The 69,853-nt window shown below is 46.5% G+C and overlaps 3 protein-coding genes across 3 annotated transcripts; 2 read left to right on the top strand and 1 right to left on the bottom strand.

The window, feature by feature from the left end:
- Positions 1-17,296: 17,296 nt before the first annotated feature.
- Positions 17,297-44,704, top strand: Gnl2 (G protein nucleolar 2). The gene is made up of 16 exons (XM_038333523.2): positions 17,297-17,501; positions 20,838-20,922; positions 21,836-21,930; positions 23,746-23,885; positions 27,301-27,485; positions 30,992-31,058; positions 31,811-31,969; positions 32,469-32,582; positions 34,743-34,871; positions 35,796-35,900; positions 36,652-36,810; positions 36,982-37,095; positions 40,762-41,234; positions 41,952-42,031; positions 43,113-43,198; positions 44,516-44,704. The coding sequence occupies exons 1-16, from the start codon at positions 17,438-17,440 to the stop codon at positions 44,666-44,668; spliced, it is 2,208 nt and encodes a 735-aa protein (XP_038189451.1). The 5' UTR covers positions 17,297-17,437; the 3' UTR covers positions 44,669-44,704.
- A 182-nt stretch (positions 44,705-44,886) lies between these two features.
- On the bottom strand, positions 44,887-53,090 carry Dnali1 (dynein axonemal light intermediate chain 1). Its single transcript, XM_038334869.1, has 6 exons — positions 52,986-53,090; positions 52,405-52,550; positions 50,760-50,929; positions 48,945-49,123; positions 48,511-48,675; positions 44,887-46,133 (listed from the first exon to the last, which is right to left on the bottom strand). The coding sequence occupies exons 1-6, from the start codon at positions 53,064-53,066 to the stop codon at positions 46,098-46,100; spliced, it is 777 nt and encodes a 258-aa protein (XP_038190797.1). The 5' UTR covers positions 53,067-53,090; the 3' UTR covers positions 44,887-46,097.
- A 1,124-nt stretch (positions 53,091-54,214) lies between these two features.
- Snip1 (Smad nuclear interacting protein 1) lies at positions 54,215-61,720 on the top strand. Its single transcript, XM_038335213.1, has 4 exons — positions 54,215-54,467; positions 55,412-55,514; positions 58,430-59,013; positions 60,185-61,720. The coding sequence occupies exons 1-4, from the start codon at positions 54,256-54,258 to the stop codon at positions 60,447-60,449; spliced, it is 1,164 nt and encodes a 387-aa protein (XP_038191141.1). The 5' UTR covers positions 54,215-54,255; the 3' UTR covers positions 60,450-61,720.
- Positions 61,721-69,853: the final 8,133 nt, after the last annotated feature.

The following is a 69,853-nucleotide window of genomic DNA, read 5'->3' as shown; positions in this document are numbered from 1 at the left end:
TAGAGAAACCGTGTCACAAAACAAACAAGCCAGAAAACAAGATTGAGCGAAGCAAGAGATTGGCATACTCAAACTGTTTTAAGAATAATTCTCACCGGGTGGTGGTGGCGCACGCCTTTAATCCCAGCATTCGGGAGGCAGAGGCAGGCGTATCTCTGAGTTCGAGGCCAGCCTGGTCTACAGAGCTAGTTCCAGGACAGGATACAAAGCTATAGAGAAACTCTGTCTTGAAAAACAAAAAAAAAAAAAGGAAAAAAGAAAAAGAGAAAAAAAGAATAGTTCTCTAGTAATTAAATTGAAAGTTTTTAAGTTTTACCAATTAGCAATATGAATTCAATTTTTTTCAGTTGCCCAGTGGCCATATATTTGAAGTGCTCAGTAGTCACTTGTGGCCGGCCAGCGATCATTGCCATAGCCGTCACAGTCCACTACGTAGATCAGGCTGGCCTCAAACTCACAAAGATCTGTCTGCCTCTGCTTCCATGTACTGCGATTAAAGACATGTCCCCCCCATACCCGGCATCAACAACAGAGCTCTATACAGAGGGAATTGTGTGCTCAAATGTCCTGTGGCAGAAAGGGGGCTGGTGTTCAAGGGCCTGGAAGAAAGCCAGATGGCTAAAAAGCATGGGGCACAAGCAAAGTAATACTGGGGAGAGTCTCTGAGCTGGGCTTACTTTCATTCTGCAAACCCGAGTCCCAAGCAGCAGACTCTGGGACTGTATTTGCAGTTTGCAGAGCTCCTGATGTCTACTGTGTGACTGGATAGGATGCTCAGGAGGCTGTCTCAGTCATCCAGGAGAGAGAGAGAGAGAGAGAGAGAGAGAGAGAGAGAGAGAGAGAGAGAGAGAGAGAGAGAGAGAGAGAGCGCTCAGAGGGGCTTGGACCAGGAAAATGGTGTTGCAAATGGAGAGAAATGAGAAAATGAGCAAAATCAAAGGCATTTTGAGAATAAAGGGTTTGGTGATGCTGTAGAGAGTGCTGTCAATGTTTGGTTCAGACACCAGAGAGACGTGGGACAGCATGCTGAGACGGAAGTCTGGGAGGGAGACCAGTGTGAGAGGAGGAGGAGGAATATACCTCTGACTTAGCTGTGCTGAGTTTGAAGTGGGAGCAGACACTGCCTGACCAAAACACGGGTTCTGGCTAGAGAAGATCACCAAGGCTGTGGGTTTGGAAGAAGCTAAGTAAAAAGTGGCATACAGGGTGAAGAGGGGGCTCGAGACGCAGCTGTGATGATCTGAGGTCAGATGCGGAGGACCAGCTGACAAAGAAGCTGGAACGGGGCAGGTGGGAAAAAGCCAGATGGATAGCTGCTGCCGGGAGGCAAAAAATAACAATAGGACCCGGAATGGTTAGGGGCTTGATGCCCACCACTGACCGCCTAGCCAGGGCTGTTTGAAGTGTGGCAAAAGGAGCCAATTCCTTCAGGATCTTCAGCTAGGAAAGGGAAGGAGGGTAATACCACAGGGGTGTGACATGGGTCCAAAAGGTCTTTTTTGCTTGTTTGTTTTTTGAGATAGGGTCTTACTATATAGCCCTGACTATCCTGGAACTTACAGAGATCTACCTGCCTCTGCCTTCTGAGGACTGGGATTAAAGGTGTGCGCCACCACCCCAGTCTTAACAAAAACAAACAAACAAAAACCGGAATAGACGAGAACATAATTAAGGCCTTCTGGAAGAGTCCAGGGAAGGGAAAGGTTGGATGCACAGGAAAAAAGGAGGGTGGGTAATAGTTTTGGGAGAGAGGCGTATTCTCTGGGACTGGTGTGGGAAGGCTAGGGCACAGGTTCATGCTCTGGCTCCTCGCTGTCTGCCATTCCTTTACTGCTGGCAGAGACTGGGAGCCTGTGTCAGCACACGGCTGGTCCCCGGCTGCCCATAGCAAGCTATAGCTTCTCCCATCTTATATCTTGCCTCCTTTCCCAGTCTTTCCGGACTGGTCAGTTTTCCATGTTGTCTCCCAGCTTCTCTTAACTGTCTCCTTAGGTCTTTTTGTTTCATGTTTGTTTTGTTTTGCTTTTATTACCCTGTCTTTCTGTATTTCCATCCTGGTCTCTGACTCCACTTATGCATCATCAGTTAGTTTCCCTTGGTTTAGCTCTCTTCTAGATCGATGTCTTGGCTGCTTCTACTTGGCATCAGTCAGTCTCCCATATCCTCAGGTAATTCCATGTGTGGCCATTAGCCTGCAATTGTGGCCTCACCTGGGAACTTAATAAAACACAAAGTTTCAGACCAAATATAGATATAAGGAACTCAAATTTGCTTTATAGCAAGGAGCCCCTGGGGAACAGGGTTTCTCTGTAGCTTTGGAGCCTGTCCTGTAGACCAGGCTGGCCTCAAACTCACAGAGATCTGCCTACTTCTGCCTCCTGAGTGCTGGGATTAAAAGCATGCACCACTACCGCCTGGCCATTAGCTTTCTTCTAAAACTACATCCAAACAAGTCCCAGAATAAGAGGGGGAGTCTCCTGTTACCTGTGTCACCCTGACGATGCTCTGGGGAGGGGCTCGGCTTCTTTTTATCACCTCATCCATCCCCTCACACTCCCAGAAGCTGCTCCTTGAGTCTGAACAGCTCAGGGAAGGAGTCTATGGCTCCCGGAAGTCCTGAGTACACAGATGCATAACTCAAGCCTCAGCTCATACAACTACAGGATGACTGGTCAGGGGACATTCTCATTCTGATACCTCGTGAACTTCTAGATTCAACCCTAGCACAATGTAACCCTGAGCCTGCTCTTGTCTGTTTCCGAACTGGATGGTGAAGTCTGTTTAAAAGTGATGACCGGTTATTTGTTCACAGCCCTAAAACACCCTCCTGAGGCCGAAACCCTAGGGCTGCCAACAACCATGGGTGGTCCCAAAATGGTCCTTGGTACTTTGGAGGCTGATAGGTGCTGAAGGGACCATCTGTCTGTGTCAAGATGCCTTTCCCTGCTTCAGGTTTATATAATGAAAACACATAGTTCTATGTGGTTATTCGCCCACGTGGGCTGGAAAACGTTAGGTCTCTCCTCTATGGGGTCACGCACTTACCCAGACCGACACATTTCTGGCCATCTTTCCCACCTCCAGCTCTGGTGTGTTTCCCATCCAATTGTTTAGGGTGATGAAGTTGTATGTTTTCTAGATTTTTCAAAGTGGGGATTTCCCCCTCTTCTCTGGTTTGTTTGATTTGGTGTAAGAGGACTGGGAGAGAGCTGGGGGGGGGGGGTCAGGGCCAGCTCTAAGGCCCTGCTCCATGTCCCTGACTCAGGGCCAGGCCCCCCCAGAGGGGGGGCGGCTTTCTGCCTCAGATCCCTCCAGCTAGGGGTCTGCTCTGCATTCAGTGGGTAGCTGGTGGAAACCCTCGTGGTGGTGGGGAAGGGGAAGCAGGCTGAGAGAACAGGTTCTGTCTGGCAGGACTGAGTGGGCTCACTGGAAAGGGAGCCTGGTCTGCACCGCAGGTGGAAGTGCTCAAGAACAAAAGCCTTCTTATAGGAGGAGGCAATCTGGAGATTGATCACCTGGGGGGGGGGGAGATGCTAAGATGCAAGCATACCAGGGTTGGGTGCACCTGCTTTGGGTGTGGCCTACCTCCCTGCTCTTCCAGAGAAAGAACCAACAGAGTGAAGAATAAACACCTGGCAAGGTGTGGGGTGGAACCCCCCCACCGTGGAGTCAGTCAGTGACCTGCTCTGACTGGAATGGATTCTCATTGGTGGGGTGTGGGAGAACTAGCATGGTGAGCCCCTTCCTACCTCCAGCGGGCATCGCCTACCAGGTTGGTGCCTGGCCAGTGGCTGGAGAAGGTAGCTTGGGTCAATGCCCTAGAGCCTTCCAGAACTTGAGTAGGAAATTGCGAAACAGGACTGCATTTTGAAAGAGAAAGTATTTGAAAAATGGTTCCTCCCTCGCCTGCCCTCCCCGGGGCTCGGTGCAGGGAGGTGGGTGAGATGGATTCCTGGCTGCGCCTACTCATGTGGGAAAGAGGGCAGGGGCAAACTCCCAGCAGCTGCCAGCCTCTGATTATTGATTATTGATGGCATGGTTCACTTTCCCCAGCTGTTGAGCCTGGTCTGTGGACAAGACCAGCTGCTTCCCCCAGCTGAGTTCTGTGTCTTCAAAGGGATGGCTTCTAAGGGTTCCCTTTCCGACCTCATATGGACCATGGCTGTTGACTGAGTATTTGGAATGTCTTCAGGTTGAGCCAGGCCTGTCCATAAAATGGGAGGCATTTGGCGGTTCCATTGCCTCTGGCTCCCAGTCTTGGCCCTGGCCTGGCTGTCTTCTTCAAGGAGCTGTGTGGGCCTCCTGCCAGCATGCTTCCCTGGGAAACATTGAAGTGAGTTAAAGTCAACAATGAGTTCATCTCCAAAAAGAATAAGCCAACAGCCCCAGGGCATGGAGACAGGAGAAGGCCGACTGGAGACTGGGGACAGAGAGGGGCTAGGTGATGCTAGGGCAGCCAGACCCAATCCAAGTCTGGCAAGGGAGGCCGTGGTGCAAGGGACAGCAGAAGCACTTTCTGACACCAGCCCTGGAAGGCAAACGGCACAAGTGATGGTGACAAGGATGTCACATCCCCAGAGCCCATGCAAAGTGTTTTTAATGGATTATGGAAGGGGGACTGAGGCAAGGCAGAGAGAAAGAAAGAACCTGGGGTGATGGGTAATGAGTTGTGACCCAGCTGTCCTCTGGGCTGCCTGGAGGGATAGGGTGTGCACCAGAATAGACATTTGGACAGGGACAATGTCCTGCCGCCATCTCAACTCAAGTCTCAAGTGTTGGAACTGGGGATAGTATGACGTCAGGGTCAAGGGCAGAGTGGCCTCGTGCTTGTTACAAAATCTGACATTTGTGTGTATGCCAGGTGCATGTGTGTGCAGATGTGCATGCATGTGTGTAGGGTGTGTGTGTATGTGTGTTTGTATGTGTGTAGGGTTTGTGTAGGGTTTGTGTGGTGTATATGGTATGTGTGTGTACGTGGTGTGTGTGTATGGTATGTGTATGTACGGTATGTGTGTGTGGTGTGTGTGATGTGTGTGTTTATGTGTGTGGCATGTGTATGTGGTGTGGTGTGGTGTGTGTGTGTGTGTGTGTGTGTGTGTGTGTATAGGCTAGAGGACAATCTTGGTGTCATTCCTCAGGAGTATTTACCTTGTCTTTTCAGACTGTCTCTTCACTGGCCTGGAGTTCACTAAGTAGATTAGGCTGACTAATCCCAGAAAGCCCCCGAGATCTGCCTATCTCAGCCTCCCCAGGGCTGGAATCACAAGTGCATGCCACTATGCCCAGAATTTAAAAGTGGTTCCAGGGAGCAAACTCAGGTCCTCGTCCTTGCTAGGAAAACAGCATTTTACTGACCCTGCTATCTCCCCAGTGCAGGACCCAACATCTGGATCTGCACCTCTCTATACTGGCCCAGCTGTCTCCCCAGTACAGGATCCGACATCTGAACCTGCTCCTCTCTATACTGGCCCAGCTGTCTCCCCAGTGCAGAACCCGACATCTGAATCTGCACCTCTCTATACTGGCCCAGCTGTCTCCCCAGTCCAGAACTCGACATCTGAACCTGCTCCTCTCTATACTGACCCAGCTATCTCCCCAGTCTAGAACCTGACATCTAGATCTGCACCTCTCTCCTTCTAGATATGTCCCTGAGGGCCCTGCATAGGATCAGGGTGTCTGACTGTGCCAGGGCCTGTTTCTGATTGCAGAGCACTGGACTGGTCTTGACTCACATGGCCAGACTCTCTGTAGCATTCAGAAGGCCCAGTGGAGACACTGGAGCCAGCTGAAGCTGGAGCCATTCTCTGTGGGCACCAGAGTGGAATCCTCCCTCACTCCACCAGCTCAGGGGCTGCTAGAGGAGGGTCCCATGCCTCCCTGATGAAAGCTGGTCGTGCCAGGTTGAAATATACATAAGGAACCTGGCTCAGACCTCCACTACGCGCCGGAGGCTTGGAGACTCTGGCAAGGATTGCCTTGAATGTACACTTGGCCTCTCTCCCAAGGGCAGGATCGTTGCCGATAGACTGTGTTTGATTTCTCTCCTGCCCTCACATTCATTCTCCCAGATATTTTATTGTACGAGGTATTTGCCTGCCGTGCATATTTACAATTCTTTCCCTGCCACCAAACCAACAAAGTGTCCACAGACATTGAGTCTCCATTTCTTCCAAACACATTCTCCCCGATTCCCATGGCTTACCCTTCTCCTGTTTCCACCATTTCTTTTTCTTTCTTTTTTTTCCAAACATTTTTCATTCTCTGATTCTTCTGAGCCCTCTCCATGCTGGCTGAGCTGGCTTCCCTGCTCTTCTGGAGAGCCGTTGCTGTCCCACGCACCAGAAGCTTTAGTCTGCTGTTTTATTTTTTTTTTTTTAATGTGCACTTGAAAGTACTTCAGGTTATGGTCATGACTTACCTTCTCCATATGTCTCCTGGATAGCTAACTCATGACGTTTGCCTTCTGCTATCATGGACTAAATAGTGGATGAACGGGAAAAAGAGAACTGACCAAAAGGTCCCATTTGAATTGTCTTCCCGTGTACATGGTGTGTACAGGCGTGCACACCGGTGTGTACACATGCATGTGGAAGGCAGAGGTTAGCCTTGCGTGTCATCCTTCGGGGCCAACCTCTTGTTTTTAGAGATAAGATCTCTCGTTGGCTTTGGCACTCGCTCTTTAAGCTAGGCTAGCAGACCACACCTTCCCAGTGCCGGGACGCCACGCGCGAGCCACCACACCCAGACTTTTTAGTTAGGTCCTGGGGATTGCTTGAGATGATCATCGTTGATGGTTCTGACTCCTTTTCCTTTCTAGGAGTAAAGGGGTGGGGGTGGGGTCAGTCTGAAGATAGTTGGAACCCTGGCCCCAAAGCAGTCTGACTTCCATCTCCCTGTCATTTGCCAGTACTAGTCCTGACAAACCAACTTTTCAGGGGTACTGCCTGCTGCTCCCATCCCCTGCCCTATCTTCTCTTCTTATTACTCACTGGTGCCCCGTACAAAGGGACTGTACTGGTTGGGTTTTTGGTTAGTTGGTTGTCTTTTTGTCCACTTGACTGACACAAACTAGAATTACCTGGGAATAGGAACTTCCGTTGAGAGGTCCCATCAGATTAGCCTGCAGGCAGGTCTGTGGGGGCATTCTCTTGATTACTGATTGACGTGGGCAGGTCCAGTTCACTACGGGCGATGCTAGCCATAGTGTATGATAGGATGGTCCTGGGTATATAAGAGAGCAGGAGGAGCAAGCTGTGGAAGCTAAGGAGAAATGCAACATTCCTCCAGGGCTTTTGCTTCAGTTCCTACCTCTAGGTTCCTGCCCTGTTTGAGTTCCTGCCTTGACTTCCCTCAGGGGACTGTGATCAGGATGTGTAAGTCAAATAAACCCTTTCCTCCCTAGGCCGTTTTGGGTCGTGATGTAAATTAAGACAGGTCACATCACATATCAATACACTGTACAACATGTTTCCACCCCAGTCACACCAGTAGCTAGCCCACTCCTGTTTAATACCGAACAAATGATCATCCTCTGTGAAGCATCTCTGCCCTAGGGAGTAGCAGTTCCCTCTGCATTGCTGTGGGTCATCCGTCCACTGTCGACTCATCTATGACTGCACCCTCTGGTTGAATGTCCCCTCCAGAAGTCAGGGCTTGAGCCCATTTCTGTTTACAGTGGCTTGAGGTGGTGATCCCAGATACCTGATCTCTTTCTTGCTTTCATGGCATGGACCCCTCTACTGCAAAGATGTTCAACGTACCTAAAACCCAAAGGACTTTATGTAAGAAATGTGGCAGGCATCAGTCTCATAACATGACCCAGGATGAGAAGGACTCGGGCTCCCTGTATGCCCAAGGAAAGCAGGGCTACCATTGGAAGCAGGGTGGTTATCATGGGCAAACAAAGCCAACTTTTCCAAATGGAGGCCAAAATCATAAAGAAGATGGTGCTCAGGGTGAGTGTGTCTAACCTAACTGAAGACTCAAGGGGCTGCTGGCCCTTGAGAGGTGAAAGCATGGGCTGGAGAGATGGCTCAGATGTTAAGAGCATTGCCTGCTCTTCCAGAGGTCCTGAGTTCGATTCTCATCAACCTCATGGTGGCTCACAGCCCTCTATCGTGAGATCTGGTGCCCTCTTCTGGTGTGCAGACATACATCCAGGAAGAACACTGTATACATACTAAATAAATAAAGGTTTATTTTAAAAAAAAAAAAAAAGGTGCGCCGGGCGGCGGTGGCTCACGCCTTTAATCCCAGCACTCGGGAGGCAGAGGCAGGCAGATCTCTGTGAGTTTGAGACCAGCCTGGTCTACAAGAGCTAGTTCCAGGACAGGCTCCAAAGCTACAGAGAAACCCTGTCTCAAAAAACAAAACAAAACAAAAAAAAAGGTGCAAGCATTTTGAACTGGGCAAAGAAAAGAAGAGAAAAGGCTAAGCGTTGTCTGAGAGGAAAATACTAAAGCAGTGGAAAAATTACCTGTTAGAGAATAAAATCATTGTTAGTCATGAAAAAAAGAAAGAAAAACCGAGTGCTTGCGGTCAGTTGCAGCCCGGGACTCCTAAGGATGTGCCACCTAAGTACCGCGAACATTTATATGGTGTTTAGCCCTACTCAGCCTTGTGTGGTGGACACAGAGGGTGGTAAGGATGGAGCCAAAGGCCCACCCACAGCTAATGACTGGAGAGGTCCGGGACTGGAGCCCAGCTAGCTGGGCCCTGCTATCGCCTAAGCTGAGGCACGATATACGTGCTATGCCTGTTTTCCTGTCTGCATGTGTTAGTGTCCTGCCGCCAGTCACACCCCTTGACCGGAAGAGGGATGACACGTGCTCATAAACCGCGACCACGGTTCACAGGGCCTTCAACCAGCTCCACCTCTCTACCTACAACCATTGGTCGCGACTGCCCAAGACGGGCTCACCACGGCTGGAGCTGGCAGAATGTATCCCAGTGCCATGTCCCAGTGGTTGCCTTGGCCTAAAGACCCCAATGTGCCAGGACCATATTCGACAAAACAGTCTCTCAACCTCATCCTTCGACTCAAGGTCACCACAGTCTCAGAGAATCCAGTTAAAAGGACTTTTTGAGTCAAGTCCCTTCTTGAAGTCCCCTTCTTCTCTGAGATCAGAGTGGAAAATCCTGTGTCTCCTTGGGGCCGCAGGGGAGGGGGAGGGCACACCTGATAGACGCTATTTGATCTCAGACAGCTTCTCTGACCCTCCCCATGAAATCTAAACTTCTGTAAAGAGCCCTCTGCTGGCCCACGAAAGCATCAGCTACACTCAGATGGACAAGAGATGCCTGGTTTGAATTTCCAGCGCCTGCGGGGTGTGGGGGGAAGGAACGGGGGGGGGGGGCGCATATTCCCTATTGGGATGGGGAACACTTTCGGAGAACAATGGCAGCTGCATCATCTGCCCGTCGCATGCCTAGTCAGCTCGGGGAATGCACACTAGTGTCCTTGGATAGGGATGTAGGCAAGCCATCTTGTAAAGGGCTGAGGAGCAAAAATATTTTTAGGTTCTGTGGACCATATGTTGTCTGCTGCAGCCTTCATCTCCCCCTTGTAGGGCCAAAGCAGCCAAAGGCCAGATGTAAACAAATGGTGTGTCTGTCTTCCAGCAAAACTTTATTTATGAACCCTGAAATTTGAATTTCATATCACTTTCATGCGTCATAAAATGTTATTTTTATTTTGACTTTTTCGGCCATTTAAGAAACTAAAATCCATTCTTAGCTTTAGGGCCATATAAAAATAGGCGGTGGGTGGGATTTGGCCAGTGGGTTGTAAGTCTGCCTATCCCTGTGCTGGGAAATCGACTAAATGGTTTGGTTCATGTTTTTTTTTTTTTTTTTTTTTTTTGGGCACTGATGGTGTGGGAGGTGGGAAGCATGGTAGAAATCCAAAGCCCCAGTCCTGGACAGAGTGGAGAGGCATCCTAGGGTCCCAGACAACTCTCAATCCTTCAAATTTATTAAAAGTTACTAGCAAGTTCCTTTATCCCGATTTGTAGGATATATTAGTATATTAGAAGGATAGCTTTTTTTTCCAAAGATGAAGAAGACATGATAATTTTCTTTTTCTTCTTTTATTTATTTATTTATTTATTTATTTATTTTGGTTTTTCGAGAGAGGGTTTCTCTGCAGCTTTTTTAGAGCCTGTCCTGGAACTAGCTCTTGTAGACCAGGCTGGCCTCGAACTCAGAGATCCACCTGCCTCTGCCTCCCGAGTTCTGGGATTAAAGGCGTGCACCACCACCGCCCGGCTTATTTATTATTTTTTAAGATAGGGTTTCTCTATGTAACAGCGCTAGCTGTCCTGGAACTCACCTTGTAGACCAGGCTGACCTCAAACTCACAGAGATTCACCTGCCTCTGCCTCCTGAGTTCCAGGATTAAAGGCGTGCGCCACCACATCCAGCTATGACCATTTTCTAATGAGGCTCTTCACACAAGTTACGCAAGGGCCAGATGTGGTGGTGCGTTTTATTCCAGCTATTCTTAAAGTGTGGAGATTTTTATTGTAGATGTAATGGAGAAAGCAGGCAGATTGAAGAGCCCAGGCTGAACATGGCCAGCAGACTAAACTGGATCATGGGAGGACAGAGGGGGAGGGAGACCAAGAGAGGTGGCTCAGGCTAAGAGACCGGCCAGAGACTGGTATAGCCAAAATGGCTGAGTTATACAGGGATCGTGCTGGGGTAAGGGAAACGGAAGCCCAGTCCATGGAAAGGAGGTGGTTAAGGAAGGGGGTGCAGTGGGGAGTGCTGGGAGGGGTCACAGGTGATGGGCAGTGCATGCTGGGAGACCTGGTCAACATCATTCTGATATGTTAATAGACACCCCAGTTAGCTCTTTCTCCTAATGTCAACCTGGAGGTGTCCACAAAGCATGCGCACACATGTGCACAAACACCCACTGTTACATATGCAAACATTCCACTTCATCCCCACACCACACATATACATGGAAAAAAATAAGTGAAAACAATACAGGTTAGGGTTGGACCACTCTCTCATCTGCTGCTGGAGAAGTTATTCACGTTAATGTTTCGCCTACAAATCTCTACTTTGCAGTTAAGGTTCTGTCTCCCATCTAGACCAGAACTGACACAGCAGCAAAAGGGATGCAGGAGGTCACAGAAATCTAGTGTCTTCCTGGGGAGGAGCTGTCCTAAGGGTAAAACTGACCATCTGATAGTTTCCTGGGACACAATAGTTAAAGAATTGACGTCTCCGACTCTTCAGTGTGACAATATTCAGGAAATAAGCCAAAGAACCTGGTGGTCATTTTTTAAAACGCATTGTCCTAAGGAAAAGGGGGAAGGGGAAGAATTACACAGAGATTTACTCTAACAGCTTAAAACTCGAAAGAATCACTGACTGGACAGATAGATATCAAATATAACAAGAAACGCACTGATCCTGGAGAGATGACTTAATATGGGCCTCCAGCCTGCTTGGATCTTAACAGTTATCTACAATTTGGAAGTAGACTTCCAATTCCCACATCAGTGTGCACTCTGGGTACGTTTCTCAGGATGCATCCAGCGGCTCTGAGTTATCTAAGCCAGGCTGGGAACGAAAGGCTGTTAAAGGCATCTTAGGTTAAGTGCATCTCAGGTTGTTCTTAAGTAGCTGGGAAATACAGGGACCCAGCATAGGCTCCCCAAAGGCCTCTGTTTGTTTTCCCAAAGCTTAATCTAGGAACCTTTCTGAAGACCTTCTTAACCCTGAAATTTGAGCAATGCCAAGAGAGTATCAGTCTCTCCATCACTTCTCATAGGGGCCAGCTTGCCAGCTTGCTGTATCCTTGTCTAAAAGCTTCTTGGACATTTTATTTGTTTTTTTTTTGTTTGTTTGTTTGTTTTTTTTTTTGGTTTTTCGAGACAGGGTTTCCTTGTAGTTTCTAGAGCCTGTCCTGGACCTAGCTCTTGTAGACCAGGCTGGCCTCGAACTCACAGAGATCTGCCTGCCTCTGCCTCCCGAGTGCTGGGATTAAAGGCGTGCGCCACCACCGCCCGGCTTCTTGGACATTTTAAATTGAAAGTGGAGGCATGGGGCTGGAGAGATGGGCCAGCAGTTGGTTAATAAAAGCACTTGGTGCTCTGGCAGAGGGCTGGGGCTTATTTCCCGGCAGCCACATCAGGTAGCTCCCAATCATCCGTAATTTCAGTGCCAGAACATCTGATGCCCCCGTCTGGTCTCCGTGGGTACTTCATGCACTGGAGGTGTTCGTACACAGGTCAGGCTGGCCTTGAACTCACAGAGACCCACCTGCCTCTGCCTCCCCTCTACTGGGATTAAAGGCGTGCGCCTCCACGCCAAGCCAGAAATCCTATTTTTTTTTTTTTAAATAGGAAGAAATGGAGGATGATTTGACCAGTGAAGCCCTAACTTTAAAGTGATATTTTCTGGTTAGCAGTTCAGATTGTATATAATGGAGTTTTGTTTGGTTTGGTTGTTTTCTACAGATGAGACAAAGCAACCAAATCCCACTGAAGCCACATGAAGAATCCTTTGCTTTGGCACCTCCTGCTTGGGCATTTGGACTGTTTTGCATTGAGTGGAGTCACTCTAGAGTCTGGCGTATTTGCTTGTTTGTTTTTAAGCAGAGCCTTGCCAGGCTGGCCTCAAATTGGCTAAGAATGACCTTGAACCCCTGACTCCCCTTTCCCCACCTCCTAAGTGTGAGATCACAGGCACATACAGTAACATGCCAGGCTTTAGGTAGTGCTGAGGGTGGAACCTGTGCTTTGCACATGCTAAACGAACACTCTATCTACTGCTTGAACTATGTCTCCATTTCTCTTTTCGTGTGTTTGCTTGAAGATAAGGTTCCCCTATGTAGCTCAGGCTGGCCACGAATTCTCAGCCAGCTTCCTGCTTCAGTCCTCTGACTTCTGGGATTACAGGCCTGTGGCACCTGATCTCCCTATGTAGCTCAGGCCGGCCATGAATTCATAGCCATCTTCTTGCTCCAGCCCTCTGACTTCCGGGATTCTGCCTGTGGCACCCCGCCCTCACAGGGTCAATGTTTGCCCCAGCATACGGGAATCTGCTGCTGGTGAGGAACCTAACGAGGACACGTGAGAAGTCTCTGTGGCCGTTCAGCTGAGAATCATAAGCCAACAAGCTGGCACTAATTAAGAGATGATGGCCTTGTAATGGAGCATTTCCAAAGGATGAGGACCCTGGGCTGCAGCAGAAATACAGACACTTGGGGCAGAGCCAAGATATGTTTTCAGAGAGCAACAGAGCCCATGCCAGCCTTCCTCACCTTGGCTCTGCTGGAGAAAATGAAGAGGACGCAAGACTGCTGAAAAGGAAACCAGGTTTTCATGAGCCAGCTTCCGGTCAGATCATCAGAGAGCCCCAAGGTGACTTTTAGGGAAGAGTTTGCTTTTCAGGGCTAAAACTTCTGTGTGGGTTTGGGCATGTAACTGTTGGTAGAGTGCTTGCCCAGCACACACAGAGTTCTGTATCTGATCCCTGGCACTGCATAACCAGGCGTTTATGCAGGCACTGCATAACCAGGACTGCAGAAACCACTGCTTAATCACAGAGCTCGGGAGGTGGATACAGGAGAACCAGAAGTTCCAGGTCATCGTCAGTGACATGCCAAGTTTGAGGCCAGCCTGGGCTTTATGAAATCCGGTATCAGCAAAACAATAACAGCAAAAAGACTAAAATTTCTGTGTATACAAGAATCACTAGGGGATCTGGGAATATATCTTAGTAGTAGAGTGTTTACCTAGCATGGGTGAGGCCCTAGGTTCAATTCCTAGTGTCACCAAAGCAATTGCTAGGGTCACTAAGACATGAGCACGTCACTTAGTGGTAGCGCACTTTCCTAGCATGTAGGTGACCTAGTTGACCCTAGTGCTGGAGGAAAAAAATAAATCACTGAAAAGCAGATTATTTCCGGGTGGTGGTGGTGCGCACCTTTAATCCCAGCACTTCGGAGGCAGAGGCAAACTGATCTTTGGGAGTTCAAGGCCAGCCTGGTCTACAAAGCAAGTTCCAGGACAGGCAGGGCTATTACACAGAGAAACCCTGTCTCAAAACACCAATAACAAAAAATAAAAACAAAAGTAGATTACTTTACTTTTGAGCTCCCATTTCCAATCCTGGGGAGCAAGGGAAGCTCTGGGGAGAGGCTCAGGAGGCTGTATTTCAAACCCACTTCCCCAAGTGATTCTGATGCTGGTGGTCCTCAGACCACAGTGGAAAAATTCTTCTTTAGAAGCAACTGCTGTTTAACCATCTGACACCCATGACAAGATGAAAATGAGGTCAGGATTCTCCACTTCCTGTGAAAACATCAGTTCAGTAGACAGCGCAGGCTTCTTTCAAGAAGGAGGCATTTCTAGCTGGCCTCTGGGGGACTCTCCCCATGCACACAGACCCATGACTATGAGCAACAGGACAGCCGAGGATGCAGCGCTAACCCTGGGTCCGGAGAAAGAGAGAGGGCTTTGCATCTGCGCAGTATGAACTGTGTCTGCAAAGTGCTCGTGTACCATAACTCATGGCATCACCCTGCAAGTGTTCAGGGTAGTTAAACTATTCTGTCTGCTGCAAAGATGAGGAATCGTAACTCCTGGAGGTGTCGTGCTTCCTCCAATTGCCATACATTAGGGGGAAGAAAAGAGTGAAGAAACAACAATCGCTGCCTTACAGCTGTGGGAAGGAGGGTAAACAAAAGGCACCAGTAACTTGAGCTGAACTCACCTCCGTCATCCGGTTCTTCATCTGCTGGTAGAACCCAGGCTGGCTGTCAGGCTCCTCAAATAGCGCTTGAAAAGTCGATAGGTCAGACTGTAAAAGTAGATGGGAAATTGGTACCAGGGTCGGAGAGTAGGGGAGAAACAACACACCGTATCATCTGGGAAAATAAAACTCTCTGGCAAGACTTCACAACAGCCTGATTCAAAATTTCATAATGAAATTATGTCTCTGATCAAAGCCTGCATGAGCTCATGGGCTGATTTTTGCCATTCGTGTTTATTCTGGTTTGCACCAAGTTGAGGCATCAGAAACACATTAATCTAATCATCTCTCTGGGAGGAGGCTCTCGTACCCTCATTTGAGGATCAAAGGGACCATCTTCAGCCCTCATTGAATGTGCAGCTTTCTGTGATTGGTTCTCAGAGTTTCCTTGGGCACATATCAGGGGTATAACCTTCCTAGCAAGGTTGAGGTTTGTTGCCCGTGAGGGAAGAAAAGCAAAGCTTAAGGGAAAGGGAGCTGGGCAGTGGTGGTGCACACCTTTCTTCCCAGCACTTAGGAGGCAGAAGCAAGTGGATCTCTGTGAGTTTGAGGCCAACCTGATCTAGGAGTGAGTTCCAGGACAGCCCGGGTTACACAGGGAAACCCTGTCTTGAAAAACAAACAAACAAACAAACAAACAAGATAATGTCTCCTATAGCCTGCCTTGTACCTCCTTATATAGTCCAGGCTAGACTAGTCTTGAACTCAGGGCAATCCTACTGCTTCACCCACTCCAGAGTCGGGGCACATGTCATGCCTCTCAGGCTGAGGTATAGAGAAAGGCAGGTGAAAAGTGGACTAGGACCCTGGAGTCCTGGCACACGCCTGTCATCCCAGCCCTCGGCAGGAGCATCGCGTGTTCGAGGTCGCCTGGGCTACAGGGCACAGACTCTTGAAAACACAATAGGTAAATAGCCAATCCTCTTGTGAGTGAGACCATTTCACCTAGTGGCGTGCACTGCGAAGTATAGTGGAATGGAATAACAGGAAGGAAGTGGTTGGTTTAAATCAATAAATCAGGAAAGACTTCTACCAGTAAAATAAGCTACCAGATAAATCAAGGGCATGTAGTTCAATTAGAAAATGACAAGTGGGGCTGGAGAGATGGCTCAGAGGTTAAGAGCACTGACTGCCCTTTGAGAGGTCCTGAGTTCAATTCCCAGCAACCACATGGTGACTCAAAACCATCAGTAATGAGATCTGATGCCCTCTTCTGGCCTGCAGGGATACATGCAGGCAGAACACCAAAATACATAATAAATCTTAAAAAAAAAAAAAAAGAAAAAAAAAGAAAATGACAAGTGGCTGGGCGGTGGTGGCGCACACCTTTAATCCCAGCACTTGGGAGGCAGAGGCAGGCAGATCTCTGTGAGTTCGAGGCCAGCCTGGTCTACAAGAGCTAGCTCCAGGATAGGCTCCAAAGCTACAGAGAAACCCTGAAACCCTGTCAAAAAAAAAAAAAAAAAAAAAAGAAAAGAAAAAGGAAAGAAGTGAACAACTTAAAAAAAAAAATAAAATTTGATGTAGGTCTCTATGAAACTCAGGCTGGCTTTTAACTTGTGACAATCCTCCTGCCTTAGCCTCCCAAGTCTCAAGTATATCATGTTTCCTTAGTTTTTTTTTTTTTTTGACAGACATTCTAAGATTCTTTAAGTTATCCTGAACAAGGCTTGGAATATAAACTAGAAAGTATGTTTAATTTTATCTAAAGTTCAAATTTCAGTGTGTCCTGCATTTTTCTTGATATTCTTTCTTTCTTCCATTTTTTCTTTTCTTTCCTTCCTTCCTTCCTTCCTTTCTTCCTTCCTTCATTCCTCCCCCCCCCTCTCTCTCTCTTTTTGAGACAAGGTCCTGCTATATAATCTGGACTGGCCTGGAAGCGGTGGCAATCTTCCCTCCTCTGTCTCTGGAATATCGATACTACAGGTGTGTGCCACTATACTGATTTATTTGTTACGGTCTGCAATTCCTATGGATAGATGATATTTGAGCAGGGGAACTGACCAGAAGGAACCTGCTATGCAGATTCGGGGAAAGAGTGATTCAGTATAAATGTCAGAAGGAGGGACAAATGAGGTCAGAGGAAACGGAGCCAGGTCACAAGTTTTGTCTGGATCTGTCTCTCTCTTGGTGATAATAAGTCATTAGAGAATTAGAAGTGTTTGTTTGTTTGTTTGATTTGAGCTGAGGCTTGAACTCAGAGCCTAGTGCGTATTAGATGCAAGCTCTACTGCCGCCTAAAATTTGAAGAAAGGGGATGGCCTGTTCTGATTTTTTTCCTGTTGCTGCTGGGCAGCTTTTGGAAGGATTCGGAGGGTTAATTCCAATCAGTTCAAGCAGTGACCAGAGAAGAAGCTTCTCTCTTTCAGGTGGGACTCACAAGGAGCCCAACGCTGTTGGGTGACCCGGATGTTGCTATGGAGGAGACGCTTGGCGGTTGCTAGGCCAGGAGCAGAGGGAGCCGGGCGGAGGCGGAGCTGGGCCAACTCAAGGAAAACGCCAGCGCGTTCTCAGGAAGTCCTTCTGGGCCGCGCGTGGCGCGAGCGGAAGTGACGTCACCCGAGTTCGGGGCCGAACGTGTTTCCCGTAGGTCGCCTTCCCGGCAGGGAAGTTCTGAAGTAGTCTACCCCGCGTGTAGCCAAGCTGCGTCGGTACTGTCGCCAGGATGGTGAAGCCCAAGTACAAAGGACGGAGCACCATCAATCGGTCGTCAGCCAGCACCAACCCGGGTACGGCGGGCTGGGCGGATCTAGGCCGCGGGAACCCGGGGTGGAAGGCCCGGGCAGTGCGGCGAGCCCGCGGTGTGGGCACCCACTCCAGAGTTGGGGCACGCGGCATGCCAGCCTCTGGCAGGTCTGCGGCCTCTCAGGCTGAGGTATAGAGAAAGGCAGGTGAAAAGTGAACTAGGACCCTGGAGTCTTGGCACACGCCTGTCATCGCAGCCCTAGGCAGAGCATCGCGAGTTCGAGGTCGCCTGGGCTACAGGGCACAGACTCTGAAAACACAAAGTGGAGTAGGTTAACCCAGGGGACCATTACATTCGTGCCACGTTAGCTTTGACCACTAAGTAGCATTGACTCTTGGTATCAGATGTTGTATAGGCAATCCTACAGATAAATATGACGATGATTTTAGTACGGGTGTTTAACACTGGGAAGGCAGAGCAGGCATATCTCAGTGAGTTCGAAGTCAGCCTGGTCTGCATAGTGAAAGTCTGTTTCAAACTAAAAAAAAAAAATAAAATAAAAAGTTTAGAAACGCTCTTGTCTTCATGGAGCTGCCATGATAGCTGATCTCAGTATTTTCTTTCAGTTTGCATAATTAAGGCTTTAGAATTATAAAGGCACTCAAGGAGGATGGAGACCCCTGGGAGATTAAGAGCTCACTAACGCTGTTCTTGCAGGAGGACCAGAGTTCAGTTCTCAGCACCCAGTTCAATTGGCTCTCAACTGCCTGTCACTCCAGCTCCAAGGGGTGTGTGATGCCTCAGGCCTTCAAGACATCTACACTAACATGCATATACTCACATACATACATATACTTTTTTTAAAGAAAAAAAACCGCAGGCACACTGTTCATATAGCAATACAAAATGTAAATATACAAAAGTTTAAAGTTGCTGCATTACTTTGCTATCTTTCATAGCAGCATTTAGTCATATAATACCATTTATTTGGAAAACATACTTAGGACTGGTTGGCCATTCGTTTGATGTTGTATTTAAGGAGAGTTTAAGTTCATCAACAGTTTTAGAATACAGATGTGAGCCTTGGGGATGAGGAGAAAGAGGTAGTCAGTCAACGGGCACAGAGCCAGGTGTGTGTGTGTGTACTTCTCAACAAAGAGTTTCAGTAATTTAGTTTTATTTGGGGTTTTCTCTTAGAATTTAGATTATGAGGGGCTGGAGAGATGCTCAGGGGTTAAGAGCGCTGGCAGCCCCTGCAGAGAACCGGGGATGTGATTTCTAGCATCCACGATACTGACAACCATCTGTAACTCCAGTCCCAAGGGGTCTAACACCTGACACTGTGTACATTAGTTACACAGACATTTGGGCAGGACACCCACAGATAAAGTATAAATTAATAGAATTATTAACAATTTAGAATAGGAGAACTAGCTATGAGTTCAAAAAGAGGGTTTCTAGATACATGGCTTCTAAACCCAGAAGCTTCAGGTATCAGCATATAGACCATAATTTATATGGAATATGACCCAATTTTAAAAAAAAGCATCACCATTTCTTGACCTTTAAGGCTACAAATAGTTCTTTGTCTTTTTAAATTTTGTTTTTATTTTGCGTGCATTGGTGTTTAACCTGCTTATACGTCTGTGTGAAGGTATCAGATCTTAGAGTTACAGATAGTTGTGAACTGTCATGTGGGTGCTGGGAATTGAACCTGGGCCCTCTAGAAAAGCAGTCAGTGCTGTTAACCACTGACCCATCTCTCTAACCCTCCATCTCTCCAACTAGAATATTTCCTTTGAAAATATTTACCCAGGGCAGTGGTGGCGCACATCTTTAAACCCAGCACTTGAGATCCAGAGGCAGGCGAATCTCTTGAGTTCCAGGCCATCCAGAGCTATATTCTTTTCTTTAAAGAAATTTTTGATGTTTGATATTCCAAAGTCTGTTTTACCATAGATATTTTCTTTTTTCTTCCTTCCTTCCTTCCTTTTTGGTTTTGGTTTTGTTTTTCGAGATAGTGTTTCTCTGTGTAGCAGTTTGGTTGTCCTGGAAATCGCTTTGTAGACCAGGCTGGCCTCGAACTCACAGATACCCACCTGCCTCTACTTTCCAAGTGCTGGGATTAAAGGCGTGCACCACCACTGCTCGGCCACAGATACTTTTATTCTGGGCAAGGCAAGGTAAAATGGGAAGAATAAGTTCCCCAAATTGAAATCTTGAGTTTAATGAAGTATCTAGATAAATGTGCCTCAGCGTGCTGTGAAGTTGCCTTGTGGGGCTGCTCTATGCTGCTGATCAGGTTGGTCTTCAAAGTCCTTATTTAAGAGAGGATTGCTGGGCGGTGGTGGCGCATGCCTTTAATCCCAGCAGAGGCAGGCTGATCTCTGTGAGTTCGAAGCCAGCCTGGTCTACAGAGTGAGTTCCAGGGAAAACAGAAAAATCCTGTCTTGGAAAACAAACAAACAAAAAAGGCGGGGGGTGGGGAGTGGGGTGGGGTGCGGACTGGTAATTCACTTTGTTAATTCCTGTACTTGAGAGGCAGAGGCAGACTGATCTCTGTTAGTTTGAGGCCAGTGAGGCTACATTGAGGGACCCTGTCTCAAACAATCAAAAAGACGGGGTCTGGAGAATGCATGCTGGCTGCAGGATGATTTGAAGATTGGCTCTGTGTAGTTTTTTTTTCTTTTCTCAGTTTTGCCAATACTCCAACTATATTTTTAAAGATTGTTTTATGTGTTTTTGTGTTTTGCCTGCTTACGTGTGCACGCACATGCACATACATATCATTGTGTGTGCCTGGGTCCTGCAGAGGTCAGAAAAGGGTGTTGAGTCCCCTAGAACTGGGTTGTCAGCTGTCACATGGGTATTGGGAACTAAACCTTCGTCCCCTATAAGAAAAACCAGTGCTTTAACTACTGAGCCATCTCCCCAGCCCCTGTTGTCTTGTTGTTGTTGTTCTATTTAATTTATTTGTTAAACAGAGACCTAGACCTAGGTATCCTTTGGTTGAGAGCACAGGCTGATGAGATGCTTGTGTTTAAATTCTGGCCGTGCATGGCCACTCATTGTCTCGTTTCTTAGTCTGTAGTCATGCTGATGTTATGTGACGGTTGTGTGATTGAGGTGAGGCCGGTAGTGGGGACAGCAAGGAGCCAGTGCCAGAATGAAAGCTGGTGATAACTGAGTCCATTCTTTCGGAAGGCTCTAACCTTGTCTTACCACATTCTCGTAGTCATTCATTGGAGCAGCATACGGAGAGAGTAGACATTCTCTGACAAAGTTAGCTTGGCTAGTTGAGTAAGCTGTTTGTGCATTTTAAACAATGACTGTACTTAGCCAATTGTTGGTTATCAAATGGTTTATTGTCTGTTTCTAGATCGAGTACAGGGAGCTGGAGGCCAAAACATGAGGGACCGGGCCACAATTCGGCGCCTGAATATGTACAGGCAAAAGGAGCGCAGGTGAGCATTGGGCATAGCCAACCTTTCCTTTTGTTTATGTCCTGAATTTAAAACTGAGACTTAATCACCCCTTGTTCCCACCCCTACTTTCTCCATATAGGAGCAGGACGTCATTTCCTGTGAGGGTTGCTTTGATAGCACAGTTAAAGGCAGGGTAGTAGATGGTGAGGCGGTGGTTGTTTCCTAACACTTCCCGGCAAATGGTCATCCTGTTCCTCACACGCTGATCTCCAACAGTGCTGTGTCAAATCTCAATTAAATACCCATCAGATACAAGTACAGAGTGTATAGACTACTTTGAAAACTGCCAGGAAACTTGACTTTTAGAGCCAGACTTCAGATCACAGCATTGTGGCACTGGGATGCTCTTCACAGCCCGGGGTTCTGCTGAGGCAGCCTCCACTCCAGGGACTTGCTGAGAGTGGCGTTTTGCTAGCTGGTTTTAATTTGTTTGGTAATTAGATTCATTTCTTCTAAAAGTTGTGTGTAAAACATAAACGTCAGTAACCTAACCTGCCTTTGTCGCCTACTTTGCAGTTTGTTTTAGAATTTTGAGTTCCAGGATAAATCATCCTCTACTTAAAATTCATTTAAACCAGCCTTTAAATAATTACCAAAAAAACTCAAGTATGCGATTTTTTTAAAAAAGCAAACAAACAGTAAATGGATTTTTAAACATCGGCATTGTTACTCATCTAGCAGAAATCATTACGTGCTCTGTTGCAAGAGGTTAAACGGCTTTTGGGCAATCTGTTTCAAATGTAGAAGGACTTTTTGTTTACTGAGTCTGTATTTCATGATCATCTTAAATCCCCCCACGTCCTCTGGACGGAAAGCATGGTCTGTTCGCCAGCCTGTGCTGTTGCTGCCGTTCTTCTGTCGTCAACCCAAATCTGTTATTTCCTCAATTTAGGAACAGTCGTGGTAAAGTGATTAAGCCACTGCAGTATCAGTCAACTGTGGCTTCTGGCACAGTGGCACGAGTGGAGCCAAATATTAAATGGTTTGGTAAGTATCGTTCCATATCTCTGCTCTACAAATGTATGTCGCATGAAAAGGTCTCAAACGCTGAAATGTCCAGAGGGCTTTGGTGAGTGAGACTGCCAAAGGCTCTAAAAGGGAAATAGAGCACCCATAGTGGGGAGAGCAGAGAGTGGTGGGCTCCTCACACTGTTCCTTTGGAAGAGCACTTGTTCTTAGTCGGAAGTGGGCCCCGGAGACCACAGAGGCAGATAGCACCTTCCTCATAAAAGCGTCTGCAGAGCCAGGCGGCGGCAGTGCACACATTTAATCCCAGTACTCGGGAGGCGGAGGCAGGCGGATCTCTGTGAGTTTGAGGCCCCCCTGGGCTACAAGAGCTAGTTCCAGGACAGGCTCTAAAGCCACAGAGAAACCCTGTCTTGGGAAACAAAACAAAACAAAAGGCGTCTGCAGACCTGGGCCCATTCATCTGTTTCTAGTTACCTGGGAGATGGTTGCACTAGAAATGGCCTTGCAGCAGGATGATGCCTTTATTGGTCCTTGGAGTGGTGAAGAGAGTTTCTCCAGTCACAGGGGGATTGGAGCTTCTTTAGGAATTCCTGCTCTTCACTTTAATGTGGAGATAGTCATTGTTTGCCTGGCCTCTGACCCCTGTGCTAGTGCAGGTGACCCTTGCCTGTCACTTGTTTAATGCCTTCTGATAGGCTGTCCCCCCTAAGAACTGAAACAGAAAGAGGCAAAGACAGTCAGGAGGAGCTCAGGGGAGAGTGCTTGCCTGGTATACGAAGAGTCCTAGGGGCTACCACCATCACCACAAAAGAAGTAAATGTTGATGTATGTATATGAATGCCAAAGAAGGCTGTGGAGGGGTTGTTTATCATGGACTCCAGGTCCAGAGCATCTGAATTTGGAATCAAGTTGTGTGTGTGACTGGAGGCAAGTTATTAAGTCTCAGTCCCTTAACTTCCTAATTTCTAAAATGGGGATAAGAAAGGTACTGTTCCAAGATGGTTGTAGTGGAATACACTTATAATTCTAACACTTGGGAGATGGAGGCAGGAGAATCAGAAATTCAAGGCTAGCCTGAACTACATGAAACCTTCACTCAAAAAAAAAAGGGGGGGGGGGGCTAGTGAGATAGCTCAGTGGTAAAGATAGTTACCCTCGAACTTACCTGAGTTCTGTCTCTGGAAGCCACATAATGGAAGGAGGAAAGGACATCAGTAACTCCTGCAAGTTGTCCTCTGATCACACAAGGGCTGTGGTCCTCCCCATCATAAGTCAATATAAGAAGAAGTCCATGTGACGTGCTTAACATAGTGCTTGACGTTCGTGTCTGCATGTGCTCTGTGGACCTGGATGCTCTCTAACCTCAGAAGTCTGGCGTTCTCCAGATGCCATTGTCTCCTTGTAGATGTCCTGAATATCTTAGCAGTCCCTTCGAGCTCTCTTAACTCTGAGTTTTGGGGTTTCTTCTCTGTCTCTGTGAATGATCAGCTGCGATTGGCTCTAGGTTTCTTTGCCAGGACTGGCAGGAACTAAGACATTTGTCAGATCTCAGTTCCACTCAGTTGTTTAATTTTTGGTTTCATCCAATCAGGAAGTTGGGCTCGGAAAACTGTTGAAACCCATTATGTGTCTGAGTTGGTGGGTGAGTCCTAGTGTGTGAGTGCGAGAGAGGCCCACCACCCCTTTCATAAGTTGCAAAGAGTGACTGGATGTGCAGGCGCTTGAGTAGCTGAGAATGACCTATCATCTTGCCTTCCCCACGTCAGTGAGGAGATGAGGGCAGAGGCAAAACCAATCCCTTATTAAATGGCAATGTCTTTATCTGTGAAATAGGAAACACTCGTGTGATCAAGCAGGCATCATTACAAAAATTTCAAGAAGAAATGGATAAAGTTATGAAGGATCCATACAAAGTTGTCATGAAACAAAGCAAGTTACCGATGTCTCTTCTGCGTGATCGAATCCAACCTCATGTAAGATGAAGCGCCGTGTTGGTGGTAGGGTTTTGTGGACCAGCTTTGAGCAGATAACTGTTTGCCTTCGGCTTTCATAGGCAGCAGTGGGAACTAGGAGACTTGGCTCTCTCCTTTGCCACTCTCTGTATGGATTGAGTCTGGCCCAGGAGGTGCAGTGCTGTGTGACTCCAAACAAGGCTTTGCAGCCAGACCTGAGTTTCGGTCTTCACATATCCCCTCCTCTATCCTTTTACCTTTCTCCATGAATCTTAACTTCCCTGCCGTAAAGAGAACATGCCTCTTTTTCTGTTTGGATACACCTGGAGCACCTGTGTGTAGACCAGTGAGCACGCAGCACCCCACTACTAAGGCTAAAGAAGTGACAGCTGTTCAGGATGTTACCCATGTGTGTGTGCATGCATGCCTTCACATGTGCTCATGGAGACCGGAGACAGCCTCAGCACTTCCTACCTTCCCTTTTTTGCTTTTTGAGGCAGGTTCTTTCACCAGCCTGGAAACTACTAAGTAGGCCAGACTGGCTAGGAGGCCCCTGGGATTGGCAGTGATAGCTCATCATCTCTGGGGAGCTGTAGAATGAAGGTTGAGATGGAAGGAGTCCTTCGGTGTTTTATGCTTCCCAGCCTTTGTGAAATCTTGGAGGTGGTTTCAGCTGAAGCAAAGGGTGCATTCAGATTGTTGTTCGCTGGAGTTCTGTAGTACAGTAAGGGCTGAGTCTGGCCACAGCAGAATGAGTTCACACAGAACAAAGAAGTGGCCTAATGTTTGCCTGCACGTTTTAACTTGCATCGAATAATTCCCAGAAACAGCCAGTGCACATGCTTCAGTGCCAGTCTGAGGAGGGGAGGAGAACATTGACATGCATACAAGGATTAAACAGTTCAAAGAAAAGTGTTTACTTACAGAACAGAAATCAAAAGCAAAGCTGCCTATTGCCTCAGGTTTTGTCAATTATGTTCTGTTTTATGATGGACTAGAAGAATGGCACCTATTAGCGGAGTGACTGTTTTCCTTCAGGGAGACATGAGCATAATTCATGAACCACAGACAAGCTGCTCATTTCCCTTGTTCTCTTTGTCTCTTCTCCCTAAAGCCATCTTCTAACCAACTATTGAATCCCATTTCTGGGAAGAACAGAGGTTCTATTGTGGATTTATTGCTTTGTTGCTTGTTCCAGTTGTTCCTAGCTCAGATATCTGATGTGTGGAACGAAGGAACCTTCAGTCATAGGAGGCAGCTTGTTTGTGCTTTTGTTCTTATTGTTGGTTTTTGTTGTTATTTTGGGTTTGTTTTGTTTTAGTCTTTCAAGACAGGGTTTCTCTGTGTAGCCTTGGCTGTCCTGGAACTCACTATGTGGACCAGACTGGCCTTGAACCCACACAGATTCACCTGCCTCTGCCTCCCAAGTGTTAGGATTAAAGGTGTGCACCTCCACCACCCAGCCTAGCTTGTGTTTTAATGCAGGAAAATATTAAGAATAATTGGTGAGCTTTCTGTTTTGGCTTTGAAAACCCTTCCTATTTTAATCTGGAGGCTGTGGCATGGTGTGGACTGTAGTTCTGAAATGGTTCTGCACAGCAAAGTCAGAACAGATATGTTTTAACTTTTGCGTGTTCATTTCCGTCTGGCAGATGTATTTCTGTAGCAGGGTAATAAAAATATAACTAACTTTGCATATGTACTTTAATTGTGCAGTATTATAGTAAGCTTATGAGTTCAAAACCATGTGCTTCATAGGTTATAAGATTTTCTTTAAGATTTGATTTTAATTGTGTGTGTGATGTGTATGTGCATGTGAGTACAGGTGTCCTGGGGACTAGAGGTTTCACATCCCTTGGTATTAGGAGCCATGTGATGTAGGTGCTGGAAATTGAACTCGGGTCCTCTGGAAAAGTAGTATGTGTTCTAAATTGCTAAGCCATCTCTCCAGCCTAGTTAGGAGATTTCTAAGGATATTTTTGCTCATATTTGTTTTAAAAATTGATATATCGATTTTGTGTGTACTCGCGTGTATGCTGTTAGGCAACTTTCAGAACTGGATTCTCACCTTTATTCAGCCTTGTGAGGCAGGGTCGCTATTGTTTTTGCTGTACTGTGTACTCTCCCTGCAATTACAGATTCACACCACAGCGTCTTTTTTTTTTTTCTTTTATAATTTTTTTTTTGCAGGAGTCTAACTTATTTTTATTTTATGTACATTGGTATTTTGCCTGCAAGTATGTCAGATCCCTTGGAACAGGAGTTAGAGACAGTTGCTAGTACCTTGTGGATGCTGGGAATTGAACCCAGGTGCTATGGGAGAGTGCTCTTACCCACTGAGCCGTCTCTCCACCTCTACACTGCGTCTTTTTACATAGTGTTTTACGTGCCTTCCAGGGATAAACTGGCTTTACTGAGAGAGCCCTCTCCAGCCCACTCACACTGACTTAGAACACATTGCCACAGAAAGTGCTCTTTTCCTTGTGGGTGATCCCTCAGGTAGGAAGTAAGTGGTGGCCACTGAAAGACCAGAGACAGTTGGGGGTTGGTGGACGATAGGAAGGCATGGGCTGCTGCATCACTCGGGACTTTCCTAGCTGGTCCTTACCAGGGCTTTGTACTAAGGGGAAGAAGGTGTATTTTTGTTTTGTTTTAAAGGAGTCTCTGCAGGCTCTTAACATTCTGATACATGGGCGATCCTAACTCAATCTTGGACTTTTATCCTGCTTCAAGAATTCCTATGCCTGTAGCTCCTTTACAGGCGCATCAAGTTCTAGTTAGTATCAGATTCCTTTATCACATCTAACCTATTATTTTGGACTTTGGCTAGATGTTTTTCATCTGAAGAGTTTCCATGTGTATTTAATAAAAATGTTACCTAAATTAGGGAGAATGTTATCTGAAACTAAAATGCATCTTATAAAACAAGCAATTCCTTTTAGCCATGAGAGAAATTAACTTCCAAGAAAAAGTTGACATTTACAGTTGGTTTAAAAAAGAAAAAAAAACGCAAATTTGACTGATTGTCCTTGACAAAACCTGTGAATTAGGCGAATTTTATGCACCTTGTTTGAAAGCTCCAAAGAAGGGTCAGAAACCAGGTTTATTGTCATCATTGTAGCCCTGATTACGTTTGACTGGAGGCTGTGATGGGGAAGGAAAGCAGAGTTTGGCAAGTCTCACTTGGCTGGTCATACTCGGTGTCTGTATTGCCTTTAGATTCCTGCGGGGAAGCTCATAGCATTGCAGAAAAGAAGAAGCCCTTGTGCAATTTAAACAAGCATTGCAGATTTGAATCCATACTGGGTCTGTGCTCTCCTAGGTTTTGGTGTGGTCTGGGAAAATAAGTGCAGCCACCTTTCCCTTTCCCCGGGTGGTTTTAGCTTTGTGCTCAATGTTTTCCTACATCTTACCTGTGCTTCTCCTTCGTCTTCAGAATGCAAAGGTTCACATTCTTGATACTGAAAGTTTTGAAAGTACATTTGGTCCAAAGTCACAAAGAAAGCGGCCAAACTTGTTTGCAAGTGATATGCAGTCCCTTCTAGAAAATGCTGAAATGTCCACTGAGAGCTATGACCAGGGCAAGGACCGTGATTTGGTGGCGGAGGACACTGGTGTAAGGTACGCATTCGATCCTTGCTGCTGTGCTAGCTACAGAATGTCTTCTCTGAGCTTTGTGTGCTGCTGGGTGGCGTGGTGGTGCTCAGACTAGAGGCGTCAGTGCAGTGGAGGCCAGACCAAAAATAATTCCACATGGCTTCATCACCGCATACCGCTCTTCACTCCCAAGGAGAAAGGAGCAGTGTTTTCTTCTTCTGTAAGTCAGTGGTGTACACTGCCATTCGAAAATTACAGAATGTAATTAAGTTGGAGATTGGCTCTGACTTCCTGGGTCTCTAGATCACTGCGGCTTATGGTTGATCTTTTTCTATGACCTTTCAAAGATAATACGAAAATGTGATGAACCTGCATAAAGGTTTCGGGGTTTGCTCGTTTTGTATCCTTTTATTTTGTGTATGTCTGTGGGTTTATGAGTGCCACAGTAAGGAGGTCAGGTTGTCGGGCTTCCAGCGACCATTTGTACACACTGAGCCATCTTGCCGCCCTCAGCTTCATTTTGAATTATCACACACAGTGGTGGTTTTCATTATGGCATTTTCATGTGTGTGTCCTACTTTGTGTAGTGAGTTTTTATTTTCATTTTATATTGTTTGGGAGAGGAAGGATCGTAAGCTTTCTTCAGTCTTGTGGGGAGTCATATACTAAAGATGGCAAATCACCCATCGGGATTCCCCGCAACACCTCTTTTGTGAGATAGAGTCTGCTATTTAGCCTTGACTGACCTGGAACTCACCTTGTAGAGTTATTACATAGCCTCAAACTCGCAGAGATTCTCCTACTCTGCTTCCCAAGTGCTAATCTTAAAGGCGTGAGCCACCACATCTAGCTATAGTAATTTTTTATTTACAAATATACCTTTTTCAGTAGACTTTCACTGTGGCACGCTTTGTTAATTGGATAGTTGTGCTGTTTCTAGGTTCTCCTGTGGTCATCAGTGACAGAGTCTTCCTCATCCCTAAGAATTATTGAGAGGCAAACTAGGCATAGTGGCATATGCATTTAATCCCCCAGCACCTAGGAGGCGGAGGCAGGTGGATCTCTGTGAGTTTGAGACTGCCTGGTCTACATAGTGAGTTCCAGAACAGCCAGAGCTACATAGTGAGGCCCTACCTCACAAAACAAAACCAAAAAGGATTACTGATTGGTAAGTCATGATATCAAATCAAAGGGTGTGCGAACTTTTGATAAGCAGCTGCCACCTTGTCCTGTAGACAGGCTTAGCTTCTCTTAGGCAGTGCTGGAGGACTCCTGTTCTCCCCACATCCCTGTAACGATGTGCGGGCCGGTTTAGCTGTCACACAAAGATGTGAAGACTACCATGGTGTCACCTCATCGCTGTTGCCATCCCATCTCAGTAGAGAAAAGAGCAGGCCATCTGAGACCAAACAGAAGTAGCATATTCACTTATTAGAATTATTTGAATGTTTGTGTTCGTGTAGAGGGGTGTGCCTGTGCACATGGACAGAGAGGTCAACTTGAAAGGTCAACCTTTTAAAAAAATTTAAAAAAAAATATGTGTATAGGTATTTTGCATGTCTGTATGTATGTGCCAAGTATGTTCTTGGCACCCATAGAGGCCAGAGAGGGCATTGGATTCCCTGGAACTAGAATTTAAAGATAGTTGTGAGCTACTATGTAGATACTAGGAATTGAACCTGAGTCCTCTGGAAGAGCAGCCAGTGCTCTTCATCCCTGAACCATCTCTCTAGCCCACAGGTATCTTCTTCTATTGCCCTTCACCTTGTGTTTTTGAGACAGTATCTCTTGTACCTGGAACTTGCTGGTTGCTTAGACTAGCTGGCTAGCAAGCTTCAGAGATCTTCCTGTCTAAGCCTTCCCCTGTGCTGAGATTACAGACACACTCCACCATGCCCAGCTTTTTTCTTGTTGTTATTGGGGTTTTTGTTTGTTGGTTGCTTGGTTGGTTTTTTTTGTTTTGGTTTGGGTTTTTTTTTTTTTTTTTTTTTTTTTTTTTTTTTTTTTTTTTTTTTGAGACAGAGTTTCTCTGTGTAACAGTTTTGGCTGTCCTTGAACTTGCTCTGTAGACCAGGCTAGCCTCGAACTCACAGGGATCCACCTGTCTCTGCTTCCTGAGTGCTGGGATTAAAGGCATTTGCTACCACTGCCTGACTTAACTTTTTTATTTATTATTTGTTTATATGTGCATGTGTGCCAGAGTGTACATGTGTGGTCAGAGGACAACTTGTGAGAGTCAGTTCTCCTTCCACCAGGGATCAAACTCAGATTGTCAGACTTAGCAGCAAGCATCTTTACTCAGACATCTCACTGACCAATATTTGAACTTTTTTGTTGGCTTTGCTGTCGTCTTCCTTTAAAAGGTAGAGTAGATAATTGGGGAGGACAGACTATTTTTGTTTCATTTTTCTTAAATAAATGTCCTTGAGGCTAGTAAGTAAGCAATTAGAAACTTTATCCAAAAAAGTGCCTCTCTCAAGAGCTGTGAAGTGTAGGTTGTGACACAGGTCCTGCTGTGCCCTTCTTAATTCCTGGTGACAGTGTCTAACTACAACCGTGCCTTTTCCCTTTTTATTTACTTATTTTTTTATTGTAACATACATGTGACATAGAATTTGCATTGGTGCCCAGCCATATCACTGTCAGCTCTGAATTCTCATCACCCTAGTTTGACAAGACTATGTATGGATGAAGGAAATCACACATCCTTTTGTTTGGCTTATTTCATGTGGCATGATACCTTCAAGGTTCACTCAGTCTCGTGGCAGTATGGCATAATGTCCTTTTTATTTATTTTTTAGTAGGATTCTTTTTGTGGTTTTTAATTTTTATTATTTTTTAATTATGTGTGTTTAATTTTTAAATATGTGTGTTTAAGGTTTTGGGGGGAGTTGTTTGTTTTGTTTTGATTGATTTTATTATCTTAGTGTGTTTTGCTGGCACATAAGTGTGTGGACCACATGTGTACAGTGGCTGCAGAGGCAAGGAAAAGGTGTCAGATCTCTCAGGACTGGAATAACAGACAGTTGTGAGCCAGCCGTATGTGTGCGGGGAAATGAACTCAGGTCCTCTGCGAGAGCAGTAAGCAATCTTAACTGTTAAGTTGTCTCCAGCCCCTGCCTTTACCCACCTTTTGATACAGGGTCTCACTGTGTAACCCTGGCTGGCCTGAAATTCACAGAGCTCCTCCTGCCTCTGTTTTCATGGTGCTAGAATTAAAGGCGTGTGCACTACTCCTGGCACTGTCCTTCTTAAAGCCAGCTGTGCATCATCTTAGGTATTCTTTCCTTTGGTATATTTTGGGCTCTTTTGTTTTGGGTGGTTGTTGTGTATGTGTGTATATTTGCATTTTTGAGGCAGAGTCTTATGCACTCCTTGCTGGCTTGGAATTAACCATGTAGACCAAGTTGTCTGATCACAGAGTTCCTCTTCTGCCTCTTGAGTGCTGGGATTATAGGTGTGAACCACCACCGTTTCCTTTTAATCTTGATAATGCTTCAGTTGCTCATTTCCGGTCCTTTCTTACCTAGAAATGAAGCTCAAGAAGAGATATATAAAAAGGGGCAGTCGAAAAGAATATGGGGAGAGCTCTACAAGGTAAGACTCGTATTCCCGGGGTGGCTCCTTTGAATTTATGAGTTTGCAGGCATTGACTGACAGCGGAAGCTCTCAAATGAAATAATGCTCTGCTGCTGGCTTCATCCTCTTCACTCCATGAAGAAGTGTGATGTAGCCTCCGGCATACGACCACAGTGCTTGAAGGGAAGAGCACTTGTGTTCTGTGTTGCCTGTGAGTCTTCTGTAGATTACCTGTGAGGGTGATGCCCCACGTGGTTAGTGTGGCATAAGAATTGTAGGGTATTCAGCCTCGCTATCTAGTCTGCAAGGGAAAGCACATGTCTGGGAAGGGAAGAAAGGTACATACTCCCGAGTGCTGACCTAGTGCTTTTGAACTGGCTGAATAGTGTTATTAGGAATTCTGAGCACAGCCGTGTAATTAGTCAACCATAATAGAAAACTAGTGCCATAAAGGTAAACTAAGCAGATTTAATTTTCTGTAAAATACACAAACTCATATGTACCTTGTATACCTAGTACTTGTGAGTCGGGTGGATTTGCTCTAAGTTATCTTTCCTATTTGAAATCTGACAAGTTTTGTATATTGTTAGAATGAAAAACTTTGGAATTCTGCTCATTGGGCATTGAGACTGGATGTCACACACCCACTCTCCTCAGTAGACTATTTGCAGTTGCCTCTAAATGCCATTTCCTTCCTTTGGGTTCTCTTAAATGTCCCCCTTCATTTTGTATGTACTGTAACCAACCGTTTCTGCCTCTTTGATTTGCAGGTGATAGACTCATCAGATGTTGTAGTTCAAGTACTTGATGCTAGAGATCCAATGGGTACTCGTTCCCCTCACATCGAAGCTTACTTGAAAAAGGAAAAACCCTGGAAACACCTCATTTTTGTACTCAATAAGTGTGATCTTGTTCCAACTTGGGCGACAGTAAGTTCAGCTTCTGACCTAACCCTCTGCAGAGGCAGCCAGGACAACCCTTTCACTGCACACCAGTGCATGGTTCTCGACACAGCCCTGAAAGGTCACACACTTGGGACTATGGTCACTGGCGCGTTCTTATGAGAACGGGCTAATATGAACGCTCATGGTGGGCAAAGCCACCTTCTGTCCTCGGACTGGGGGTAGCCCTGCAGGAATTTCTGTCCCCTCCGTGGAGGCAATTGCCAGTCACTAGCTGCTTCCCCATTGTGTTCCATTAATTGCATTTGGTAGTCATGATAGCTTTTCTGGAATATTGTTTTGCAGTCAGTTATTAGACGAAAGACAAAGCACTAACTGTCATACTTGAAAGAACATCTCAAAGAATTACAGCTGTTGTTCCCTGAGGCAGCACTATTTGAAGCCATCCAGTAATTCCAGCTCAGATTCCTCTGAATATTGTAAACAAACAAACTATAATTTACCAGCATATTTTCTTCTCCCCTAGAAACGTTGGGTTGCTGTGCTCTCCCAGGACTACCCGACACTTGCTTTCCATGCGAGTCTCACCAACCCCTTTGGAAAAGGAGCGTTCATTCAGCTTCTGCGGCAGTTTGGGAAGGTAGGGGGGGGGGCTGCTTCTGCTGTAGTTGTATAGCTGAGTTTATGTGAGGGGCTCGCTTGGGTGTCCAAAGTTGCTAACTTCAGGTCAGCATCTGGGAGGTTGAGGCAGGAAGATCAAAAACTTGAAGCCAGGCCAGGCAGTGGTGATGCACGCCTTTAATCCCAGCACAGCAGAGGCAGGCATATCTCTATGAGTTCAAGGCCAACCTGGCCTACAGAGTGAGTTCCAGGACAGGCTCCAAAGCTATAGAGAAACCCTATCTCAAACAAACAGACAGACAAAAGTTTAATGCCGGTATGGGCTTCATAATGAAATCTGTCTCAAAACTGCAAGTTGTTGGCTCACTTCTTACTGTTTAGAGGTATAAAAACTCACAGGCCATGTGAAGTCCGAAGGGTCTGAGATGTTTCCTCATTTCTCGCTTGTCCTTCTTTGTGCCGTATCCCTGCCAGCCTTTGCCAGAGGATAGGTGCCCAACCCCATACTCTGTGATCCCCATCACTTCAGGAATATCCTGGAACCAGATCCCCCCTTTCTGCCTGGCTCTAACAAAAGACATGGCTCTTGTCCCACCCTTCCTCATTTCCCAGAAGCAATTTTTGACTCTTAACCATCATTTCTGGTATTTCCTATGTGCTATTAGTACATGTTTATGATTTATTTCTTATTTTCCCCAACTCTTCCCCATGGTTTTACATACTTATTAAATGTTTCCTGCCTTAAAAATTTAGGACTAGGTTTTTGTTGTTGTTGTTGAGTGTGTGTTTTTTCTTTGGTTGGTTGATTTGTTTTGGTTCATTGGTCTTTTTGGTTTTGTGTGTGTGTGTGTGTGTGTGTGTGTGTGTGTGTGTGTGTGTGTGTGTGTGGCATTGAATCCAGAGCCATGGACGTGCTAATAAGAACTTCTTACTACTGAGCTACAAGTCCATTTAGAAGTGGTGCTCGTGCATGCTCCCTGTCTCTCTCGAACTCATTGTTTTATGGGGAGGGTTTTTTATTTTGTGGTGTTTTGATACCAGATCTCACTGTGATCTGGGCTGGCTTCGTATTCACTCTGTAGCCAAGGCTGGCTTGGAATTTGCAGCAGTCTTTCTGCCTCAGCCTCCTGTTGGCTGCTGATGCTGAGCACAATTAGGTTGCTTCTGTCCATCTTCCCTGCACACATCTTCCACTCCCCCTGCTTCCCCTGTACTGCGGACAGCAGTGTTGGGCTAGTTGCTCCTTGGTGTTCACTATTCTGGCTGAAATGCCATTCACAGCGGTCCACTCGGTGCTGTCCCTGCAGCTCTCTGGTAGAGGTCTTTGTCTCTTCTGCTGTTTGTCCCTCTTTCCTGTTGTTTCTTCGTATGTTTACTATTCGGACAGATACCCTGATGAAAGATAGAGGCAGGCAGGTAACCCACTCCACAGCTAGCCTTCTCCCATGGGAACTGGCTCCTCCCAGCCTGGGTCTGCCTTCAAAAACTGTGCCAGGCACAGTGGCACAAGCTTCTAATCTCAGCTACTCAAAGACAGGGAACCTCCTCCCCCTAAAAAAGTCACTTTAGCTCAGGACTTTGAAACCAACCTGGACAACATAGAACTGGTATCAAATTGAAAGCAAAAGTTCCCACAACCTTGATAGAATCTTGGTGTCTCTTTTGGTGTGGGGATTGTTGGGTGATAGATATCACTGAAGGCTAATATTAATTAGGGACATGGGCATTTTCCTTGGGTTTGTATCTCCAGAAGGAAATCTTGAAGTTTGTAGATTTAGGTCTGGGAGCTCTGGGGGAGCAGGGTGCTAGAGGGCTGGTCTCACTGTGGTGGCTAGAGTTGGGCGGGACTGAACACTTGCCTTTGCTGCTGCTACAGTCAAGGCTGTGGTCAGACATACGTGTCCTGGGTGGGGATCGTTAGTCTCTCCAGTACCTGGTGTTGCACCAAGATGAGGGGATGCACGAGCTCCCTTTTCCTGTGTTTGATCTATATGTTGTTAACCTAAAGCAAGGATGCTTTACATGGGTGCCTGAGGACGTGGCTTCACTCAGTTTCACATCAGGTTGTGTTGTGCTCTGCACTGTAGTAAGTAGTCTTCCATTAGCCAAGTAACACAGCCTGACCTAAGGGGATTCTATGGCCGCATATTATGTGATGGGAAGTCTTTTCTTTCCACAGTTGCACACAGACAAGAAACAAATCAGTGTTGGGTTCATTGGCTATCCAAATGTAGGCAAGAGCTCTGTGATAAACACATTACGATCCAAGAAGGTCTGCAATGTGGCCCCCATTGCAGGAGAAACAAAGGTGCGTATGAATTCTGCTCTGCATTGTATGTCTATGGAGATGCGAGTGTTTAAGATACAGAGAGCTTCCTTCTGTCTCCCCTTCCTCCTGTCCTCTTCCTTTCTCTGACAGCACTAGGGATCAAACCCAGGACATCACACACATACACCACACTGTTGTGTACCTGGCACCTAGTCCCTGTCTCTTCCCAAGATTGAGCGTGCCTTGTATGCTACTAGGTTATTGTGGTGGGATTTGGTTGGTGTCCTCCATAGTTAAGTCTTCTGAAAATTGCCACTCCCAACTTTTTTTTTTTAAGATTTATTTTATTTTGATGTGTATAAGTGTTTGGCCTGTTTGTATACATGTTCACTGCATGCATATGTCTGTTGCCAACAGAGGCCAGAGAGGGCACCAGATCCCCAAGAACTAGAGTTACTGACAGTTGTAAACTGCCATGTGGATGCTGGGAACTGAGCAAGTGCTCCAAACCAGAGCCATCCTTCCAGCTCCTAATTCTAATAACCTTTTGCTTTGATAAAACCAACCCAAGAATATTTGGCATCCTGATTAAAAAGGAACAAAAACTTAGTCTTTAGGTAGATTCTGGTATTTGGAAGTCAGTGGCAAAGAGGCGAACAGTTCTGTGCTTCCGAGCACTTTGAAGACTTGGAGAGGGTCACTGGTGGGTTTGCACAATGTTGAATGGAAATCCTGCCTCTGCCTTATTCTAGGACTCTTAGCGATGGAACTCTAGTTTGTGCTTGGTGGGAGTGTGTCATACTTGGCTTAAGTAAAAGGGAGAATCTGGCCCGATGGTTCAGCGGGTTGCTTTTCTTCGGCCCTCCCTTCTCCCCTTTCTAACTTTATACTGTAATATCATAGATTTGTGAAGTTAAGCTTTCGTATTTGACTCTGGCAACACTTAGAATTTTCTGTCTGTAGGTCTGGCAGTATATTACCTTGATGCGTCGTATATTCCTTATTGACTGCCCTGGCGTGGTTTACCCCTCTGAGGACTCAGAGACCGACATAGTGCTCAAAGGAGTGGTGGGTATTTGATCTTCACAATTTTCATTTTGTTTTCATTTTGGGGAGCCCTGAGAGCTTTTGCCACTCCTCGTTCAGAAGGCAGTCTGGGGTCAGCCTGTGTAACCAGACGCAGGAACATGATGCTGAACAGAGCGGCCTCTTTTCCACTCAGCCTGCCTCAGGAGGTCGAGGGGCTGTGGGCATATCTGGTCAGTGTCATCCTGCAGCAATATGTAGTTTCCACATGGGATCCAAAGGGAAGCGGGGCTTGTTTATGCTTGGTGATAATTCATGTGTGGGTTTCTGGATTGAGTCATCTTGGAACCCAGGCATTTCCTCACTTGTTTCTGAATGTGACTGAACACTTTAAGCGATCCCCTTAACTGCAACCATGCTTCTAGCATACATCCTTGGCACATTCCTCCCCTTCCTTCGGAAATTCTTGGATTCCTTTTTGTGTTCTGGGTTGTGGAATTTGCAGACATTTTTACCATTCCTGCCAGTGAGTAACACAAAGCATTCCAACTTCCAAGTTGCCTGTGGCGGCCACAGTCAGTTTGCGGTAAAGTTGGATTAGAGTTGATCTCTGGGCTTCATGACTGTGGTCAGCTCTCAGTGGTGCTCCTTGCTCCTGCCTAGTTATCTCAGACACAGACTCTAGCAAGGCCCCACTCACTTTGTGATACTGAAATCTGTTTTGCTTAATAAAGATCACTGAGTTTTTCTGTCTGTGCTAAGAGTCGAACAAAGCATTTCCATTACTTTCTAGGTTCAAGTTGAAAAAATTAAAGCTCCTCAGGACCACATTGGTGCTGTCCTTGAGCGAGCAAAGCCAGAGTATATCAGCAAAACATACAGGATTGACTCCTGGGAGAATGCTGAGGACTTCCTTGAGAAACTAGCTCTCCGTACTGGGAAGTTACTGAAGGTGAGCCAGTATGTTTGGAGATTGGCACTGGGACACACAGACTTGCCGTCATGAGAGCAGTAGGAACTGTGTCAGCTAGATGCTGATGAGCAGCCAGGGTGGCTGAAATGACCCCCATAGGGAAGTACTTTGCCCTTTGGGTTTAACTGGGAGTCTGTCCTATCTTTGCAGGGCGGAGAGCCTGACTTGCAGACTGTGGGTAAGATGGTTCTCAATGACTGGCAGAGAGGTCGGATCCCTTTCTTTGTCAAGCCACCCAATGCAGAGCCACCAACAGCTCCCCAGGTAAGAACAGGGTGAACACAGCTCCTGAAGGAAAGTGGGTTCAAATGACCCCGATGTGGTGTAACTTTTGGTTGTCTCCCTTCGTGGGGTGTTGTAGGAGGCCGCCTGTTAGTTCCCAGCTGCTCAGCCCCAAAATAATCACACAGAAACCATATTATTTGCAATACTGTTTGGACAATAGCTTAAGCATATTTCTGGCTAACTCATATCTTAAATTAACCCATCTCCATTAATCTGTGTATTACCATGGGTAAAGTTCCAGTCTCCAGCAGGGCTCCATGGCTTCTCTTTGACTCTGTACTCTTTCTCCCAACATTCACCTAGCTTTCCCCATCTAGTTCTGTTCTGCTCTGCCATGGGCTCAAAGTAGTTTTTTATTAATCAGTGGTAATCACAGCTACAGAGGGGAATCTCACATAAGAAAAGGGGAAATGATGTGGAAGGTCCTTCTGTCTATGTGTTGCTTTTATTCATTAATTAATAAACTGCCTTGGTCTGTTGATAGGGCAGGGTAGAACTAGGCGTGGAAAACTAAGCTGAATGCTGGATGCTGGGAGAAAGGAGGTGGAGTAAAGGAGAAGCCTCATAGCCCCACTGGATGGAACGTTACCTAGTAAGCCACAGCCACGTGGTAATACGTAGATTAATAGAAATGGATTAAATTAAGATGTAAGAGTTAGCCAATAAGAAGCTAGAGCTAATAGGCCAAGCAGTGATTTAATTAATACAGTTTCTGTGTGGTTATTTCAGGAGTCCGCATGGCTGGGAAATAAGCTAGCGGCCTCTTACAACAGTGGGGCAGCATCTTCATTTCTGCTATGTGTGTGTCATTCCAGAGCGGGTAGACTTTTTGAGGAGCATTAGAAACAAAAAAGCAGAAACAAGACAGAAGAATGAGTGCAGGTACCAGCCTCTCTTCTGTGGGAGCATAGGTGTTGCCTAAGTTCATTCATGAAGAAACCTTTATTCATACTAACCGCAGCCTCAGGAACAAGGGAGTGAATAGGAGCCCTTGCATTAAAGAAAGCTGAGAGTGCATGGAAGGAGTTGATGTTCTGGCTAGGAGGTGCTGGGCTTGGGGACTGAGCTGAAACATGAACAGGAAGCTCCCTGCTTCCACATAGGTCTTACCTGGACAGTGGCTTGTCCTAAGACTCAGTATTAACACTTGACTTTGGTGTTTCTAGGGTAGCAGAGGGCTTCAGTAAGAAGCAGACAGGTCCCTGCTCTGATGGACTTAGATAGATTCTAGTGGTGGGGCTGGAGTCGAGGTATGTAAGTGCATGTACACATGTGTGGTGGATACTGAGTATACTGTTTTTCCACTTCATTTCTGAAGTTCTCTGACTATTGAGGTTCTGGTTTTAATTTCCAGAGTTAGTGGAGACCCCACAAGTCGAGGACTTGGAGTCCCACAGCCTGCTATGGGACTATAGCATCACAGTTACACTCAGCCAGCTACGAATTCAGGGCTCTGGAGTGCGGTTTGCTAGAGGAATAGCATGACTCAGGAGAGTACTTTATCTGTGGTTACTGGTTTCTTACAGAGGCTAAAGGTCAGAAGAGCCCAATGAAAACCATGCCTAAGCCATGTAGGAAGAGGCAGCACCTTGTGTTCTTGAGCTGGGTGGGCACATCAGTGTCTTTACCATCGTAGAGGAGTTTTTCATTATGTAGATGAGCCAGTGGCTATAGGTGATTCAGCTCAATCTCCAGCCCTTCTTCTCTCCCCAGAGGTTGGAGGTGGGACTGTGAGTGTTGCCTGATTCTTTTTGCTGACTGGGTCCTACCTGAAACCAGCTAGTTCCCATTAAAGTGTGCTGGAGAGGTGTTCCTCAGAGATACCAGGTGGCACACATCCCTCAAAAGCATCCAGAGGGTTTAGGGCCTCTGTGCCAAGAACGTACTTTTTTATGTACTTTTTTTTTTTTTTTAATGCTTGAACGCAGCCAAGTACTCAGAGTTGTCAGTATTGTGAGGGCGCGGCCAGGATACGTGTTGACGGAGTCGAGCAAGACTTGTGAGTGGGGTTAGGGAAAGCTTCCGAGGAGCTGGCCCCTCAGCAGAGATCTCTGACTCATAAGAACGACCCCTACTCCGTGTTTCTCCCTTTTATTTTTCTTTGGTTCATCCTCCTTTTCCTGTGGGTGAAGTAGTAATTTCTTGAAGATCTGAAGGCTAGAAATTGTCAGATGTGTGAGCTTACACCTTTCATCCCAGCACTCAGGAGGCAAGGCAGGCGGATTTCTGAGTTCGAGGGCAACCTGGTCTATAGAGCAAGTTCCAAGACAGCCAGAACTACACAAAGAAACCCTGTCTTGAAAGAAAAAAAGAAATCTAGAAATCACTTCACTGCTAAATGTACTAACTTTTAAAATTTGTGATTTGAATATGTTTGTGTACACACATGTGTGCCATGGTGTACCTGTGGGGATCCAAGAACAACTTTGGGGAGTTGGTTCTTGATTTTCCCCATGTGGATTCTGGGCATTGAACTCAGGTTGTGAGATTGGGCAGTAAGTGCCTTCACCAGCTGAGCCAACTTGCCAGCTCAAAACATACAAACTTTTGTATAATTTCCTCCATTTCATGGGTTCTGGACTTGTTTAACATTTTATACAGCCACACTTTGGAGAGTCATTATTTGAGTCTAGGTCACAGAAATAAGATTATCACATGAGAAATGCTGTGGAAAGCTTGGCACATGCTGTCTGTTCATGGATTCTCAAAATAAGCCATTCAGTGTTTCTAGGCTCAGTGCTCATTCTGTATTCTGGCCAGGAACAACTCTTTGGAAAGAGGTCTCCTTATATTTCTACTTATACTTCCTGGTCCTCGTTTGACCTGGCTTCTACTTCCTTGGACTTGTGTCTATTTTTCTATGTGCCTCCTCTGCTCCCTGTTCCTAATAACCAAAGAGGACACTCACTGGTCATTTGGTTTCATTGGCTTGGTACCTGATGGGGAAGCTGAGCCAATCACATCTGGCTTGTGTGTGGCCACCTGGAGCCAGGTAGATAGATGAAGGGGGGCAGTAGAGAGGTGCGCGGGCTCGTGCTCTCTCTTGTGTGCATGGTGATTGCCTGGCCCGTTTGGACTTTGGACTTTCTCCGGTAGCGTGAGTTCCCCGTTCTCAATTATTTTTTTTTAATTAATTTATTTATTTATTTTTATTTATTTATTATGTATACAATATTCTCTCTGCATGTATGCCTGAAGGCCAGAAGAGGGCACCAGACCTCATTACAGATGGTTGTGAGCCACCATGTGGTTGCTGGGAATTGAACTCAGGACCTTTGGAAGAGCAGGCAGCGCTCTTAACCTCTGAGCCATCTCTCCAGCCCCCCCGTTCTCAATTATTAAATTATATCTGTTGTTTTGAGCTGGTCTGGTTATTTTAGCCTACCTATCGAATACGCCATCACCAACAGATACCTATCCTCCAGAATCACAGCTCTGTCACTTTGGTCCTTTGCGGTGCTGGCTGCTGTACTGACTTAGGTTGGCTCAGAGTGGATGAGCGATGCAGCTCAGATTTGAGGGTCTTCCCTTCTTTGCTTAGATCTGAGAGGAGGATTGCTCCCCCGAGAGCTGGGTAGGAATTGAAGCATGGGTTTCCTTTTCTGGTTCTGCTTGTTTCTTCATGCCTCTTTTGGTCCTCTCTAGCTTCCACCTTCCTCACCACTGGAAGTTCCCACAGAAAAAAACCAGAACAACCCAGAAGAAGAGATCTCGGAAACCCTAGCTGAAAAGTCAGATTCTGTCATTGAAAAGGAACCAGAAGCAGGCCATTCCCAAGACTCAAACTCAGAAATGCAACAGATCCTCGCACGTGTTCGCCAGAACTTCGGCAAAATCAATGTGGGGCCTCAGTTTTCTGCGGATGACCTGGTTCCTGTGGAGCTGTCAGACATGGAAGACGACCTGGACAGCCTTTCTGCAGAAGAGGGGGAGGGGGAGGAGGAGGAGGAGCAGTCAGGAGCAGGACCAGCGGATGCTGTGCAAGAGCCTTCCCAGGACTCTCAGGAGGAACCAGTGGAAAAGGACACCAAAGCAGTGATTAGAGCCTTAGATGAAAAGATTGCCAAGTACCAGAAGTTTCTAAATAAAGCCAAAGCTAGAAAGTTCTCAGCCATCCGGTAAGATCTTTCTTCTACTCCTCCTTCTCTTTTCCTCCCTCTCCTCCTCTTCTTTCTTCCTCCTCCTCTATTTTCTCTTTTCTTCCCTCCCTCCCTTCTTCCTTCTTTCTTTTTCTTTGTTCTCTCTTCTTTCTCTTCCTTCTTTATTTTCTCTTTCTTCTTCCTAATTAGCTTACCTGGTTTTTCCTCACTTGCCATGGACATTGACTTTGGTGTTAGAATTTTAAAGGGTTTAGGATGGAAGCCAGGGCCTGTGTCTGCTGGGCAAGTGCTTTACCACTTAGCTGCAATCCCAATCTGAGTAGTATTTTTCTAGGAGCTAGGAGTGATTGCTTTTAAAAAACAAAAACGAAAACAAAAACCAGGGGTTGTGGCACATACTTTTAATACCAGTACTTTGGAGGTAGAGGCAGATGGATCTCTGTGAGTTCAAAGTCTACAAGAGCTAGTTCCAGGACAGGCTCCAAAGCTACAGAGAAACTCTGTCTCAATTTAAAAAAAAAAAAAAAAGGCTGTAATTTGACATTTAACAGCCACCTGAAGCCAAGGACCGTGACTATCTATATTTAGCTTGAGCTATAAAAGCTGCTATACACTGGCTGTATCGCCCACAGTCACCATAAACATGGATTTCCTTTTTACCTCTCCACATCGGCCTGTTGAGGGTAGTTAAAAGGGAGTGCTGGGCAGCTTTGTAACCTCGCTTTTATTTTTCAGAATATCCAAGGGCTTAAGTGAAAAGGTTTTTGCAAAATATGAAGAAGAGAAGAAAATGTCTGCAGAAGTCAGGGATGCAGGTAAGGTCGATGCTTTGAACCTTTTAGACTTGTTTGGTACCTTTAGGATAATTTCCTCCATCCAGGCAGATGCTAGGTGTCTGGTTTCATATCCTACTTCCATGCAAATTGGATTCTCCACTTGGAATTCTGCACATTTGTTAAGATCAAAGTTGATAGCTCGGGAATATTGATTTTTCAGAAGTGCATATTGCAGGTGGTGGTGGCATATGGCTTTAATCCCAGCAGGCAGAGGCAGGTGGATCTCTGATTTCGAGGCCAGCCTGGTCTACAGAGTTCCAGGACAGCCAGGGATACACAGAGAAACCCTGTCTCGAAAAACAAAAAGAGAAAGCCTCATTTTTGCCAGGCGATGCTGGCACACACATTTAATGCCTTCAGTTGGGAAACAGAGACAAGCAGATCTCTGTGAGTTGAAGGCCAACCTGATCTACAGTGTGAATTACAGGACAGCCACAGCAACACAGAGAAACCCTGGCCACAAAAAGAAAAGTGCATTTTAATAATTCACAGTTGAAGAGAAGGTTCTGCAGCCAAATTGGGGCAAGAGGTCTGTCTTAGCCACTTTTCTATTGTTGTGATAAAGCACATGACCAAAGCCGCTAATAGAAGGAAGGGCTTAATTGGGGCTTACAGTTCCAGAGGGGTATGAGTCCATCATGGAAGGGAGTGTGGAAGCAGGCAGGCAGACATGGCACTTACCGGGCAATTCATATCCCATTCCACAAACAGGAAGCAGATAGCACATTGAGGATGGCTGGAGGCTTTTTTAGCCTCAGAGCCCACTTCTATGACACATGTCATGTTTTCCAAGCTGTTCCACCAGGTGGGAACCAAGTATTAAAACCTTATGAGCCATTGGGGCCATTCCCTCCAGACCAGCACTTATGTCATATAAACTTACTGATAGTGTCTGAGTGCTGCAGCGCAGACGCCACTGTGGCCCTGGCCTGCTGCTGTAGCCCTGCTTCTCTCTGCCTCCTTGCCCAGGGCTTGTACCCACTGTAGTCTTCCAAACAGATTTTGAAATACTGTTTCTATTTTTAATCTCCTCTCTGTTTTATGTATCATTTGTACCCAGCACCCACCAAAAAGGGAAGGAAGCGGAATGCAGAGATGGAAGAAGAACCTTCAAATAAATCTCAGAGGATGCTGACCTGTAAGGAAGTAAGTATTCTGCTTCTTTTAACGAGGCAGGGTATAGAAAATAGAAGTCCATCTGGTCATGGTGGCGTATCCTCACCATGCTCACCATGCATTTAGTCCCAGCATTAGGAGGCAGAGGCAGGCAGATCTCTTGAGTTTGAGGTCAGTCTGGCTTACATAGTGAGTCCTTAGACAGCCAGAGCTGCATAGTGAAACCCTGTCAGGGGAAAACAACAACAACAAAAACAGTAGAAGTTCATTTTGAGGTTTGTTTTTTTTACATTTATTATGTGCACAGGCATCTCATGACATGGTAAGCCCCTGGAGATCAGAGGACAACTTGTTGGTTCTATCACATAAAAATGTGTCATGGGAATGGAGCTTGTCAGAAAACACCTTTACCACTGAGCCATCCCTTCAGCTTTTTGTTTGTTTGTTCGTTCTTTCCTTTGAGGCAGGGTCTTGTATGCAGTCCCCTTATCTTGGTCTCTCAAATGCCCAGTTTACAGGAATAAGCTATCATACCAAACTAGAAGTCCAGTTCCCAAGACCTGTTCTTTCAGAAACAAAAGAATTTAGAACTGAGAGTTCTAGGAACCCCACTAACCAACACAGAGGCTTAATTTTATTTATAAATGCTTGGCCAATAGCTCATGCTTATTGTTATCTAACTCTTACACTTAAATTAACCCATATTTCTCATCTATGCTTTGCCTCGTGGCACATGGCTTGTTAACTTCATTTTCTATACATTCTGCTTCCTCACAGCTAGCTGATGTCTCCTGATTCTGCCCTTTTTCATCCCAGTATCCTCAGTCTGATTGTCCCGCCTAACGTTATCCTGCCTTGCTATAGGCCAGTCAGCTTCTTTATTAACCAGTGAGAGTCATACATATTCATAGTGTACAGACATATTATTCCACAACAGACCTGATATAATTTAATTTCGGTCAAGAAGTGGCCCACTAAATAAAGGTCCTTGAGTCTGAGTCTTAGTTCCAGGAATTCTAGGTTACCATCTTCAAACCTGTGTCCTGTTGGCCAGAAGAGTTGGATAGTTTTGTCTGGGTCCAGGGAGGTGACAATCAAAGAGTACAGCTGGTGAGGCAGGGAGATAACTGACCCCTGGGAACACAGCTTTGCAGAGCTGAAGCAGACCACCTGGGGAGAGGATAAGGGCTGGGCCAGTGAGAGTCATCTCCCCTGATGGACACTCCCTGAGCTTTGCTTCCATTGCTGTGGTAGCTGCACAGCCATGGAGAGGGCTGGGAACTGGGCTCCTGTTTCATGACCTTCAGTGTTTAACTGATTTTTTTTTTTGTCATTTTTTTTTTACAGCGGAGGAGAGCAGCACGTCAGCAACAATCCAAAAAAGTTGGTGTGCGCTACTATGAAACACACAATGTGAAAAATAGAAACAGAAACAAAAAGAAGACGAATGACTCAGAGGGACAGAAACACAAGCACAAGAAATTCAGACAGAAGCAATAACATCTAGAAAGTTGTTTATTAAATTATACAAAAATATGCAAGTAGGAATTGTGTTCATTCTTTCATGCCCAGTTGGCATCTATAAGACACAACACACTTTGGGAAGCCCAGCAGTTGAGGCTGTGCCCCAGTGCTAGGAACAACAGTAAATCCTCAGCCCCAGAGTTTTTCAAACATTTGTCCTGGCCCTTGGTTCCTCCAGAGTGTGACCGTGTGTGTGTGTGTGTGAGTATGTGTGTGTGTGAGAGACTGTCTGTTTCTTTACTGAGCAGTGCTGGGGATGGGAGCCTACAAAGCTGTAGGAGCACGAGGGCCTCAGAGATACTCGTGATGAGACTGGAGGAGCGGGGATGCTCCAGCAACTGCCTTGAGCCTGCTTGGGCTCGTTAGGGTATAAATGCTTTTCTGTCTGGGCGGCAAAGCCAGCACACCACAGGGAAAGGGCTCTTCCAGGAAGGTGGCAGACCTAGTTCCTCAGGATCCTGGGGTGACAGTCAAAGACGTAACTCTAAGTAATATAAGGTCAGAGTGTGTGGGGTATATTCAGTAAGAAGAGCTCTTGGGGTCATACTGCAGTACGCCTTGACTGGGATGGAGGGCAAAGCTGCTAAGAAGTGAGTCCTTGCTGGCACGCCTTTGGGCATTCCCACCAACAGCAAGGAAATGATAGTGCCACCTGAAGAACAGGACTTCTGACACTTGCCTGAATGATGGGTGTCATCAAACTCACCTCTCCCGCCCTGGGCTTCCCTGAATGGAAATTAGTCTGTAATTGAAGTCTTCTGGGGGCCATAACCTGACTAGAACTGCAGTGACATGTCGCTACCTGCTTAGCTGTTCACTGATGGCTATTAGGGAGTGTAGAGTCAGGCTTTCATGTCCTTCCTGCAGAAGCTGAGTAGTGGGGAGGGCCTGGGATACAGACAGAGCTCAAGATACTGGGACTTTGCCTCTCAGCAAGCATGGGTTTGTCTGCTGTTGTTTGCAGAACCAGGCTGACTGAGGATAGGCTGCTGACTTGGGTGGGGATGAGGCTAAGAGCAAACTCTGAAATAAGTTGCTAAGAGTTACACTAAAGAGATGAAGTGGAAGGATGGGGCCAGGGAAGCCCAAGGTACAAGGTGAACCATGAACTGGACTTGGTACAAAAGTCATTTCTCCAGGGAAACATTTGCTTCCTGTTACTGAGATGGCAGATCCCCAGGCCAGTCTATAAACTGCACATGGACACGGGGTTACACCACCTTCCACAGTCCAACCAGGAGCCTGGCTGCCGGACCTTAGGTGTTTCACGGCACTGGGCAACAGTTCTAACAATTACGTGAGTGGTGATCAGGGGAAGGGGATGGCTTGTTCACTCAGGAAACTGGCTTTTTATTACAATGGGCTTACGATGCGGCGTAGTGCCTGCTGAGACTCATGGAAATTATCACTTCTTCGGTGCGATAATGCCTTCCAGTTGGGCCTGAAAAACAAAAACAAAACTCCATTAATATTTGCATCTTGCACCCTAACAACACATAGCTGAGCCTGGAGGAATAGCCCAAAGGCTGCCACTCTGAGCGACGCCCCCTTCTGACTCAGCTCCATACTTTCTAGATTAGCGGGATTCAAGCTTGGCATGTTTTGTTACATGAGCAGAAACCAGAGCTGTCCTGGTTTCCATACAATAATTGCTCAGTGTATAATAGAAAGCACAGAAAGGGAAACGGAATAAAAGTTGTTGAAATAGTGGTTTCCCATCACTCCTGCTTTAAGCCTGAGTATGTCCACTAAGCTAAACATTGGGCTCTCCGGCTCAGTACCATGGAGCTCTGGTTGGACCAGAGGTCTGGGAAATGGCCACCGAGACAGCTTGACACTCAATTAGAAGAAACTGCTGCCAGTGAGGAGGGAAAGCATAAGACACTAGGGGGTTCTTTGCTCGGTTCCTCTAGCAGCCAGCACAGTGATTTACTGCAGTGATATGTGAACAGACCCTTCACGAAGGTCTATCCAGGGAACGGAAAACACCGCTTTCTTTCTAGTGCAGCTTTGAGCCAATAAAAAGCTTTCTTGTAAAGAATTCTTCGCCCTGGGGATTTCAAGGCTGCCTTTGGATGTTAGAAGGATGCTAAGGTATTCAGCTTTGGTCTTGTTGGAACTAAGGAACCAGCTTTGGAATCTGCTGAGTCAACGTTTACATCTGGCTGGGGAAGTCTCCAGCTTTTCTTCTAATAGACTCTTGAGCAACTAGCAAAATCTCTCATCCTCTGCTGAAGGCTCATACAAAGCCTTCCTTATCTCAAGGGCCAGACCTTTTGGCTTTAAGTAAGGGAGGTTGGAGAGAGCTGCTTATAGACACCATATTTAGAAGAGGGATGCTTAAACCTCAGCAAGCCCTGGAGCCTTTCAAGGCCTTTAAGCTGCGCTGTTGGGTACCAGTCCCATAGCTTCTGTTGAGCACATCTGGGGGTGGCCAATAATTATTTATAAAAGTTGCCCTGTGATAAGGGTAATGCTTGTCTGGGGTTCAGCCTTTGCAGCCTGAGGCCCAGCCTCCTTCCCATTCAGCCCTCTTTCTCAGCACCACAGCTGAGCTGAGGAAAACCACCTCCACCTGGCTTCCTCAGCCATGCACCTAGCGAGGCTTCCCACGTATCTTTATTTCAAGAGCTTTCTCTGCTTTTGACACTGTGTATGAAGATGCCAGGGTGGCTAGCACTCCTGTTAGAGCCTGCTGAGGAGACCTAGTCCATAGAGGCAGTCTCCAGCGAGCAGCTCAAGGGGACAGAAGCTGTTGTCATCCTCTCTGATTATGAGCATCTGTCTCCCAGGAGGGAAAGAGATTGGCAGGCATGGTGCTCTCCACTGGAGGGGCAGGCTGGAGTGTGGGCTAGTGCTGAGGCTAGACTTCCTTCACAGCCTAGGGGATACAGAACATAGAAAAGGAGCCCCACACCACCCCAGTTAGCTTCCTGTACTCCTTGGCAGTACGAGTGGGCCAGCATTTAAAGGTGATGGGCACAGGCCTGTAATCCCAGCTACTGGAGAGGCAGAGGCAGGAGAATTCCAAATTCACAGCCTCCCTGGGTTACAGTGAGTTCAAGGCTAGCCTGGGAAATGCAGGTCCTGTTTCCAACTGAAAACTAAAAGGAGAGCGGGAAAGTGGACCTGGGTTCATTTCCCAGCACCCACAAAGTGGCTTACAACCATCCATAACCCCAGTTAGGGGAGCCAACAGGCACACATGTGGTGTATGTATGTGCACGCAGGCAAAACATTCGTACACATAAAGAAAAATAAGGTTTTTTAAAAACTCTTTACAACCAGGACTGATATCACAGAGAAACCCTGTCTTGAAAACCCAAAAACAAAACAAAATAAAAACAACACACAACTCTTTAAAAGAAATTAAAAAGAACTGGGCATGGTGGCACATGCCTGTAATCCCAGCAGTACAGAGGCTAGGAAGAGTGTGAGTTTGAGGCTAACCTGGGCTATGTGAGAGACCCTGTCTCAAAAATCCAAACAAGAAAAAGAAAAGTAGAGGGCTGGAGAGATGGCTCAGAGGTTAAGAGCATTGCCTGCTCTTCCAACGGTCCTGAGTTCAATTCCCAGCAACCACATGGTGCCTCACAACCATCTGTAATGGGGTCTGGTGCCCTCTTCTGGCCTGCAGGCATACACACAGACAGAATATTGTAGTATACATAATAAATAAATAATTTTTTTAAAAAAAGAAAAAGCAAAGTAGAAAGGAGGGCTGAAGATAGAGTTTCGGGTATAATGGCTGCCTGGTGCGCTTCACGACACTGAATCTCCACTACTCCACAAAAAGGAAGCCATAAATGTGCTCTTACCTTCAGCTGCTGGTTGGTCCTCTTCAAGAACTGGATCTCCTCATTGTGCTTCTTCTCTTCCACCTGTCGCCTCTCACTCTCCCGCTTCTCAGTGGCCTCACATTTTGCCTTCTGTTCATTCACTTGCCTCTCCAGATCTCTCTTTTCTGTCTCCAAGTCTGCAATCTGAAGATAGAATGGCCGTCATCCTGGGACATCCCCCAAGCAGATGAGTGCCGGGAGAGCCTGGCGGGGGTGGCTTAGGACACTGTTGTCCAGCCTAAGACAATGCCAGGGTATGTGCTGCCACCCAGTGGGAAGTCGGCGATTGACATGGAGCGTCCTCAGACAAGACCACCTCCTCACTGAGGCCTTGCACCCTCAGGACCAGGATCCAGGGATGCAAAGACAGCTGCATGTCTGAGAACTGTGGGGGCATAGTGAACCCCACTCACTTTCCTCTCCATGTCTGACTTCCCCTGTTCGGCCTGCAGTGCCTTCCTCATGCCGAACGCCACGCTGCTCTCATACAGAGTCTGGTAGGCGGCGATGGTCATGCGGATCTCATCCCGGACGCGCAGCAGCAGCAGCCCTCTCTCTGCACAGTTGATGGTGACCTCCCGGATCAGCTCATCTTCCGCGCACGCGCACACAGGGAGAGAAGAGACAGTGGTGAGGAGGCGTGCCCTTTGCCTATGGTAAACCACCCTTCCTCTTCCTCTTGAGAGGCAAGGATCTGGGAAAATGATGGCTGGTAAAAGGAAGAGTCCCAGTCCGGCAGTGGTGGCGCAATGCCTTTAATTCCAGTACCCAGGAGGCAGAGGCAGGCAGATCTCTGTGAGTTCGAGGCCAGCCTGGTCTATGAAGCAAGTTCCAGGACAGAGCTAGCACAGAGAAACCCTGTCTTGAAAAACAAAGCCGGATTGCCAACAGCCATATAAGAAGCCAGGCACAGCGGCACCCATGGGATTCCAGCCCTGGACGTGTGGAGACGGGAGCCCCCATAGAGCTTGGGGGCTAGTTAGTCTTGCTAAATCAAAGAACTCCAGGCTCAGTGAAAAACTCTGTTTCAAAAACAAAGAAGAGGGGCTGCAGGAATGACTCAGTAGTTAAGATCGCTGGCTGCTTTCCCAGAAAAATCCATGTTTGGCAACTAACAATTATCTGTAACTCTAGTTCCAAGGGATCCAATACTCTCTTCTGGCCTCCTTGGACACTACATAGATGTACATAGATAGACATGCATGCAGGTAAAATACCCACATACAAAGTCTTTTGAAAGATTCTCCCCCCCCCCCAATGGAGAATTATAGAAGACATTTGAAATTGACTTCTGGACTTCGCACATGTACACACATTCATATACAACCATACACATTCATGCGCAACCATACACATGTACACACATATACATGCATACAGCACACACAAAAACTAAAACTATGGCCTATACGAAGGTGCTGTGAGAGGGTGTATTCCATGACCCAGGAAACTCCTCTCATCCTGACACTTGAAAGAAGCATGCAGTCTGCAAGTTTAGCGTGGAGAGAGAGAGACTAGAGCCCCAGGTTTGTTTGTGGTTGTTGGTTCCCTTGCTTCCATGTTCAGGCACAAAGTGGGTATAAGAAGAACTGTCCTTCCCAAACGGTGGTGCTTAAAAGCGCACCTGCTAAACCAGGCAGCAGTGTTGCACAACATTAATCCCAACACTCAGGAGGCAAGAGGCAAGTGGACCTCTGAGTTCAAGGCCAGCCTGGTCTACAGAGTGAGTTCAAGGGCAACAAAGGTTACACAAAGAAACCCTGACTCTGTAAACAAAAAACAAAAATCAAAACAAAAATGCACTCCTGTTGGCTAGACTGGTTTGTGATTAAGAACATCAGGGTCGCCAGACTGTGATGGCACACACCTTTAGTCCCAGCACTTGGGTGGCAGAGGCAGGTGGTGAGTTTGAGGCTGGCCTGGTCTACAAACTGAGTTCCAAGTCAGTCAGGCCTATTACACAGAGAAACCCTGTCTCGAAAAAACAAAAGAAGAAAACAAAACCAAAAAAAAAATAAAATAAAATAAAAACCCCAGCAGGATCTAGAACTTTCTTCTCTCCTTCTGTAAGTACCCAAATTGGAGGGCAAACCACACTCAGGAAAAGAGAAAAGAGAGGATCCCTAAATGGGGGGGAGGTGTATAGTTTGGGGGAAACCAGGGTTTGGTTTTGTGCTGGACGGAGGAAGCAGACGGTGTACAGCGCTCACCCCACCAAGCCTCCTCACCGAAACACTGCGAGTAGAGCTCCCTGCGCACAGGGCAGATGCCCGTCTCCCTGGCCTGTCTCTGCTGCAGCTTCAGGTCCAGCTGCTCCTGTAGATGCACCACATCCATCCTGGTGCTAGGGGTGCTGGACACCTGCTGGATCCATAGCTGCGTGTCTTCCACCCACTCCCTATGATACAGATACAAGTCACCCGACATGAGAGCAAAGGGCCTGAGCAGGAGTGACAGGCGGCAAGGTCAAGTCACCAGAATCCACTTCCCTCTCCTTCCCAAGCCACACCCACTGTGCAGCCTCAGGACACCTCCCTCAGGGTTGGGCAGATGATGGGTAATCTCTACAGTCCAGGAGACCACAACTCTGTTCCAGGTCAGACCTGCTTAGCATGTTGAGGACAGGAGTGTGGTCCTGCGGCTTGATTTGAGTAGAAGATGCAGTGGGAAATCCCCACACTAGCTTGCGGTGGAGACACGGAATATCATTAAATTCATGCAAGTCAGTAGGAAGTATCTATGTATGGTGGGGGCATGGCTGTTCTTGAAGGGCTGTGTTTGCAATGGCTGCCCATAATGAATTCTGTGGTGGAGGCACAGCCAATGCCTGCAGTGACGAAGGCAGAATGGCAAGGGAGGGAGGACGTCTATGTTGGTGGGAGAGAATCCGCTGATAAATGACACCTCTCTCCTAATCTCTGGAGAAGATCACAGATTCTCTGTGGTTCCTTTATTCTCTGAGAAAGAGCTTTATTGCCTTGGGTATAAAAATGTCCATTAGGCACACACACAAAAAAAATGTCCATTAGGTAAAAGCTTTTGAGAATTCTAGCTAGGCTATGTAGCCCAGGCTGACCTCAAATTCTTATCCTTCTGCCTCTGCCTCCTGCATTCTGGGATTAAAGGCGAGATTCAGCTGGCATTGCCTTATTGGACATTTGTGAGTTTTTTTGAGACACAATCTTGTTATGCAGCACTAGCTGGCCTGGCACTCCTTTTGCAGTTCAGGATGGCCTTGCCTTTGAGGCAATTCTCCTGTCTAGCAGAGTGCCACCACACCAGACTCTCTATTGGGATCCCCCCACCCAAGACAGGGTTTCTCTGTGTAACATTCCTAACTTTCCTGTAACTCGCTCTGTAGACCAGGCTAGTCTTGAAATCACTGAGATCCACCTGCCTCTGTCTCCCAAGTACTGGGATTAAAGGTGTGTGCCACCACCTCCCAGCTCTATGGGAAATCTCGATGGCGCTACCAAGAAAGCAGAATATTGGAAATGGGATTTAGGAGGCACGGGGCTGGACTAGAGACCTAGATTTGAAAGCTGATTGCGTAGCTGGCATCTAAAGTCATGAGACTGTTCAGAATATGGATGGTAAGAGGATAGATTTAGAGGTTTTCTGTTTGGCTGTGAGCTCCAGCCGTAGTCAGACTCCATGAAATCCAGAAAGCTGAGAGAAAACCCAAGGCAGAACACAGGTAAACTTCCTGGCCCCACACAGGTAAACTTTCTGGCCCCACACAGGTAAACGTCCTAGCCTGACACACCTAAGTTCTTGGGCCAAGAGTTTGGACCTTCTTCCAGCCACTGCATCCCTCACCCCTTCTATGTATGTATGTATGTATGTATGTATGTATGTATGTATGTATTTTACCTTGGAGGCAAGATGGCATTCAAGATTTCTTCTGCCTGTTTCGCAGGATCAGGGACACAGGAAGTTGATGGTAGTTTGCCCTTGGGTGGCTGTGGGACTGGACCCGAGGGCCCAGGCTGCTGGGGGCTGACTTTCAGTGAGCGAGCCTAAGAGACAGGTGAGACAGGACGTCCAGTTTGCTCCAGCTTTCTTGTACAGGCTTCCCCATTTCCAGACAACTTCCCTCATCTATGGTCTCAACAGAAGTATGCCATGAAGAGACATAGAGGGCTATCTGACTCTGGCCCTGTATTTGAACTGGTGTCTCTAGAGATGAAGTCACTACCTGGCCCATACTTGGACCTGCCTACCACAAACCCCATCCATTTCCCAGAGACTTCTTTCTGATCTTAAATCTGCCCTTTGGGGTCACAGTTAGGCTTGTCTTACTACTTTCCCAACCTCCGTCGTCCCTGTCCCAATTCGCTTGGCTGTCAGTCCCAGCAACCCCTGTCTCCTGAAATTCCAGAGATCCTCAAAGCTGGGATGTCTTCCTCCACTGGAAACCGTAGGATCTCGCCCCGCGTGAGACCTGTTCATACCTTGGGGCTCCGTTTTTCTGTGTTCCGGCTCACCAACACTGGGGTGTCATATTTGAGGAGAGAGTCCGCGGGGGGTATCATAGCGGCAGCAGGGCTGGCAACTCTGTAGAGGTCCCTCCAGGTGTGGCCTTGTTTGCGGTCACCATGGAAACCCCTCCTCGCCTCGCCTCATGGATGGGGCGGGGCTTCGTAGGGAGGCGGAGCTGGCCGCGTGAAAATTTTATTCAACTGAGCTCGCTCCACAAGCTCCCGGCTTCTTGGTGAACAAGATTGGATGGAGCCCTAGCGCTAGATCTGATAAGGGATGTGATGAAATGGGCAGACCACCTTTGCTGAGCTTGAAAACGGAAGTCATCTCCTGACTTCTTAAATCGTTTGGCGACGATTGGCACTTGGAAGGCAAAGGCTAGTGGATCTCTGTGAGTTACAGGACAGCCAAGGCTACATGGGGACACTGTCTCAAGAAACAAACAAAAACAAAAAATAATAATTTCCTATTGTTGAGTACTTGTCTGTGTTTTGTAACTATCAACAATCCTCCACGAACAGCGCTGGATTAGCTTTTTCACATAAGATTTTCCTTTTTTAAAAAGCCGGGCAGCAGTGGTGCATGCCTTTAATCCCAGCGTTTGGGAGGCAGAGTCAGGCAGATCTCCGGATTCGAGGTCAGCCTGTGTACAGAGTAAATTCTAGGACAGCCAGGGATACATATAGAAACCCTGTCTGGAAAAACAAAACAAAACGGATATTTTTTAAAAAATTATTTTGATCATTTTTGAGATCCTGGGGGTTGCCCCCAGGGCTTTGCACACGCAAAGCAAACGCTCACTGTACAGCTAAGCCACATCCCCAGGCTTTCCGCCCCTTTTAACTTCAAGCATTTGTATTTGGCGGTGCTTTGGGTTCGGCTAGGCAATCGCTCTACCCGAGAGACAACTTTTTCAAATTTTGAGATAGAGTTCTCACTAAATTGCCCAGGCTGGCTTCGAATTTACAGCGATCCTCCTGTCTCAGTCTTCAGAGGTCTGGCCCTGACTTTCCAGCCCTCCAGTCTTACTTGCCAGCAGCCCAGATCCCTCTGCCACCAGCCGGGGCGTCCCCAGCATGCTAATGCTGTCACCTGCGGCCCCGCCCACCAGGGGGTTACCTCGCCGTGAGGGCTTCTGGGATAGCGCTCTGCCCGGAAGCGGAAGTGCAAAGGTCGGCCCGTCACTTCCTTCGGCTCGAGTGGCTCAACGGACCGTGCAAGTGGCTCTCGGCCGACCGCAGGATGAAGGAGGGAAAGAGCGAGCGGGAGCGAAGCGGCCGACGGCGACACCGGGCAGACGACGCGCTGGCGACCGTGGTGGTGAAGCAGGAACGTCTGAGCCCCGAACCTGTCGCGCACCGCCGACCCGACGCCCCAGCCGCTAACCCGTCCCCGCCCGCCGCTGAGCCAGGCCGCGGCGGCCACCGCGGGAGTCGAGGCCGGGGAGCGAGCCGGTGAGCGGGCCGCGGCCGGGATGGCGCGGGTTCCGGGCGGTGCGAGCGACTGGGGATGCAGAGCACCTGTTGAGTTGCAATGAGATTCCCCCGCCTGGCCACGGTGGACGGTGGGAATGTCTTTCCACTCGCCTGCCGCCAAAGAGTGTCTCACGTTGGGTCTTGGCGACTTCTTCGCAGCACTCATTCGCTGATGCCTCCATACAGCATCGATTTACTGAGTGCATAGTGTGGGCTAAAGATCAATTGAGGTACTGGGCCACAGGGTGAGGAGAGATGGTTTGACCCTGGCGAAACTGGGCGTGCTCTAACCCTAAGAAGGAAAATAAAATAACAAGTAGATAGGTTCGATTAGTGTTAATGATAGATTAAAACAGTAATGTGGCCGGGCGGTGGTGGCGCACGCCTTTAATCCCAGCACGCGCGCGCGATCACGACAGAAAAATATATACAAAAAACCTGAAGTGGAACTGTGTTTGTTTTAAAAGTTGGAACAAAACATCCATTTTATCTGGACTTGAGTGATGAAGGAGCAGCATTGTAGGCTGGTAGGAATAACGTGGGATGGAGGACAGGGTGGGACCCTAGGACTTGCCAAGGGATTGGATGTGGTTGCTGGAGAAAGGAGTGTGCTAGGAAAAAAAAAGAACACAGTCAAGATTGACTTCCTGGATAGTGGTACCAATTAGTAGGATGACAGTCTGGAGAAAGAAAGGTGTCTGAGGCTTTGGGGTTCAAGAATTAGGTTATGTAAGTGAGCAGGCCTCAGCAGGAAGTCATTCATGTACGTGTGTTTGCTCCAAGTGAGCAGGAGCGTGAAGGCCTGATTTCCACTAGCGGGTTCACAAATGTGTTGTGTCTAGCGGGTGAGCCTGATACTTGAAGCTGATTTCTTTGGGGGAAGGGACATTGAGGTAAAATCCTGTGTACCATGCTCTGAAAAGGTCCCCAGCCAAAAAGAAAAACAAGTCCTCAGGGAGAAGAAGCAAGTCTCCACGGACTAAGAGAAGCCGGAGTCCCCACTACGCCACGGTTAAAGTGAAGCAGGTGAGTGAGAGGGCAGGCGCCCTTGATAGGAAGTTCACGTCTAGAGCTGTTGCTGACGAGGGTCTGCACCTACGTGTGTCCGTGTGTCCTTGTCCTGGCAGTGGACTCTTCTAAAAACTGGCCGTGTGTTTGTGGTTGTTTTACATGAATATTTAAATTTGGAGGAAATGATTGGTTTGATTCTGATAACCCTTTGTCAGAAATACGTTTCCGTTTCTCCCAATAGTAACTTCTCACACGACCCTGGACAGTATCATAGTCAGGAGGATACTGACAGCTCACTGTTGTGGGATGCTTAAGACTGCTCTTTAGTCCCATTCCTTTCCACCTTTATCCTTGCTGCCTCCCAGCTGCTTCTCTGTCTCTCATTTCCTGGATGGACAGACGTTGTTTATAGTACTGTTTAAACCAGCACGGATGGGCCAGGTTTGACCTGTGACTGCCCGCATGCTCCAATACGTCCTTTAAAAGGACACTGTTATTTTACTGCAGATTAAAAATCCATCAGGCATATGAAGTCTTGAAACCAAGTGTCCTGATTTCTTCTACTTTATTCTTTCAAAAATTAGCTGTTCTGAGCCTGGCGGTGGTGGTGCATGCCTTTAATCCCAGCACTCAGGAAGCAGAGACAGGCGGATCTTTGTGAGTTCGATGCCAGCCTGGTCTTACAAGAGCTAGTTCCAGGACAGGCTCCAAAGCTACAGAGAAACCCTGTCTTGAAAAACAAAAACAAAAAAACAAAAAATTAGCTGTTCTGGTTCCTTTGTCTGCATCTCTGTAAATGTTAGAACAGTCTTGAATGTGTGTGGTTCAAAATAATTTTTTTGCATGTTTTTATGTCTGCCTGCATGTATGTATGTACACCGTATATATGTCTGGTGCCCACAGTCCAGAAGAGTACCAGATTCCCTAGAGCTTGAGTTAAGGATGGCTGTAAGACACCATGAGGGTGCTGGGAACTGACCCAGGTCCTCTGGAGAGCAAAAATACTTTTAACGGCTGAGTTATCTTCCAGGTTTTCTAGTAATGTCTTGCTTGATGTAGGTGTGGTGTGTGCATGTAATCCTACACAGAGACAGGAGGATCACAAGTTCAAGACTGGCTAAGAGTTTAATGAGAGACACCGTCTCAGAAGTTAGCACTGGGGCTAAAGTTTAGGAGTGTTTGCCTTTTTCTGAATCCTAGTCCCATTACCATTGTGTTTGTTTTTATATTGATGGATTATTACTCAGCCTTAAAAGGAAGAAAATCCTGACACATGTTACAAGATGTTTGAACCCTCATGACTTGCTTAATAAACCAAGGGAAAAAGACAAAAAATACATGATTTCACATCTTTGTAGTTGAAACAGTTGATCTCCTGCTAATTAGTTCCAGATTGGCCTGAAACTTGTTTGGTAGGTAGCATAGGCAGACCTAGAACTCTTTGGTTTTTCGAGACGGTTTCTTTGTGTAGCGTTGACTGTGCTGGAACTCGCTCTGTAGACTAGGCTGACCTTTATAGAGATCTGTCTGTCTCTGCCTCCTGAGTACTGGGATAAAGCCAAGAGCCACACCACCTGGCTAGGCCTAGACACTTGATTTCCCACCCCTCGCCCACTGTGGAGATAGGTTCTTATTCTTACTATGCCACCCCAGTTCCTTCGCTTGATAGTAGTGATTCCTGACCTTTTTAGTTTTGCTAATCTGAGAAAATTTTTATTTTTTGCATTGATATTCTGGTTCCTAGTGAGATGGGGGTTACTAAGTATTAGCTTCTGGAGACTACTGTTGATACCAGCCTGTGGACTGGTTGCCTTACTGATTGATTTCTCACTGGTCTGTTTCTGTCATTGTTTTTTTGAGACAGGGTTTCTTTGCGTAATAGCCTTTTGTGTAATAACCTGCTGGAACTCTGTAGACCAGGCTGGCTTTAAACTCACAGAGGCCTGCCTGCCTCTGCCTTCTGAGTGCTGGGTTCAAAAGCCTGCGCCACTACCAGGTTCTCATTGATCTACTGGTGTGTGATGTGTATTGTGGTTTCTGCTAGACTGATTTTTAGTATGTGTTTCCATTTTGTCAGAAGTTTGGAAACTACCAAGTAGTACTTTCTTGTAGGTTTCTTGAGGCTTTCATGTTTCTTAGATTTATTCCTAGATGTTTGAATAATCATTGTAGTTGTTGAAGTTGGAGCTTTTGAAATTATTTCAATTTCCCTTGTTGCTTATGAGAAAGTTGACTTTTTCCTTTATGTAGCTTAAATGTGACTATTCTGTTTTCTTCCTTTAATTCCTTTTTTGATGGGGGGCGGGTTTCAGGTAGCCTTGGCTATCCTGGAACTCCCTCTGTAGACCAGGCTGGCCTTGCAGTGATGCTGGGGTTAATGGTGTTCACCACCACCTGGCCTCTCTGTGCTGTTCTACACATGCTGCCCTGTGAGTTTGCCTGCAGATGACTGAAGGGAATATTCTCCTCCCCTCTGTTTCAGCCTCTTGTTTTGAGGGCTCTGGATGTGGACTTGGGCTATCAGACCTGTATTTGAGAAGCAGCATGGACTATAGAGTCTTAATGACCCGCCAGGGGAACAGAATTACCGCAGATAGCCTTGTGGGAATAAGACTTTATTCTGAATTCCAGCACCCAGGTCACAAATGTGTTGTTTTTGCAAGATTTAATTATGTGTGTGGGTGTTTTTCCTGCATGGATGTCTGTGCATCATATAGATGCAGCGCCCACACTTGTCACAAGAGGGCATTGATTCCCTTAGAACTGTAGTTACAGATGGTTGTGAACAACTATGTGGATTTTAAGAACTGAACCTGGGTTCTCTGGAACAGCAGTTAGTGCTCTTAACTGCTAAGCCATCTCCCCATCCCTGGCAGCTTATTCATAGAGTAGAAGCCATCTTCCCTTTACTGAATGCATCTTAATTTCAGGAACGTGAGGACCATCCACGGAGAGGACGAGAGGATCGACAGCACCGGGAGCCATCAGAACAGGAACAAAGGAGAGCTCGTAACAGTGAGCGAGACCGGCACCGGGGCCATTCCCGCCAAAGGAGGAGCTCTGGTGAGAGGCCTGTCAGTGGGCAGGGTCGGGACCGAGACAGCCAGATTCTGCAGGCCCAGGAAGAAGAGAGGGACTTTCATAATGCCAGGCGCCGGGAGCATCGCCAGCAGAATGAAGGTGCTGGCAGTGAGGCTCAGGAGGTGATGCCTCGCCCTGCTGGTAACAGGAGCAAAGAGGTGCCTGTTAAAGAAAAACCAAGCTTTGAACTTTCTGGGGCACTTCTTGAGGACACCAATACCTTCCGGGGTGTGGTTATTAAGTACAGTGAGCCCCCAGAAGCCCGGATCCCCAAAAAACGGTGGCGTCTCTACCCCTTTAAAAATGATGAGGTACTTCCAGTCATGTACATCCATCGGCAGAGTGCTTACCTTCTGGGTCGACATCGCCGCATCGCCGACATTCCCATCGACCATCCCTCTTGCTCCAAGCAGCATGCAGTCTTTCAGTACCGGTAGGTAGACCAGGGGAGAACTGGAGAGGGAGCTGGGGTGAGTTTCTCACTGAGGATGCCTATGTGTGAGGATGCAGAAGATCCCATTGCCCTTGTGTCTATCTAATGAGCTGGGCTGAAAGTCTAGCAGCCCTTGAGTAATCTCTTAACATTTATATGAGAGTCTTGAACTTGATATCAGAAACCCAGATGTTAGGCTCTACTGTTGTGAAGGTGCAGGCCTGTAATCCTAATTGCAGGTCTCTGGAGGCCAGGCAGAAACGATTGGTGTACCCTCTAAGTGTATCCCATGTACCAACATCCCTTCTCAAAAAGAAAGAAAAGAAAATATTTATAAGGTCCTGCCCCACTCTGGACCTATTTCCACATGCCCCCAGGGCTGTAATGAGAACCAAATAGAAGTGGAAGCTAGAGTCAGAATGCCAGGTACACGCTGGCTGAATCTGCTGCTTGGATCATAGACCTTTACCATCTGGTCCTCGACACTCCTGTGGGGAAAACAGGACCAGGGTTAGCATCCTCATTTGACAGCTGAGAAAACTGTAGCTCAGCACAGTCAGCTGATGGTACAAATGACCTTCAGAGCAGAACTCTGTCTCATATCTAGCCCTTGACTCTCAAGTTCTAATTCTAATGTTTTTCCTCATTTGGCCTGGTGCTAAAATAGATGTACAGCATTGGGGGTGGGGGAGTATTGTGTAGCCACAGCAAGAAGTCTTGAGTTCTACATTGGGATTTTTCGTGGCCCTCCATCCCCACCTGCCACTCACAGCCCTCTTACCTTTTCTTTCTTCTTTTAAAGATTTATTACGTATACAACATTCCTTCCATGTATGCTTCCATGCCAGAAGAGGGCACCAGATCTCATTATAAATGGCTGTGAGCCACCATGTGGTTGCTGGGAATTGAACTCAGGACCTCTGGAAGAGCACTCAGTGCTCTTAACATCTGAACCATCTCTCCAGCCCAGCCCTCTACCTTTTCTCTTGGGTATATGTAAACTGCTCCCAATTCCCCTAGGCAGGCAATACTTCCCCGTGACCTCCCATAGTTTGCATTTGATCCATGTTCAAGCCAAGGCAGTGACATCTAGATCTGTAGCAGCGAGCTTCAGAGTAGGTGGTCTCTAGCAGGACATGGCTGACAGGCTTCTCTCCCTGGTCTATTCTAGGCTTGTGGAGTACACGCGTGCTGATGGCACAGTTGGTCGGAGGGTGAAACCCTACATCATTGACCTCGGCTCAGGCAATGGAACCTTCTTGAACAACAAGCGTATTGAGCCACAGAGATACTACGAACTGAAAGAAAAAGATGTCCTTAAATTTGGGTTCAGTAGCAGAGAATATGTCTTGCTCCATGAGTCTTCAGACACCTCTGAACTAGACCGGAAGGAAGATGAGGATGACGAGGAGGAGGAAATGGTGTCTGACAGCTAGCAACTGAGAAGCACCCCACTATTAGAAACTGTTCCTGCTGGAGGCCATGGGCTTGACTCTCCAGTGCCTCTTCTTGCCTTAAGTCTTTCCTCTGTTGCTGCCCAGCTTGTGTTGCAGTATGAGAACTCTCACTTCGTGTTTTGTTGAACTTGGCACAGCAGCTGCCTGCCTGTGGGCGCTTGTTTTCAGAACAGTCTCACCAATTACAGCATGGCGAGTTTTGGTCAAAGTGTGTGGCTGGAGTGGGTGCCTTCAGAACCGCTGCACAGGAAACCAAGCCCTTGGACAGGGGATTGTGGCTTGTTCTCTTTGTACAGTTTCTTATTTATATGTCGTTGAGCTTTGTGGACCAGGGGTTTTGTTTTGGGGACAAATCCTAGAGCAGAGAATCTCAGTAAGCTTTGGTTGTCACCAAAACAACCTCCAGCATATACCAAAGCTTTGACCTGGATCAGCTCTTGAGTCATAGAGGTTGATTTTACACTTCGTTTTTTGGAAGTGACAGTTTACCACATGACCTCATTATTGACCGTCTAAGCTAAACAGAAACTTGCAACGCCTGTATAGACATGACTGCGTGGGGAGGTCATGGCTTCTACCGTCGGGTGCCCGTGTCTCTATCCTGCACTGGGTTGTGGAGCTGCGTCCTGAGAGGGTTCCGATTTCCCCGGGAAACAGACATAACCAGTTTTTGAGGCAGGGTTTCTCTAACAACCCTAGCTGTCCTGGAACTAGGAACTCCCAGAGATCCGCCTGCCTCTGCCAGCATTAAAGCTGAGGTGTACGCCACCACCGCTCGGCAGCATAACCGTTTGATCATCTGTTCTTTTTCTTCAGCTTTGCATTTTTATTCAAATGTTATCTCCTCTCTTTGAGAAACACCCTGACATTGACTTTGTAGCAGGGCCTTGCTGTGGCCTCAGGTCGTGTGTGTGTGTGTGTGTGTGTGTGTCTAAAGGAGCTTGTGTAGCTTCCACATCTCGGTTCCATCTTTGACATAGGTTTGTATTTACTTCCCAAGGGTGGAAAGCAAGGACAGCCCAGCTTCTGAACTTCCCACCTGCAGTCTGTGTAAGTAGAAGGGAGTTCATTACTTACAGTACGTGTGCCTGTAAATGGTGTGTTTCAGAGCTATGTGCTGATTTTCATATGACAGTGTTTGTGATAGAGATAATACCACATGATAGGCAAAGGCCTGTCGCATTTGGAGAGCGGCTTTTCATTTATATGTATTTTTGAGATAAAAAATAAAATTTGTAAATATAGCCCCATTTTAGAGGGTAATATTTTCCTAGCATAAAGGACTCTTTGTATCAGTGTTTTGAAGTAAAAGTCATATGTGTGTGGGAAGCGTGGGGCGAGGAGAGAACCTTTCCTCATTAGCAAGGAGGAATCACCTTAGCAGGGGATTCACCGTGCTCTTTTGAACTGTCAGAAGGTTTGTGTAGATGGTCCTTCATTAGGACCCCTTCCTTCTCAGGTGGTGATGAGGGCACTCACCCTGGGCTGCTCTCAGATCTCTCTTGGGGTTAGAATTTAGGACGCTGATAAATAGCCTGTCTGGAGTCATTGTCTCACTTGTATGAAGGGCTGAATGCTGGCTAGTGCAGTAGGAGCAGCTCAGGAATGTACATTCAGAAGAGATCAGCACATTCCCTACTGTGTCCAGAAAGCAGATTATATTTTGATGGACTTTATTCTTAATCCAGACAAGGTTTTCTGTCTGGGATTCTACAGAATAATCTGCCATCCAGGGCCTCCCTCTGTGTCCAATGATAGTTTGGGGATTTGCCTTCTTGATAAACACTGGAAGATAACCACTTTGCCTACATCTTTGAGTAAAGAGGTCCCAGTAACCAGAAGTGGTGACTCATGCCTGTAATCATGACTGTTCGATGTTTTACTCTTGGCTTTTTGAGGGGCCCACCACCCAGCCTCCAAATAAATCACACACAGAGGTTTATTTTTGGTTATGAATGCCCAGCCTTAGCGTGGCTTGCTTCTTGCCAGCTTTTTTTTTCTTTTTTTATTCATTCATTCATTTATTTATTATGCATACAATATTCTGTCTACATGTATGTCTGTAGGCCAGAAGAGGGCACCAGACCTCATTACAGATGGTTATGAGCCACCATGTGGTTGCCGGGAATTGAACTCAGGACCTTTGGAAGAGCAGGCAATGCTCTTAACTACTGAGCCATCTCTCCAGCCCCCTTGCCAGCTTTTCTTAAATTATCCTATCTTTTGCCTCTGAGCTTTTTATCTTTTTGAACTTTTGTATATCTTACTTTCCTTCTTTCTCCATGACTGGCTGGGTGGCTGACCCCTGATGTCCATGTCTTCTTGTTCTGTTGTTGCTCTTCTTCCTTCTCCCAGATCTCTGCTGCTCTCTGTCCGCCAGCCCCACTTATCCCGCACCTTCCTGGCTAGTGGCCATTCAGTACTTTAGTAGCCCATCAGGTGTTCTAGACAGGCAAAGAATCACAGCTTCACAGAGTTAACAAATGCAGCATAAACAAAAGTCACACACCTTAAAATAATATTCCCCAACACAATGGCCTAGAGAGCCTGATTCAAGAGGATTGCTGCAAATGTTAGGGGATGTGGAATATGAGGCGGCCTGTTGATTTCAACAACAAAAATGTCCCAACTCTATTGATTGTGAATGTTTGCTTTAGTGTAGTGAGGTGTGCTAGGTTTAAGAACTTCATGTCAGATATCTGGGAAGATGTACTTGTTCATCTTACCTGTTTGCAAGGTCTTCACTGTCTTTCCTTGCCCTGTTGAAGTACAGTAGTGTGCGAAACAGCTCTTGGCTGCTGGGCTCCTGCACCAAATTCTCTTTGGTGGTCCCTAGTTCTGCAGAGGTGGGAAAAAGTCTTTAGATGTGGGCCACTGAGACGGCTCAGCCACCAGGTCTAATGACCTGACTTGATGCCCAGAACTCACATGGTGGATGGACAAGCAACTCTCACAAGCTGCCCTCAGACCTCCACATCTGTGTGTGCACGCAAGGTTAATAATATCAATGCTCTCAGCTACAGTCGTTTCCTTGCTCTGACTTTATCAAAGATAGTTCATTAAGTGCAAATGCTGATGGCTCTTTCAGATACTTGTACTGTGTACTTTGTGATAGTTGGACAATAGGAATAATCAGTTGAGATAATAGTATTTGAAACAGGGTACTACAGCTCAGGTTGGCCTGGAATTCACCTTGTAGCCCAGGCTATCCTCAAACTATTGGCAGTCCTGTCTCAGCAAGTTTCTAGCCATCCGCTATCACTTCCAGGTCTTCACTGTGCTCTTCCAGCATCAATCTGAGCACCCAAAGCAACTACCCTACAAACCATCAGCATCTATAAGGTCCTGTGTTTTATGCACAAATACCTGACATCCTGTGAGTGCTTGGTGCTGCGAACCCACAAGAGTCTGTTAAAGGGTCTCAGGAATTTATTTAAGTATAAGATAGGGATAAACACTGATACAGAACAGATTAGACAATGCAATCCAGCTGTTGTGCCCTGCCTTTCAATCCAGAGGAGATGGGAATCAGCCACTCCTGGCTCCTCTCACAAGAGAGTGCGCGACCGACCCCTCTCTCAGCCCTAGGGCTTGCCCCAAAAGTCTTTGGCTAAATAGATCGGAATCCTACAACAACGCTGCATAATGAGGCCAGCTATCTGGCCCATATCCAAGGAAAGGAACAGCAGACCCACTTGGCCCTGCGAGTTGCCAAGGGGGTTTGTACCCTAGGTCAGGGTGGGGGTGACGTTTACAAAGGTTGACCAGGGCCACCATTGATCAAGCAAAGGGACGTGAGAATGGACCAGCAGATCTTGCTGTTTCAGGTCAGCCTCCCTGAGACTATGGAAAATATGTCACACAACTGCTTCATGTTCGCCTAGGAGCAGAGGTTGAGGACCATGGAGCCAAGCCCTATGAGACCACAGCTTGGCTCGGAGATTAATAAGGTCAAGAACACATCCTAAACCCACTGCAACCTTCCAAGACTAAGCTGTTCTTCCTCCAGTTTTACATTAAGGTGAAGTTGCCCCTATCCTACCCAATCAAGCAGTTCCTACTGTAGCTCATGAATTGCCTCTTAGCCCCCATCCCAACCCCCTCCAGTGGTCTTTTCCTGCCCCTTCTGCAGCTTCCTTTGCGCCCCCCTGGGCCTCCCCAGATGTTGCAACTGGTTCCAGGTCCACCTCACAGTACCAGAGTTCCACCTATCAAAGCTAGGAGTCGCCTCACTAACCCCAGGTGTTCACCCTCATCAGCTGGGATTTACTCTCATGCCCCAGGAGTATACCCTCCAGCCCCTGGATTCCATCTACAGCCACTAGGGATATGTTCACAGTCACTGGGGTTCACGCCTTGAGTCCCAGGATCTGCCCCAGGATAAGGCCCCCACTTGCATCTGACGGTCCTGGAAACATTCCCCGCAGCGGTCCTGGTTATATGCCATGTTTTCCTGTGGCCAGTCCTGAGGAAAATTTGCATTTTGTCCTGAGCCCGTGTGAGAGTAGTGTTTACCTGGCATGAGTTTAGTTTCTAGCACTATAAAGACTTAAAAAAAGGAGGCGAGACAGCTGGGTGTGGTGGGCACATCTTTACTTGGGATGCAGAGTCAGGCAGATTTGTGAGTTAGACATCAGTATGGTCTACATAGAGTTGGAATCCAGAGTAAAAACTTTATAGTGTAAGTGGAGTTTTCTGTCCAGAATGCTGACAGCTGTCCCACCAGCTGCTCCCCAAATAACCACATAGAGACTTTATGGTTTACTTGAACAGGGAGGGGTTGAGTGAGTCTGGTCAGTTTCAGAGACTTCCTAAGGCTATTTTGATTTGTTTACCTTTCTGCTTGAGCTTCTCAGCAGGATGGAATCAGTCAGTCTGTTTCAATTTCCTTAAAGACTCAGACAACAACCCTACAAAATGTTGGTATATAAGACCACGGTCTAGGAAAGTAAAACTCTAAGCTCTTTAAACAAGTACTAGCTCACACTAGAGCTCTCCGTCCTCAGACAAGCAGGATTTGACGTTTGCAAATGAGAGGGCTGAGGTACAGAGAGAGTAAAAGTCCCAAATTTTTTGTGTGTGGGCCTTTTGCCTACATGTTTGGCTTGCACCCTGTGTATGCCTGGTACCTGTGCAGGCCAGAACATGGGACCAGATACATTGGAAATGGAGTTATAAACAATTGTGAGCCACCATGCGGGTGCCAGGAATCAACTCAGGCCCTCTGCAAGAACCACAAACACCCTTACTGCTGAGCCATTTTTCCAGCCCCATAGACCACATCCTTTTTTTTTTCAATTTTTTTATTTAAGTATACAATATTCTGTCTATATGTGTGCCTGCAGGCCAGAAGAGGGCACCAGACCCCATTACGGATGGTTGTGAGCCACCATGTGGTTGCTGGGAATTGAACTCAGGACCTTCTGAAGAACAGGCAATGCTCTTAATTTCTGAGCCATCTCTCCAGGTCTTAGACCACATTCTTGTTTGTTTGTTTGACACAGGGTTTCTCTGTGTAACAGCTCTGGCTGTCTTGGAACTCACTCTGTAGACCAGGCTAGCCTCCAGCTCACAGAGACCTGCCAGTCTCTGCCTCCTGAGTATACCCCATTCTTCTTAATTAAATTAATTTGTGTGTATGGGTGTTTTGCCTGCATATGTGTCTACATCTCTTGTATCCAGGGAAGAGGGAGACAGGTCCCCTGTAACTGAAGTTAAAGAAAACTGTGAGCCACCATGTGGGTACTGAGAACTGAACCAGGGTCCTCTGGAAGATCAGCCAGTGCTCTTTAACTACTGAGCCATCTCTCCAAGCCCCAGTTTGTAGGGTTTTTGGTTTTCTTTCTTGATTCTGGGAATCAAACTTTGTAAAAAATCAAAACCTCTGTTAACTCCGGTTCCAGGGGATTCAGTGCCCTCCTCTAACCTCCAGGGGCTCTGCAAGCATGTGTGCAGACGTAAAGGCAAATACAGACCTATACACGCAAAAATTAATAAACCTTCAAAATAACAAGAGCTCCACAAGTCAGTATCGCTTATGAACTTAGATGCAGAAATTGATAAAATGTTAGCAAAGGAGGTCAGGGAACTCAGCTTAGCAGGTGAAGCACTTGGTGTGAAGCCTGATGACCTGAGGTCAATCCCCAGAACCCAGGTGATGGGAGGAGTGAACTGACTCCTGTAAATTATCCTCTGACCTCCCCACCTGTGTCCCGGCACGCCAGTCACACAAACAAGTGGTAAAAGATACATTTTAAAATGAGCAAATCCAAGAAATTAGGGAAAATATAGGGAGGTGTCCATTGAATTCAACAATATGCAAAAATAATTAACAAGATGGCCAAAAAATTTATTCCTGACATTCATGGCTGTTACAACATTTGAAAATCCATGTGATCCATTCTGTTAAGTAGATGGCTAGCCGGGCAGTGGTGGCGCACGCCTTTAATCCCAGCACTCTGGAGGCAGAGGCAGGTGGATCTCCTTGAGTTCAAGGCCAGCCTGGTCTACAAGAGCTAGTTCCAGGACAGGCTCTAAAGCTACAGAGAAACCCTGTCTCGAAAAACAAAACAAAACAAAAAAGTAGATGGTTGAACAGTGAAGAGCATTTGCTATGCTTGCAGGGCACATGGGTTTGCTTCCCAACACCCACATGTTGGCTCACAACTGTCACTCCAGTTCCAGGGGGATCAGGTGGCCTTGTACCTAATATGTACAAGGTATGTACATGGTGTACAGATGCACATGCAGACAAAACAGTCATAAAACAAGTCTGAAAAAAAGGTATATTTTTATTTTTTATTTATTTATTTTTTTTAAAAAGCTAAGGGTGCTGAGCCACAAAATCGCCATCTGTGCCACCACCCACCACCCAAAGGCTCAGGGACCATTTCAGACTGGAAAAGCAAGAGGTCAGGGAGGACTGATAATGCCTCTGGACATGAGAGGACTGCTGTATCTGTGAGTCCAGCAGCTGTGGCTGCCTATAAAAGACTGGCATAGATCAGGCCAGTCAACATTCCAACCTGGAGGAGTGAGAGGCTCACAAGCCCCCATCACTAGCTTAAGAGCTATTAACAGTGGATGACTTCTGTGGGAAAGGATCGGTTTTATTTAAGGTGTGGCCCCTGGTAGATTGGTCACGTTCCATTGGATGACCCCATACCCATAAGTATATGGGCACCTCAAATTGGGACTTAGTTAATTGGGGGAGGGGTTGATGGAGATGATGGCTCAGCACCGGTTGCTCTTCTAGAGGACCTTGATTCAATCCTTAGCACTGACATGGCAGCTCACAACAGTTACTCAAGTCCCAGGAATCTGATAGCTTCTTCTGGCCTCTTTAGGAATTGCATGCTTGTGGTGCAGACATGCATACAGGCTAAACACCCATATACATAAAATTAAACTGGGCAGTGGTGGCGCACACCTTTACCCCTAGCACTTGACAGACAGAGGCAGATGGATCTCTGTGAGTTCCAGGACTGCCAGAACTACATAGTGAGATCCTGTCTCAAAACAACAACAACAACAACAACAAAGTAACAACACAAAACAAAACTCCAAATAAATTAATAAAACTTCACAGATCTCTGTGCGTTCAAGGTGTGGTAGCACATGCCAACACTTGGGAGGCAGAGGCAGACAGACCTCTGTGAGTTTAAAGACAGTCTGGTCTACAGAGGGAGTTCCAGGACAGCCAAAGATACAGAAAACCGGTCTCAAAAAGTAAAAGTAAAAATAAAGGAAAAAGAGGTTAAAATAAAGCCATGTAAAGATGAAAAATACGCAGATAATTTGGATACTGTGTGTTATGATGCTCTCTTTGAACTGTTTGAATGCTGATGAAGGAGCAACAGCTGCTAAAAGTATTTCTTTATAAATGCTGCTGAATTAATCCAAGATAGGTATTTTGAAAATACTTTGACTTCAAAATTGAAGTCAAAAGGTATGTTACTTTGGAGAAGAGGTTTTGCTTTTGTTTTCACAGAAAATGAGAGGCTGTGGATTCATTCTGAGTTAAGAATAATCAGGTTTGATCAAGGAAAACCACCTGAGAAATCTCTGGTAGGACCAGATGGCCCAGATGTCTGAGTTCTACATCCAGAGCAGATTCAAGACTGCTGCCTGAGATGATCAAGACTCACAGGATACTCCAATCAGGACATGATCATAATTCTAAATTTTCTTTCGGTCCCCATAAGATTATCAGCGACCCCAACCAGCAGGAAGTAGCCTGGAAAACTATGCCCACATTCCCCAAAAATGGACTATTTATGTCCAAGAATTCTACCAAGGAACTTCTACAACTCACAAACACTTTCAGCAATGTAGCAGGATACAAGATTAACTCAAAAAAGTCAGCAGCCCTCCTGTGCACAGATGATAAAATGGCTGGGGAAGAAATCAGAGAATCAACACCCTTCACAATAGCCACAAATAGCATAAAATATCTCAGAGTAACTCTAACCAAACAGGTGGAAGACTTGTATGACAAGAACTTTAAATCTTTGAAGAAGGAAATCAAATAAGATACCAGAAAGTGGAAAGCTCTCCCATGCTCTTGGGTAGGAAGAATTAACATAATAAAAATGGCAATCTTACCAAAAGCAAAAGACTCAATGCAATGCCCATCAAAATCCCAGAAAAATTCTTCAAAGACCTCAAAAGAATGGTACTCAACTTCATTTGGAAAAGCAAAAAACCCAGGAGAGCCAAAACAATCCTGAACAATAAAAGAACTTCTGGAGGCATCACAATCCCTGACTTCAAACTCTACTACAGAGCTACAGTACTGAAAACAGCCTGATACTGGCATAAGAACAGACAAGAGGACCAATGGAACTGAATAGAAGACCCGGATATCGATCCACACATCTTCAAACACCTGATCTTTGACAAGGAAGCAAAAAATATCAAATGGAAAAAAGAAAGCATATTTAAAAAGTGGTACTGGCATAACTAGATATCAAAATCCAGTATAATGTAGAAAAATGAAAATAGACCCATATCTATCACCATGCATAAGACTCAAGTCCAAATGGATCAAAGACCTCAACCTAAAGCCAGCCACACTGAACCTTATAGAAGAGAAAGTGAGAAGTACACTTGAACACATTGGCACAGGAGTCCACTTCCTAAATATAACCTCAGCAGCACAGACACTGAGAGAAACAATTAGTAAATGGGGCCTCCTGAAACTGAAAAGCTTCTGTAAAGCAAAGGACACGGTCAACAAGACAAAACGACAGCCTACAGAATTGGAAAAGATCTTCACTAACCCCACATCAGACAGAGGTCTGATCTCCAAAATATACAAAGAACTCAAGAAATTGGACACCAAAAGATCACATAATCCAATAAAAAATGGAGTACAGACCTAA

This window comes from Arvicola amphibius, chromosome 6, assembly GCF_903992535.2.
Source record: "Arvicola amphibius chromosome 6, mArvAmp1.2, whole genome shotgun sequence".
NCBI classification, from domain to species: domain Eukaryota; kingdom Metazoa; phylum Chordata; class Mammalia; order Rodentia; family Cricetidae; genus Arvicola; species Arvicola amphibius.
Note: the sequence above shows the minus strand (reverse complement) of the source record. Positions and strands in the feature narration are given on the sequence as shown.

Coding starts and splice junctions, on each gene's coding strand:
- Gnl2 (XM_038333523.2), top strand. CDS start 17,438: ATGGTGAAGCCCAAGTACAAAGGACGGAGCACCATCAATCGGTCGTCA. Junction 20,923..21,835: donor TACAGGCAAAAGGAGCGCAG/GTGAGCATTGGG, acceptor TCCTCAATTTAG/GAACAGTCGTGGTAAAGTGA. Junction 37,096..40,761: donor AGCCACCAACAGCTCCCCAG/GTAAGAACAGGG, acceptor GGTCCTCTCTAG/CTTCCACCTTCCTCACCACT.
- Dnali1 (XM_038334869.1), bottom strand. CDS start 53,066: ATGATACCCCCCGCGGACTCTCTCCTCAAATATGACACCCCAGTGTTG. Junction 50,930..52,404: donor AATGCCATCTTGCCTCCAAG/GTAAAATACATA, acceptor TCTGTATCATAG/GGAGTGGGTGGAAGACACGC. Junction 46,134..48,510: donor GGACCAACCAGCAGCTGAAG/GTAAGAGCACAT, acceptor TTTGTTTTTCAG/GCCCAACTGGAAGGCATTAT.
- Snip1 (XM_038335213.1), top strand. CDS start 54,256: ATGAAGGAGGGAAAGAGCGAGCGGGAGCGAAGCGGCCGACGGCGACAC. Junction 54,468..55,411: donor CGAGGCCGGGGAGCGAGCCG/GTGAGCGGGCCG, acceptor TGCTCTGAAAAG/GTCCCCAGCCAAAAAGAAAA. Junction 55,515..58,429: donor CCACGGTTAAAGTGAAGCAG/GTGAGTGAGAGG, acceptor TCTTAATTTCAG/GAACGTGAGGACCATCCACG.